The sequence below is a fragment of the Eleutherodactylus coqui genome, chromosome 6 (genome assembly GCF_035609145.1).
Source record: "Eleutherodactylus coqui strain aEleCoq1 chromosome 6, aEleCoq1.hap1, whole genome shotgun sequence".
NCBI classification, from domain to species: domain Eukaryota; kingdom Metazoa; phylum Chordata; class Amphibia; order Anura; family Eleutherodactylidae; genus Eleutherodactylus; species Eleutherodactylus coqui.
Genome location: NC_089842.1, coordinates 22603786 through 22664733, shown reverse-complemented (window position 1 = coordinate 22664733; position 60948 = coordinate 22603786). Strand labels below are relative to the sequence as shown.

The 60948-nt window shown below is 45.6% G+C and overlaps 1 protein-coding gene across 1 annotated transcript; it reads left to right on the top strand.

Annotated features, from left to right (window-relative positions):
- Positions 1–274: 274 nt before the first annotated feature.
- Positions 275–28710, top strand: LOC136572009 (FXYD domain-containing ion transport regulator 5-like). Its single transcript, XM_066572632.1, has 10 exons — positions 275–447; positions 1523–1571; positions 6206–6250; positions 10540–10614; positions 13729–13800; positions 16344–16415; positions 19619–19660; positions 23694–23768; positions 26854–26896; positions 28566–28710. Exons 1-10 carry the CDS (start codon positions 289–291, stop codon positions 28597–28599), a joined length of 666 nt encoding a protein of 221 aa, XP_066428729.1. The 5' UTR covers positions 275–288; the 3' UTR covers positions 28600–28710.
- The last annotated feature ends 32238 nt before the right edge of the window (positions 28711–60948 follow it).

Sequence of the window (60948 nt, the reverse complement as noted above, 5' to 3'; positions counted from 1 at the left end):
ACACTTAAACAGTATCACACATGATAGGATTAGTTACATCAGCTCAGCAGAGTATCACACACGATAGGATTAGCTCCAGTAGTCCAGCAGCCAGTATCACACACGATAGGCTTAGATACGCTGCCCCGACGGTTATTTCACTGTAAAGAACTCTTTGTTTGGCTTATCATTGTTGTATGGGAGGCATCTGGAGTTTTCCTCGCTGGCGGCGTTTTACCTTCCTACGTTAGATTAGTCACTGAAGGATGTGGTGAGTGGAGGAAATTGCACACTGTGGTACTTCCTCTTATGTTGGAGGCAGAAGTTTCACGTGTTCAGAGCGATTTCTCATCCTCCCAGCCCCTCCAGCCGCCATCACCCCGCTCAGCAGCAGCTCTCAGGTTACTTGGGGCCCCGACACATCTGGATTTACTCATCACCATGCCCTATAATCCGTGTATCAGTAAGGTAAGAGCGGCAGAGACTGAGACATTGTAACATGTGGTGGGCAGGGAGCAGTTCTTCTCCCATAAATGCCCCTATTGTGGGGACAGCAGTGCACTCCACCCTCTGGGGGCGACACATTGATACACAGATGCCAGTGAGTAGAGGTGGGAGCTCCTGTTATCACCCTCTAGTTCTGCATCAGAAGTCCAGGGGTCCAACCCAAAGACAGGTTCCATGCCATGAACGTCTGTGCGGGCGGAACATGACACAGGGGTCCTTCCCTGGCGTTGGGTCCCTTTGCCATACTTCACCCCCTTGGGATCTACACTAAGCCTATCACAGTATCCAGTTTATCTGAAGTACATAGTAAAAAAACGCTGCCTCTTGTGGTTGGGGGATAGAAGTGCAATCACTTAAGATAATTTTCAGAGTATACTAATTAAGAGCTCTTTATATGAATTTCTTACCATTTTTACGATTTCTGCTTGCTGTCAATGAATTGGAACCTTCATTGTTGACTTCCAGAGGATGAAAATCGGTCCTGTCATATGATGGAGGCACAAGAAGGGGATTGGACGGTAACCAGCCGAGCAGCTGTGTGCCCATAACATCTTCCAGGACACTTCTTCAGCCTGTGGAGACAAATAGTGTTGGTTACCATAGAATAACAGCAAGCAGAGATATTGAAAATGATGATGAAGCGGTACAAACTGCGCAGCGTTCCCACATGAACATATCCTGAAGCCATTTTCAATTCCACATCCACATCTACAAGTATCTTGTGGATTTTAGTGCAGCTTGCGGTGCGTTGTGCGATCTATTCCGTCAAACGCGAAACCACAATAGGATCTGTGAATGGCAAAACACCTGCTTGCTGATGGCTTCCAGGTAGTAACTGGATCTTTGCATCGCACTACGCAGACTGAAATGTAAGTCAAGAAAAGATATTATATAGACTTTACTGAAGTTCGCGCCCATGTTGATAAAAGGCGGAGCTTCTACTACAGTAGCCCCGCCCCTCTCTATAGGATGGATGGTGTAGGATAAATACGCTGTAGAATTGGATGACTGGTGTTATTCTCTTATCCTCCATCAGAACGTCCCCGGACTGCTGCTCCTCATTCTCATCCTCCCGGTGAATCCAGGTAAGAATTTGGGAGGACCGGGTGGTTTTCTTGTGTGCGTGTATAAAAGCACAACGCCGACATTCTGGAAAAATACAGCATTCTAACATGGTATGGTAGGCTGAAAAAAGACATAAGTCCATCTAGTAAAATCTCCCCCCCCCCCCTCCCCATCAATGTTGATCCAGAAGAAGGCAAAACAAAAACCCAATAAGGTTGAGCCAATTTTTTTCATCTGAGGAAAAAAAAAATATCCTTCCCGACTCCAATCTGTCAACCAGGATAATCTCCAGATCACCGACCGATCTGAAGTAATCAGTGATATAACACGTAATATTGTATCGCTCAAGAAGGCATCCAGGCCCTTCTTGTTTGCTATTCACCATCACTACGTCCTCAGGCAAGGAGTTCCATAGTCTCACTGCTCTTACAGTAAAGAACCCACTTCTATGTCGGTGTACAAACCTTCTTTCCTTTTGATGTAGAGGGTGCCCCCTTGTTACAGTCACAGTCCTTGTGATCTTTATGAGATTTGCAGGTTTTGGCTTCAGAGCTTATATCTGAATAGTTAAAGTCCCCCATAATAACCACCTCATTATGATGCCAGATTCTCCCTTAAGTACATTAGTGTGACACAAGCCTGCGGCCCCCTCATATAGACGCTGCCAGAGGCTCCCTCAAGTACATTGGTGCGACACAAGCCTCACATGCTATGCGCTGCCAGAGGCTGCCTCAAGTACATTAGCGCAACACAAGCCTGCGGCCCCCTCACACAGACGCTAGATGCTGCCAGAGGCTCCCTCAAGTACATTGGTGCGACACAAGCCTGCGGCTCCCTCACACAGACGCTGCCAGAGGCTCCCTCAAGTACATTGGTGCAATACAAGTCTGCGGACCCCCTCACACAGACGCTGCCAGAGGCTCCCTCAAGTACATTGGTGCGACACAAGCCCGCGCCCCACTCACACAGACGCTGCCAGAGGCTTCCTAAAGTACATTGGTGTGAAACAAGCCTGTGGCCCCCCCTCACACACATACTAGACGCTGCCAGAGGCTCCCTCAAGTACACTGGTGCGACACAAGCCTGCGGCCCCCTCATGCAGACGCTGCCAGAGGCTCCCTCAAGTATATTGGTGCGACACAAGCCTGCGGCCCCCTCACACAGACGCTGCCAGAGGCTCCCTCAAGTACATTAGTGTGACACAAGCCTGCCGCCCCCTCATATAGACGCTGCCAGAGGCTCCCTCAAGTACATCGTTGTGACACAAGCCTGCGGCCCCCTCACATAGACGCTGCCAGAGGCTCCCTCAAGTACATTGGTGCGACACAAGCCTGCGGCCCCCTCACACAGACGCTGCCAGAGGCTTCCTAAAGTACATTGGTGTGAAACAAGCCTGTGCCCCCCCCCCCTCACACACATACTAGACGCTGCCAGAGGCTCCCTCAAGTACACTGGTGCGACACAAGCCTGCGGCCCCCTCATGCAGACGCTGCCAGAGGCTCCCTCAAGTATATTGGTGCGACACAAGCCTGCGGCCCCCTCACACAGACGCTGCCAGAGGCTCCCTCAAGTACATTGGTGCGACACAAGCCTGCGACCCCCTCACACAGACGCTGCCAGAGGCTCCCTCAAGTACATTGGTAAACACAAGCCTGTGGCCCCCTCATACAGACACTGCAAGAGGCACTCTCAAGTACATTGGTGCGACGCAAGCCTGCAGCCCCCTCACACAGACGCTGCCAGAGGCTCCCTCAAGTACATTGGTGCGACACAAGCCTGCGGCCCCCTCACATAGACGCTGCCAGAGGCTCCCTCAAGTACATTGTGCGACACAAGCCTGCGGCCCCCTCACCTAGACACTAAACACTGCCAGAGGCTCCCTCACATACATTGGTGCAACACAAGCCTGCGGCCCCCTCATACTGCCAGAGGCTGCCTCAAGTACATTGGTGCGACACAAGCCTGCGGCCCCCTCACACAAACGCTGCCAGAAGCTTCCTCAAGTACATTGGTGCGACACAAGCCTGCGGCCCCCTCATATAGACGCTGCCAGAGGCTCCCTCAAGTACATTGGTGCGACACAAGCCTGCGGCCCCCTCACACACACACTAGACGCTGCCAGAGGCTCCCTCAAGTACATCGTTGTGACACAAGCCTGCGGCCCCCTCATATAGACGCTGCCAGAGGCTCCCTCAAGTACATTGGTGCGACAAAAGCCTGCGGCCCCCTCACACAGACGCTGCCAGAGGCTGCCTCAAGTACATTGGTGCGACACAAGCCTGCGGCCCCCTCACACAGACGCTGCCAGAGGCTCCCTCAAGTACATTGGTGCGACAGAAGCCTGCGGCCCCCTCACATAGACGCTGCCAGAGGCTCCCTCAAGTACATTGGTGCCACCCAAGCCTGCGGCTCCCTCACACAGACGCTGCCAGAGGCTCCCTCAAGTACATCGGTGCGATACAAGGCTGCGGCCCCCTCACACAGACGCTGCCAGAGGCTCCCTCAAGTACATTGGTGCGACCAAGCCTGCGGCTCCCTCACACAGACGCTGCCAGAGGCTCCCTCAAGTACATTGGTGCGACACAAGCCTGCAGCCCCCTCACATAGACGCTGTCAGAGGCTCCCTCAAGTACACTGGTGCGACACAAGCCTGCGGCCCCCTCACACAGATGCTGCCAGAGGCTCCCTCAAGTACATCGTTGTGACACAAGCCTGCGGCCCCCTCACATAGACGCTGTCAGAGGCTCCCTCAAGTACATTAGCGCGACACAAGCCCGCGGCCCCCTCACATAGACGCTGCCAGAGGCTCCCTCAAGTACACTGGTGCGACACAAGCCTGTGGCCCCCCTCCATAGACGCTGCCAGAGGCTCCCTCAAGTACATTAGCGCGACACAAGCTCGCGGCCCCCTCACATAGACGCTGCCAGAGGCTCCCTCAAGTACACTGGTGCGACACAAGCCTGCGGCCCCCTCACATAGACGCTGTCAGAGGCTCCCTCAAGTACACTGGTGCGACACAAGCCTGCGGCCCCCTCACATAGACGCTGCCAGAGGCTTCCTCAAGTACATTGGTGCGACACAAGCCTGCGGCCCCCTCACACACACACTAGACGCTGCCAGAGGCTCCCTCAAGTACATTGGTGCGACCCAAGCCTGCGGCTCCCTCACACAGACGCTGCCAGAGGCTCCCTCACATACATTGGTGCAACACAAGCTTGCGGCCCCCTCACACAGACGCTGCCAGAGGCTCCCTCAAGTACATCGGTGCGATACAAGGCTGCGGCCCCCTCACACAGACGCTGCCAGAGGCTTCCTCAAGTACATTGGTGCGATACAAGCCTGCGGCCCCCTCATACAGACGCTGCCAGAGGCTCACTCAAGTACATTGGTGCGACACAAGCCTGCGGCCCCCTCACACAGACGCTGCCAGAGGCTCCCTCAAGTACATTGGTGTGACACAAGCCTGCGGCCCCCTCACACAGACGCTGCCAGAGGCTCCCTCAAGTACACTGGTGCGACACAAGCCTGCGGCCCCCTCACACAGACGCTGCCAGAGGCTCCCTCAAGTACATTGGTGCGACACAAGCCTGCGGCCCCCTCATATAGACGCTGCCAGAGGCTCCCTCAAGTACATCGTTTTGACACAAGCCTGCGGCCCCCTCATATAGACGCTGCCAGAGGCTCCCTTAAGTACATTGGTGCGACACAAGCCTGCGGCCCCCTCATATAGACGCTGCCAGAGGCTCCCTCAAGTACATCGTTTTGACACAAGCCTGCGGCCCCCTCATATAGACGCTGCCAGAGGCTCCCTCAAGTACATTGGTGCGACACAAGCCTGCGGCCCCCTCACATAGACACTGCAGAGGCTCCCTCAAGTACATTGGTGCGACACAAGCCTGCGGCCCCCTCATATAGACGCTGCCAGAGGCTCCCTCAAGTACATTGGTGCGACACAAGCCTGCGGCCCCCTCACACAGACGCTGCCAGAGGCTCCCTCAAGTACATTAGTGTGACACAAGCCTGCCGCCCCCTCATATAGACGCTGCCAGAGGCTCCCTCAAGTACATCGTTGTGACACAAGCCTGCGGCCCCCTCACATAGACGCTGCCAGAGGCTCCCTCAAGTACATTGGTGCGACACAAGCCTGCGGCCCCCTCACATAGACGCTGCCAGAGGCTCCCTCAAGTACATTGTGCGACACAAGCCTGCGGCCCCCTCACACAGACGCTGCCAGAGGCTCCCTCAAGTACATTAGCGCGACACAAGCCTGCGGCCCCCTCACACAGGCGCTGCCAGAGGCTCCCTCAAGTACATTAGCGCGACACAAGCCTGCGGCCCCCTCACACAGACGCTGCCAGAGGCTCCCTCAAGTACATTGGTGCGACACAAGCCTGCGGCTCTGGCGCTGCAATTTTCGAGTGCAGTCTGCTCTATTTTTGGGCGTTCAGTGCTCCTCATCGATGAAGGCAAATGGCGGTGATTTGCCGCGTTCATGTGTGAGGGAGGCCGGAGCCCCAATCATGTCCTGTGATATATTATGATTGCGGCGGGAAAAAAACTGCTGAAATAAGGAGAGAGAAAACAGTAATGACAACACCGAAAAATATGTACAGAATATTGTGTAATAAACCTTATTGTCGTTATCTTCCTGCAGCCTCCATCACCAGCAGCAGCAGCGGCGGAGAGGGCAGCGCAGCAGGTAAGGGCAGCAGCAGGGAGGGCGGCGGGTCAACATGGCGGTCTGGGTGTCAGTTACATGTACAGGGGGGCACAGGATATTACCCCAGCACTGCACTCCTGGGAGAACTGTCTGCAAGGAAATCTCTCATTGTTGCCCACAGCAACCAATCAGAGCGCAGCTTTCATTTTACCGCAGCAGGATAAGAAATAGCAACTAATTACAGCACAGCTTTCATTCTGCGCTGGTATTATTGTATCTTGACACCACCAGAAGTAGTGGTGGAGCCAAGATATAGTGTGTTTGACAGGGGGTTGACGCCCCCTGTTCCTGATTGGCTGCACGCCATTGTCCCCTTTCTAGGGCTCACAGGTCCTGCTTCTGGCCTCGCGGTGACTGTAGCCGGCGTCCAAACAGCCCTGCTGTCACTCCCTCTGGACCCCCTTTCTCGGCTTCACAGCTCTTGCCGCTGTGACTCTCCTTGCCGACCCTTCCTCACCATCACACCTCCTGCTACTGGCCCCACTGTCACCTCCGCTGCTTTGTAGCAGGCCGCTGTGACTCTTTCTGCCCACCCGTCCTTGCGGTCACACCTCCTGCTTCTGGCCGTGCTGCTCACAGCCCCTGGCCACGCTGTCACTGTAGCAGAGCGGCTGTAACACTGCAACAGCAAAGCTGAGTATACTGCCCCGCGCTCTGCAGCACTCACCAATCCGTGGGCTCTGAAGTGCCGACCGCCAGCGCTCCGTGGCACAGCACCGCTGTGAACTCCTGACCCCACCGCTCAGCGCTCCGGCCCACAGCAGCGCTGTGGACTTCACCAGTCCGCTGGGGCTACTGTAGGGGGGTGGGGGGTACGGGTCACTATTACTGCTGGGGCTACTTTGGGGGGAGGTCACTAATATTGCTGGGGCTGCTTTGGGGGGAGGTCACTAATATTGCTGGGGCTACTTTGGGGGGAGGTCACTAATATTGCTGGGGCTACTTTGGCAGGTCACTATTACTGCTGGGGCTACTATGGGGGGTCACTATTGTTGCTGTGGCTTTTGTGGGGGTGTCACTATTATTGCTGGGCCTACTGTGGGAGGGTCACTATTATTGCTGGGTCTACTGTGGGGGTGTCACTATTATTGCTGGGGCTACTGTGTGTGTGTGTCACTATTACGGCTGGGGCTACTGTGTGTGTGTGTGGGGGGGGGGCACTATTACTGCTGGGGCAAGTATAGGGGTCACTATTACTATTGAGAACTTCTCCTGTTCCTGACCTGGCTGACCCTCACTACACAGGAAAACGGGATCTCATTATTAACCTTTTTTGGGACCCACTAACTGCTTGTATGTTTTAAACACCAGACGACCTGATGAAGGGGTTATCCCTGAAGCACGTTTTCAGCGCTCCCCAGATTCTGGTTCCCAGCAGATTTTGACTGTGTTTTGAATGCAGAAATGCTGCAGAATGTTGCTCCCTAATTTTTCTCTATGTCTCTGTACTTTTTATAACAACGGAGATGAAATCATACTTCGTGATAAGCCCCGCCCCTGACCACACCCCTCTGTCCCGCTCTGACCATGGGAAAATCTGGGTCAGCTAATCACCTACCATGTACCATTTATAATGGTGGTGTGTTTTTATGTAATATACCTGCAGGGACATATGATGCAAGCAGGATTAACCCCTTGGTGACATCCACCATACATGTGCGGCCCGTTTGTATAAAGTGGGTTCAGGAACCAGCTCGCTCTGCCACAGAGGGCGTCGGGGGTCATTGAAATTCAAGTGACCTGAGAGAGAGAGAGACGGCACCCCCTCCGTCCTCCCAACAATAAGACTGCGGGTGCCGATCCAGTACCATGGTGGCCCGGGGTCTTGTGAAGCCACCAGGGCTGCCGTGCATTGCTGCATGTGATTACTGTAATATTGCAGGAAGGTTGATAAGCGACCAAATATAGAACACACAGGATCACTGAATGTGCCCGGGAGAAAAGGCAGGTGTGGCGCTTACTTAGAGCATAATCAGAGGAAACGTACTTCCCGGGGGGGAAGGGGGGGGGGGGGGGCTTGCAAGTTCAGGTCCTCTATGGGGGTGTAATAATTAGTGCAAAAAGTTTTTATTTATTATAATTAAAAATTAAGACATGTTAAAAGTTTAAAGGGGCCCCTCCTCTTATATGTAGCACTAACACATCAATAAGTCCGGTCTACTACTATAATGCATTCATTATCCCACATGGCGAACGGTGTCAGCAGTAGAATATACACATTACGCCAGACATGAGCTTGTTTGGGCGCCTCATCTGTGAGATAAATGGAAGAAAAGCGATCAAAAAGTCAAACAGGACACTATGGTAGCAATAAAACCATATAAAAACTGTATCATTTTGATACGGCCCAAACCGCACCGAACTGCAGGATAAAGATAGTTTTTGCTGTAGTGGGAACGTCATAAAAACAAGGCTCTAAAATGGCGCAATTGCAATGGTTTCCTATTTCACCCCTCTTTTTTACAGTTTTTCACTACATTTTATGGCACATTAAGTAGTACCCCTAAAAAATACAACTCGTCCTCCAAAAAACAACCTGCAGACCGCGACCAACAGAATAATAAAAAGTTTTTCTTTTTTAAAAGTGGGGAGGAGAAGCAAAAATTAAAAAAAAGAAAACTGACCGTGTCCTTAAGGGGTTAAAAGAAAATGGTGCAGAGATTTCTGCAAGATGCACAGGATTGTAGTCATCCTAGACGGAGCCAACTCCCAAGACAATGCTGCATACTGTATCTAATTTAGACTGCGACAGGGAGGGTCAATGACGGTTCATAGGACTTCCCAGCTATGACTTCCACATCGTCAATGGATCACAGCGCCCTCTGGTGGCTAACTGACAGAAAGCAATAGAAGACTCAAAAGACAACAATTTCCTGAAAAGATTTCATTTTACAAACAGATGTGCAATAATAGGGGGCGTAGAGGATGCAGGAGCACCCGACGGGGTGTAGAAGATGTAGGAGCACCCCGCAGGGCATAGAGGATGCAGGAGCACCCCACAGGGCGTGGAAAATGCAGGAGCACCGCGCGGGGCGTGGAGGATGCAAGAACATCCCGCGGGATATAGAGGATTCAGGAAGACCCCGTGGGTCGTAGAGGATGCAGGAGCACCCCACGGGGCGTAGAGGATGCAGGAGCACCCCACGGGGCGTAGAGGATGCAGGAGTACCCCGCGGGGCGTAGAGGATGCAGGAGTACCCCGCGGGGCGTAGAGGATGCAGGAGTACCCCGCGGGGCGTAGAGGATGCAGGAGCACCCCGCGGGGCGTAGAGGATGCAGGAGCACCCTGTGGGGCATAGAGGATGCAGGAGCACCCTGTCGGCGTAGAGGATGTAGGAGCACCCTGGGGGGCGTAGAGGATGCAGGAGCACCCTGTGGGGCATAGAGGATGCAGGAGCACCCTGTGGGGCATAGAGGATGCAGGAGCACCCTGTGGGGCATAGAGGATGCAGGAGCACCCTGTGGGGCATAGAGGATGCAGGAGCACCCTGTGGGGCGTAGAGGATGCAGGAGCATCCTGGGGGGCGTAGAGGATGCAGGAGCACCCTGTGGGGCGTAGAGGATGCAGGAGCATCCTGGGGGGCGTAGAGGATGCAGGAGCACCCTGGGGGGTCTAAAGACCATCTATAATAAAAAAAAAAAGAAGCCTGCACTATACACGGCAGCTGCAAAATGTGCGGGTGGCTTCACACAGAGTTTGTGATGCCATCTTTTGAGCCACAGCCGGTAGTGGGTCCTCCCCAGGATGTAAGCTTACGTCCTATGGATGGCATATATTCATAGTCCACATCATCATCAGCGGGAGCTGACTGTTACTGACAGCCGGCCTCCCACTACAACAGTTGGGATCACTGAGAACACTGATCCCCGTTGTTAACCCCTTACATGCCACAATCACTGTTGATCACGTCATGTAAATGGTTCACAGAGGGAGGCCGCAGCGCAGCACAGATGCAGATTTTGTGCATTTTTAACCATAGAATGCATTCCACAAAATGTCTTCCTTTTTTTTTACGCAGACTTCAGTTGTGGAGTTACATCTCCTGTATGTTAGAAATCCGCTACAAAAATTCTGCAAGACGTCCGTAATTCTGCAACAGAAAGATTTTCCGCTGCAGAATTTAATGTTTCAAGTTTTGAAGGAATTACGCAGATTTTAACAGGTGCGGAATTCCCGCTCCATAGGGATAAAATGGTGACACTGAATAATCCCGTGCCGTGTAAAAGGTTCGATATACTGATCTTATCTCCCTCCTTACTCCATGCAGCGACCACAGCAACGACATTACCGGACAGTACAAGGCGGAGCACAGAGGATTCTGCGACACAGAACAGGACGCTGGGTAATACCGCCATTCCCGAAGGGTAACACAGCAGGGATATGACACAAGGCTGCAATCTCCTCCTCCCGCGTCGGCTGCTCCTGCGTCGGCTGCATGGTGAAAGATATAATGAAGAGTTCTGCTGTTATTCAATAGATGATTCTACGTTTTCATCACTCCAAGATCTCTGCTTGCTGTATGTGACTTGAAACACTTCTAATTATATAACGTCTCCGCTGAAGGTTTGTTGTAAATGCATGCAGTCTAGGGGCTCATTCACATCGCTGTTACGGTTTCCAATGTAATGACTGTCTTAGGCCACTACACGGCCGAGGTTCTGGAGCCAGATTTATGTGTTGCGAGACGCACAAATCTTGTACTGATGTGAACTCCATTCTTTTGAAAGTGCTCATATACATAAGCGATTTTTTTTCTGCATTGTCATGTCCTATCTTTGGATGTGCCCCCACATCGCATCGCCCATTGTTTTCTATGGAGCTGGCAAGGCATCGCACCGCATGCTAGGTGCACACAAGTGCGATGTAATGCAAAGTTTCCCTATTGAAAACAATAGCAGACACTCCGCGATCCTCCACCGCTACCTTCCTGAAGTGATGTAAGAGGTTTTTGATACAAAAATTCCTTGCATCCACGGGGGGAAAAAAATGCACAATGGCGAACGAAATAACGATCCTGTAGTGTTTATTGTTCCCATTTTGGAGTTCATACAATTTTTTGGTGACTTTAGCTCATGGAATTAGCACAGTTTTTACGTTGTCAATTTTGACAATGTTCACCATGCAGGATAAGTAATGTGTCACTCTGATGTTTGTAATGTTTTTTGGTTTTGATTTTTTTATTATAAATATAGGGAATTTTATTTTTTTTGCTTTTAGTACCTTTTTATTTTTTCTAATAATTAATAAAAGCTTTTTAAACTCAATTTTACATTTTCTTTTTAGTCCCCATCTGGAACTTGCACTTGCGATGATTTGATCGCTCATACAGTGTAATGTAATAACAGAGTATTATATTATACCGCAATCTGGCAGCTAATATGACAAGCCATTCCATAGGAAGTGCTGGCATCCTTCAGAAGGTCCCAGGCTGCCATTGCAATCGAACGACACCTTGTGATCTCCCCCGATCGCTTTCAGGACTATTCACCAATCAGGTTGCTGGAATTCTGAAACAGACAACCCAAACAACCAATCAGGTTGCTGGAATTGTGAATCAGAACCAATCAGGTTGCTGGATTTGCTGAAGTGGGGCTGAAAATAAATATATGCTCCCCGATCGGTGGATTTAAATGCCGCTGTCAGAGCTGACAGTGATATTTACAGGCCATCGGCGTTCACATAGCTGTATGTCCTGTGTCGTTAAGGGGTTAACGGGGTCTGTCTGGCTTCTATTCTGCCCTCATGCAGGCAGCGATATTTTGATCTAAATTTTGATAGAAATCTGCAACAGACGACCCGAACAGAACTTCCAATGTGAATGAGCCCTAAAATAATCCTCTCTCTACCCCAGACTGATACATTGTAACAAGCGATCAGCCGAGTTCAGCTCACAGAGGATTGTCTAGGCAAGATACAACTGTAAAAAACCCCTCAGCTGTGAAAAGTATTAGTTCAGCACAGTTTGTAGCCTCTGGATGTAAAGAACTGACAGCAAGCAGAGATCTTGAATATAGTGAACATTTGAAAGAAAGGAGCCAACCTGCTCATTACACACTGCTTTAGGCATAGAAGCATCATAGAGGGGACTCCCAGACATGGTAGCGGTTCGGACTTTAACCTCCTTGGTGCCATCCACTGTACATGTACAGCAGACGTGTGCAGGGATGGTATGGAGCTGCCGCCATTGTAGAGAACTCCAATCACATCTATTAACCATTTAAATGCTGCTATCAATTCTAACAGCGGTATTTGAATGTCCCCATTGGCATTTAAGAGCTCAGGCACAGAGGCATATGTGGCCCACATATTTTTACTTGTGTCAGATATGCAGTACACAGCCAATATGCATACTGTATATTAAATCCCCTTAGCCTATATTAGGGCGGGTTCAGATGAGCGTGATAATCACGGCCGTATAACAGGGCAAAACCAAACCACTGATATCAATGGATTCATTTTCATTATCGGGAGTCTGCTGGTTGGACGCTAGGGGCAAGCCGCCAGTATAGGAAGAAGAAAGCAGACCCCCCCCTCCCCGTCACCATAACTGACTGCCTCTCCACACTGGTTGCAGGATTCAAAAATCCCGCCTCCAGGAAGCAATGGCTCTGATTGGTTCATCCTGTGCTACTCAGCCAATCAATGCAGCGCTCGATGAACCAAGGGCTATGATTTGTTCATCCAGCTCTGCAAAGATTGGCTGAGCAGAGTTTGAAGAACAAATCATGTTGTGAAGGCGGGATTTATGAATTGGCCAATCAATGCAGCCGCTCAGCCAATTCATAAATCCTGCGTCCACCATCCGATTTTTCACAAAAAAAACCCTGTATTGCTGACGCTACAAAATTGCCGCAGAAAAAGTCCTCGGACAGCTACATGGAAATTTTTTTTTAATTTTTTTTTTTATAGTGGTTAGGAGTATTAGGATGGTTACTTCAAATGTCAGGATGTTCAAATCCCCTTCCGCATATGATATAGTGTCTCCACGGGAGCATGAAGGCAGCTTGGGGCAGTCACACTGATTAAAAGGGTTGTCTGGCAGTTTTACTTTTGATCAGCAGGGGTCTGTTACTTGGGATCTCTGCCGATCAGTTGATCGCTGGGCCAGCTGTCCGTGTGGACAGTGCTAGTAGCAGATAGTGCTGTCCATATTGCAGCAGCTTGGTTTGATACTACTGGCACAGTTCCCATGGAATTCAACAGGAGCTGTGCATGCAGTACCAAACCTGGCCACTGTGATATGGACAGTGCTATCTGCTTCCAGTGCTGTCTGTACTGACAGCAATATTGTCAATCAGCTCACCACCAGGGATCCTGAGTGGTGGACCTCAAAGGAAAAATGGCAACTCAATGTAGATGTGAACGATGCGGCCACTACACTGCTCCGAGGACACAACTAACATCAGCGGTCACTGCATATTGTAGTGCTTATATGTGGTCTCTTCATTCTTTGCAGTGAATTCCGACTCATCACAAAACAGCACCAGCGATGACATCACAGACTCCCCGACAACTACAGGGGGTTCAGGTGAGAAACTAGGAGACACAGAGTCACCATTCACACCAATGAATCAGACATAATAAAATGTATGGCGCTGTGCCTGGTATGCAGTGAAGAGGCTGCAGCGCTCACCTGAGTGCCACCGCCTCCTCAAACACCGGACCAATGAGGATCCCAAGCGGTGGACTCTGACCAGTTACATCCTGATGGTCTATCCTGAGGACAGGTGATCAATATTGCAGTTTCCACTTTACACTTTGTGTAATGAAGAGTCTTGCAACTTTGCAGTCTTTCTGCAGCTCATTGCTGTCAGTGAATAGAACCCTTCTTACTTATAGTCTGAAGATCAATACAGAACTAAAACATGTTAGGCCGGGCTCACACGAACGGGTCGCATTCCACATGTGGATATCCGCGGTGGAAGACCTGCGAGTAATCGCCGAGATTAAATGTGAATGGTCACACATGCGTGCGCCTTTATGGACGGCGTATCGTCTGCGCGGAAGAAAACTCGCAAGCTGGGAATGACATCAGAACATCACACAGACGACCGCCCAGGCGAAAATTAATTCTCTGTCTCTCTGTATGGGTCTCTCTCTCTGTATCTCTGTCTCTCTCTGTCTGTATGGGCCTCTCTCTCTCTGTATCACTCTCCCTGTATCTGTCTCGCTCTCTCTGTAGCACTCTGTATCTGTCTTTCTTTCTCTCTCTATCTCTCTCTCTGTTTGTAGCTCTCTCTGTCTGTCTGTCTGTATCTATCTCTCTATCTATCCTCTCTTCCCAGCCAGAATTTCGGCTTTTCTATCTGCTCTAGCAAGTTGCGGGTGTTTCCGCCACCCAGCACGATGTGAATTTCGCCATTCGACACCCCGGTAAAATGCTGTGATATGTTACACTTCTGTGGCCGAGGCTGACTGTTTGTTACACCACCGCAACTCACCTGTCACCCGCGCCGGCCAGCCGAATCTTTAGAGACGAGCAGCCAGGTACTCGAATAGGCACTACTCGCTTGAGTAGTTTGCCTTATTGAGTATGCTCGCTCATCTCTATCTGGGACTCATTCGCCAATCAGTGCGTTTGTTTGCAGTACACAAAGGAACATTCCCTGCGGCATAGGCGTACCGTTAGGGGGTGCCGGGGTTGCAACGGCGACCCGGCCCTTGCGCTTGAGGGGGCCCAGGGGCCCCCTCCAGCATATACTGCTTTACTTTCACTTCGCGCTGTCGGCCGCCGCTTGCTAAGTTAGTGCGGTCCGGCCGGCCGACAGCACGAGCTAGGAGGAGAGTAGGAGAAGGGAGGGGGAGGACTTACCGGCACACAGGCACAGCACAGCAAGACATCGAGTGGAGCAGGGATGAGGTCATCTCCCTGCTGCTTCAGTCCTGCCGACAATGTGTAGAGCTGCTCTCCTCAGCAGAGAGGTAATCCGGGCATCAGGGTATGTATCTGCTTGTCTGCCTGTCTGTCTGTCTATCTATCTCATATCTATCTATCCCTCATTTATCTATCTATCTATCCCCCCCATCTATCTATCTACCCCACCTATCTATCTATCCCATCTATCTCTCTCATATCTATATATCCCATATCTATCTCTCTCATATCTATCTCTCTCATATCTATCTCTCTCATATCTATCTCTCTCATATCTATCTCTCTCATATCTATCTCTCTCATATCTATCTCTCTCATATCTATCTCTCTCATATCTATCTCTCTCATATCTATCTCTCATATCTCTCTCTCTCATATCTATCTCTCTCATATCTATCTATCTATCTATCTATCTTTCTCTTAGGCCGCATGCCCACTTGCTGAATCAAGCAGTGAAATCCGTACATGCCCGCAGACATGGAGAGGGAAAATACATTATACTTACCTCTCCGGACGCTGCGGAGCTCTCCTCTGTGCAGGCCTGATCTTCTTTCTTTCAGTCGGCGGGCGTGATCGGCACACCGGCAGCGTGCCGCGTGCATGTGCACCAATATTTTAAAAAATCTCCTGTTCTCCCGTGTATCCGCAGCACAGCACAAAAAACAGCTGCGCTGTGTCGCGGATATGAAGGGCTTCCATAGGCTTCAATGGAAGCCGCAGGAGCCGTCCGTGTGGCAGATCCGCAGGAAGATGGAGCATGCTGCGATTTCTTCCTGTGTGTGTGACCCACAAACCGGGAAGGAATCCCATCTGCATGCTTTTAGCTGCCCTACCGATGACAATGCATCCCTATGGGCAGCAAGATGCACGGGGATTTTAGAAATAAAATCTGCGCGTGGACATTGGCCCTCAGGCATAGCTACAGGGTGAGGGGGAAAAGGGTCTGGGGGGGGGCCCAAGCTGAACTTTTGCACCCGGCCCCTGAGCCTTTAGGTACGCCCCTGCCCTGCGGGCAGAAAAGTACTGTGCTTCCAGAAAAGCCTCTTTCATAGTTGTGTTAAGGCGTGCACAATTGCGCTTACACTCGCGTGAAGCCGGTCTGAATCTTACTAATCTACCAGAAACTACCAAGTTCTAGCGCACAGGTGACACTACGGCGTCATGTATGTAATGTGTGATATTATTACTTTCCACAGAATATTCTACAGTGTTCACATCACCAGATGTAACCAGCAGCGCAGACGTCACCCCGACCACCAGGACCCCAGGTGAGGAGTGAAGCCCCCCACCCATCCGGGAAGATTCACAATTTTTTGTCTGACAGATTTCTAGCAAACAGAAGTTGCAATTCTGATACAAGAGCCAAAATCACAACCTTACGGCTCTTTCACATGAGAGTCGTTTTGACACAGAGTAGGTGCGTAACAAAAAAAATTGCATCTAGAAGAGCCCATGGTTTCCCATGGATTCGTTCAGATGAAGGAGTTTTTGACACACCGAAAAAATCGTGCATCAAAAGAGGAGATTTCTCTCCGTCAAAATAAAGGACGTGTCCTATCTGCTGACGGCACAGCAGCGGCAGCTCCCATAGACTCCTATGGGAGCCGGCTAACAAAGGGAGGGAGAGGGAGGGGGAGCGGCTGACTCGCTAATAGTAGCTGCGACCTGCTCATGGCTGCTATTCGTTCACCCGATTTAATGCTCGGAAAGCTGTTTTAGCGCAGCTATCTGAGTGTTAAATTAACGCTCTTGTGAAAGAGCCCTTATGGAGTTTTACACCGACCCCTGACATGTATTCAAAAAGTGGGTGGGTCCTATTATTAGGGGAGGGGCCAATGCCCATCACATTTACTATATTTTGCGCTAGAAAATGTCATAAATGATAGCAGGAGCCCACTCGGGCTCATAGTTGGCATAAGCCTCAATCTGCTGCATGGAGGGGCCTTCAATGTGACTAATGTATTAAAATGCATTTGTCGCAGGAACGCGGGTGCATACTTTAATTAAACTGCCACATGAAATGCCGGTCTAAGTACATGTGCCCCAAAATATCTATGAATTGGGGACCCCGCAGTAGTGGACTTATCCCCGAAGTAATGGCTTCGGGGATAAGGGTCTTACATCAGCTTGCCTTTTGTCCAAGGCCCTATGTGAAGAGCCCTTATAAACAGCCCTTTGAAGGCTACCATAATGCTGATGTGGCCCTCGGTAAAAATTAGTTGGACACCCCTGTTCTATGAGAATAATAAAAATGACAAGTAATAGCACTTTATCCCCACTAGAGGGTGCCCAAAGATCACATACCATGTTTCCCTGAAAATAAGCCCTATCCTGATTTCAGGGGTGGGTGGTTTGAAATATAAGCCCTCCCCTGAAAATAAGCCCTAGCTAAACTGCATGAAAAAAAAAACACAGCAATACTCCCCTAGCACAGTGCCTAAGGCCCTCCGCTGGTCCATGGCGCTGCGGCAGGCTGTCGTGTAATCCTCAGCGTTGACACAGCACTCTCTTGCTTTGAATACCCCGCCTCCAGCAAGCGAGTGCTGTGATTGGATCATGAGCACCACTGGCTCAGCCAATCAGAGCCAGTGCTCAATCATTCACAGTCATTCAGTTAATGACATCACTGAATGGCCGTGATTGATTCATCGTGTGCCGGCTATGATTGGCTGAGCCAGCGGCGATCGTGATCCAATCACAGCACTCGCTTGCTGGAGGCGGAGTATTCAAAGCCGTCAACAGGAAGAGAGTGCTGTGTCAACGGTGAGGATTACACGACAGCCTGCCGCAGCGTCAGAGACCAGTAAGAGGGACTTAGACGCCGCGGGCTAGGTGATTATAAGACACACATCCACCCCCTCCCCCCACATTAAAGTGTCCCTTCAGTTTCAGTGGTGTAAATTACCTGCAGCTGTTCTTCTCTGCCATCCTTCGGACCTGATGATTCTAAGTTCCATTTTTCTCGACTTTCTAAGATGGCAGAGGCAATCTACATAATCCCCATAATGCACTGGTTGTGTTAGACTAACAATTTACCATACCAGCTCTCTGATTGGCCAGAGCTGCTCACGTGATCCCCATAGCCCAATCAGAGAAGTGCACAGTGTGTATTAGATAGTTAGAAAATTGCTGCGGCCATCTTGGACATCCACAAATTGGGCTCAAAACTAGAGGATGAGAGGGGCGGCAGAGAGGAACAAGTGCAGGTAATACATCCTCCACCCCCTTGGACAGAAATTTGTCCTGAAACCGGAGGATCACTTTAAGCATAACAATAATGAAACAGATATTTACATTTTTGTATCAGGGTGAACTGAAAACTGGGGTGATACCTGAGGGCCCATAAACACTGGGGGCCCACAGTTCCTTAGTCAGTTATAGGACCCCTTAAAGGGTGAAGTCCAACCACATACGTGATGGTTCTAGTGGTTAGATAATGACCGGAGGCCCAAACCACTCCCTGTAGGGCCCCGGTTCTAGAAAAGAAAATAGATTACCTTTTTATTAAACTTTCCGTGTTATAAGATTCCCATCCGATAAATCAGCAGAGAACAGCAGGATGGTCTGGAATCTCACAACAGAAGGCAACGGCCGAGCAGAAATAAGTAATGAGATGACGAAGGAGTTGCCATTAGCAGGCGGAGTAGCTATAGAGTATGAAGACATAGCAGTTATATTTGGGCCCCTGAGAGTGATGGGAGCCAAAGGTTCTTCCACCACAAAAGATGACACCAACCTTATAAATGGCACATGGTAACGTATTATCATAGCTGCCTTAAAAAAATGGTGATTCTAGAGAATAAACAGGGTAACGACCGCAGGTATTCATTCAATAAGGACATTACCTGGAACGTTTTACTTAGAGAGTGGAAGAAAATGAATATTTACCATATGCGCTCTAGTGAAAGAGCACCCCCTGTGGACAGGAGCAAGATTATTATCAGCGTAGCATTCCGGTGTAATAGTGTCTGGTATTGCAGAATTCAAATGACTGGAGCTGATCTGCAATACCAGATACAGCCTGTGGACAGGAGTGGTGCTGTTTCTAAAAGATTTTTCAAATTTCATAGAACTATTGCACAATTCACAGTTACTCCAGCTGATGAATCGTCCATCATGTGACACGAGTCACTAACATAAATGGCAATTCATTTTCAAGTGCAGTCCACAGAAGACGTGGCCCCGAGCAGCATGCAGGCGATTAGTTACTATAATGAGGTCATCATGTAATTACAGGGGTTTTCCACGACTATGCTATTGATGACCCATCCTTTGTATCCTGGCACTAACAGCAGGCGCTTGATTCGCTGATCGGCCAGGACCTGAGTGGTGGATCCCAGCAGATCAAATCTTGTTGCCCTACCCCGAGGATAGACCATCAATAGTATTTTGCATTGAAAACCTCTTTAAATAAAGGACAGAAGAAAATGTCACTTATAACCTAATAATTCATTATATTGTTACATTTCAGATAAGACCAAAGGAAACGGACACAATCAGATCTTCGAATACGGTGAGTTTACGGAATCCCTTGTATTATTAACAACAACCTATTACATTAATCCCTTAGCGACTACCCATACACGTTTACACAGAGGCGTAGTCTACGGCCGGCACGGGTGTTGTGTGCTTGAAAGAGTCGGGGCTCAATGGTCTACTGACCACCTCAGGCAGGGTCTAATAGTAGAGCTGTCACAGGCTTACTACACTGCACTACCTAAGTACAAAAGTAGTGCAGTATAGTGCATCAGCGATTCCACTGTCACTAACACCGCTCTTTCATGGGAAAAACTTAGAAAATGCACATAATAAGTTTTTCCGCGTTTTCAATCATCTGAACTATAAAAATATTGTGTTACTTATCCTGAATATTGAAAATGTAGAAGGTGCTTTTATTGTGCAAAAGTAGTATAATATGATATAGCCGTAGTTGTATTGGCCTGCAGAATAAGGGCTTATTCCCATGAGCGTATATCGGCCAGCGTTTTCACGTCCGGCCGATATACGCTTCCCTCCCGCTCTCTGCCTCTCTCCTCCACTCCTGCGTTTGCAATGGGAAGGAGCTAAGCTCTGATCTGTCCCGCCCACTCCCATTGCTGGCTATGGACAAGGAGGGGGGGTGAGGGGGAGCTTAGCTCCGCCCCTATCCCACCCACTTCCATTGCAAACCGCTTGGAGGGGAGTAGAGAAGCAGAGAGGCGCTGAGTGGAAGGGACAACGTATATCAGCCGAGCGTGAAAACCCGGACGATATAGGCATGTCTGAATGAGCCCTGAAGGTAACATGTCATTAATACCACATGGCAAACAACCAATCTCACACAAAAACAAATGCGCACACTGCAATGTGGAGGAAAACATGCCAATACCAAGGACGCAGCCTTTTTTTTTCCATTTTCATATGTTCCTTCCCACTTTTAAAAAATCATAACTTTTATTTACCCTTCAGCACCGCTGCCCGAGGACTTGTTGAATTTTCCATTGCTACTATGTAATGTACAAAATAATGTGCTGAAAAACTTTTAAAAAATTCTAAGTGGAGTGAAATGGATCAAAAGCACAAGTCCAGCATCTTTGGGGAGTGTGTGGGGGGGGGGGGGGGTGTCTTGTTTCTATGGTGTTCACACTGCAACAAAAAAATGACACGATAACTTTATTCTATGGTACGATTACTAAGATACCAAATTAATATAGGTTTTTTTTTTTGCTCTACTACTTTAGGGCTTATTCACACGTCTGTATATCGGCCGGGTTTTCACGCCCGGCCGATATACGCTGTCCCTCTCTGCAGGGGTAGGAGGTGGGCCAGGAGCAGTGCTCTGAGCAGTTCTGGGGCTTAGCTCCGACTCGCCCCACCCCCTGCTATTGCAAATAGTGGCGAGGGGCGGAGAGGGGGTGGGGAGCTGAGTGCACGGCTCCTAGCTCTTACAGCCTCCTGCCCCTGCAGAGAGGGACACCATATATCAGCTGGGCGTGAAAACCCGACTCATATACGGTCGTTTGAATAAGCCCAACACATTATTTACCCACACGGTGAACATTGTCAGAAAAAAAAATACACAACATGAAAATTGCCCTTTTTTGCCTGATATACGGTCGTCTGAATCCGCCCTTAGGGCTTATTTAGACGACCGTATATCGGCTTGGTTTTTACTTAGAGCCGATATACGGTATCCCTGTCTCCTTGTCTGCAGGGGGGGGATGGTAGAGCCAGGAGCAGGAACTGAGTTCCCGCCCCCCCCCCCTCCGCCCCTTGCCACTATTTGCAATAGGAGGGGTGGGACAGGGGGCGGAGCTAAGTCCTGTTGCTTGGCTCCACCCCGCCCTCTCATTGCAAATAGTGGCGAGGGGCAGGGAAGGGGCGGGAGCTCAGTTCCTGCTCCTGGCTCTTCCAACCTCCTCCCCCTGCAGACAAGGACACCGTATATCGGCTCTGTGTGAAAACCGAGCCAATATCCGGTCGTCTAAATAAGCCCTCACTTTGATACATTGGACTTTTAGGGATGCAGCAATACCAAATATGGTTTTGTTTTTTTAAGGGGATTTTATAAACTTTCATTACCTTTTATTTTAATTGATAACATTTTCTAATACTGATTGTTACACTTATTTTCACTCTGCACAGGGGACAAGAACCTGCGGTGCTTTGATTGCTCCTGCAGTATGATGTAATGCCCCGGTATTACATTATTCAGTAATCTGAAAGGCAATCTATCAAGCCACGCCACAGGCAATCCGCAATGACAGCCCTCGGGGCTTTCAGAAGAGCACCGGCTGCCATGGCAACCAAACAGCACTCCGTGATATCATTGCAGGGTGCCGTTCGGGACCCTCAAACTACAGTCGGGGCATTTAAATGCCACTGTCAGAATTTACACAGGCATTTAAAGGGTTAACAGATGTAATCAACGGGAGTGCTGATCGCAGCTTTTGCTAATAGGTTTCAGCTGTGAGAAATAGCCAGAACCTGCATGTATGGAGCGGGATCGACCCTCAAGACAAACCCCGAACCTCCATGACATAACTATATTTCGTGGAGCGTTAGGGGTTAAAGGGTTCATTCTGAAAAAATGCATTTTTTCCATGCCTGCCCCCTCAAAACAAACAAAAAAAAGGGGTCGCGTCCTTAAGGGGTTAAAGGAAGTCTGCCAGGACGATGTGCCCCGTAATGCACAGCTAACAGGCAAGACCATAACTCATAATGCCCTGAAAGTGACGGGATATGTCAGCGTTTATGGATACGGTGCGCTGTATGTAATCCATCCGATGGGCGAGCGGATATGTCAGCGTTTATGGATACGGTGCGCCGTATGTAATCCATCCGATGGGCGAGCGGATATGTCAGCGTTTGTGGATACAGTGCGCCGTATGTAATCCATCCGATGGGCGAGCGGATATGTCAGCGTTTATGGATACGGTGCGCCGTATGTAATCCATCCGATGGGCGAGCGGAGCTGTCTGCTGCTAGTTCATCCACAGCCTCACTTTTACGTGTTTTTTTATTAATAGGACTAAAAAAAACACATGTTTGGTATTACATCCGCAACGACCCATAAAATAAATCGCACGCACGTATTGTCCTGCGCAGCAAACACTGTCAGAAAAAAACAAACAGACAAAATGTTGTTTTGTTCATTTTGCTTCCCAAAAAGTATAATAAAAACGATTTTAAAAAGTCAAATGTAAGGCTGGATTCAGACGACCGTATATCGACTCGGTTTTCGTGCCGAGCCGATATACGTCGTCCTCATCTGCAGGGGGGGGGGGGGATGGAAGAGCCAGGAGCAGGAACTGAGCTGCCGCCCCCTCTCCGCCTCCTCTCCGGCCCTCTGCACTATTTGCAATGAAAGGAGGCAGGACGGGGGCGGGGCTAAGTTCCTAGAATTAGCCCCGCCCCATCCCGCCTCCTCCCCCCCCCCCCTTCCTACAGATGAGGACGACGTATATCGGCTGGGCGTGAAAACCCAGCCGATATAATATACGGTCGTGTGAATTCAGCCTAAAACTGTGCCAAGAAAAAAAACTACTAGTCACCAAACATGCAAACACCAACACAGCTCTGTGGAAGGAAAAAGACAACAGTTCTGGGTCTGTGAACACAGTGAATGCAAAAACAAATGATTCTCCCCCCAAAAAAGGTGGTTGTGCAAAAGTGGAGAACCATGAACAAAAATATATAATATACTTTGGCTGTTGCGTCATCACACCGACCCGCAGAAAAAACTTCTCATGTCATTCAGACCTCATAGTGAACGCAGTAAAAAAAAACACTGTGGTAGAATCGAAGTGTTCTTTTGCCCCGTCCGCCCCCAAAAAGTCTAAGTTACCCAAAATGGCACAAACAAAAACTACAGTTTCCCACACAGAAAACAAGCCCATGTCGACGGAGATATAAAAAATGTTATGGTTTTTGAAAAGTGGAGATGAAGAGTCCCCAAAAATCACTGCATCCTTATATCCAAAGTAGATCATGTCACTAAGGGGTTAAAGAATTAAGAAAACTCTGACACTGAAGGAAAACTAATTCAGGGTGTTCCCTCCTTGCAGATTACTACGATCTGAGGAAATGGGGCCTCATCTGTGCGCTGATTCTCTGCGTCCTCGGGATCCTGGTGCTGATGAGTGAGTATCATATTTGTGCAGACACGGCACACTACCAGCATGTATGCGTGTGCGCCTATACATTACTGCAGGTCAGAGGCGTGACGTGAAGCTTCCGGGCCCCAATGTGAAATCTATAACAGGGCCCCCAACTATAATGGTTTATTCATAGTACTGGGCTCACTATATGGAGAAGAGAGGCCTTATGGGCCCCCTAAGGCTCCTGGGCCCGGGTGCAATCGCATCCCCTATAGTTACGCCCCTGGTGCAGGTTCACTAGATGGAGGGAGGATGGAAGAGCCAGGAGCAGGAACTGAGCTCCCTCCCCCTCTCTGTCTCCTCTCCACCCCTCTGCACTATTTGCAATGGGGAGAGGCGGGACGGGGGTGGGGCTAATTCATGGCACTTAGCCTCACCCCCATCCCGCCTCCTCTCATTACAAATAGTGCAGAGGGGGTAGAGAAGAGGCAGAGAGGGGGCGGGAGCTCAGTTCCTGCTTCTGGCTCTTCCAGCCTCCCCCCCCTGCACACGAGGACAACGTATATCGGCTCGGCGTGAAAACCGAGCCAATATACGTTCGTGTGAATTCACCCTTCCACTGAGGCAGTTATTGTCTATATTATCACAGTTATAGACACTTAAAATAATAATCTTTATTGAGCAACTCATTAAAAATTAGAGGGTTACCATTGTCAGACTAACACAAAACTACAAAGACACACCAAACTCTGACTCCACTGGGCTGTGATTGATGTGAACCACAGTTCAGGAGGAGAGGTGATGGTCTCTGGCTTGCTGAACCACAACTGGTTGTGAGAGAGCGGAAATTAGTGGGTTAAATTAACCTGCACCAGTCTAAGGGCGGCTTCAGACGACCGTATATCGTCCGGGTTTTCACGCCGGCTGATATATGGTGTCCCTCTCTGCAGGGGGAGGAGTCTGGAAGAGACGGGAGCAGTGCACTGAGCTTCCGCCCCCTCTCCGCCCCTCGCCAATATTTGCAATGGGAGGGGCGGAGCTAAGTCCCAGAAGTCACCTTGCAAACCAAAGGTGCAGCAAAGTCTGCTGGTGTGACTAGCAACAAACCAAGGGGAAATAGTCTTAACTTTGGTGCTGATTGGCTATAAATATCAATGAGCCAGCTCAGCTAGCACTGTGGCCCCCTTCTTTGTGGATCAGAGTTGGCTACCTTCTACCTGGTTCAGTTTACTTACAATGCAACATCCATTATCCAGTAGCGATACTGCTAATAGTGATGCTATGCGAAAGGTTCCTGATGAAATGTCCATAATCCGACATGGAAACGCGTCGAACCTCGGATCACCCCATAAACAAGTTATCGCAGAACCTCGCATCACCCCATAAACAAGTTATCACAGAACCTCGCATCACCCCATAAACAAGTTACTGCAGAACCTCGCATCACCCCATAAACAAGTTATCGCAGGACCTCGCATCACCTTTTGATTTATTCAAGCAAGAACCATAGATGACTTGCTTCTGAAGTTGCATGTGTGATTGGGAGGTATATAGTTACCGCACCAGGCTTGTCCCATCTGATCTTCTGAGAGACGCTGGTATATACACCGACATATAGCAGAAGGATTTAGTTTATATATGTCATTAGTGTTTAAGTCCTACCGTACATTCTCACCAATCAGGAATATTTACTCCTGTGCAGGCTTTAGACTGGTTCAGGTTAATTTAACCCACTAATTTCCACTCTCTCACAACCAGTTGTGGTTCAGCAAGCCAGAGACCATCACCTCTCCTCCTGAACTGTGGTTCACATCAATCACAGCCCCGTGGGGTCAGAGTTTTGTGTGTCTTTGTAGTTTTGTGTTAGTCTGACAATGGTAGCCCTCTAATTTTTAATGAGTTGCTCAATAAAGATTATTATTTTAAGTGTCTGTAACTGTGAAGGGAATATGTATACAAACGTTTACACACTATTATAAATGTAATATAGGTAAGGGTGGTGTAGTAGTGCAGTATACCAGATGGCCTGCAGAGGGCTACAGAGAGGCATCCTGGAACCTGAGGGAGTGTTAACGCCTGTGGGTGTGGCAGAAACTAAAGATAAAAGTGTCAGTTCGTGACACACTTAGGGAGAAGTTATAGCTAAGCGGAGCTGGAGGGGCTGTAAGCCTGAGGTCCAGGGTGGACCAGCAGAGGCCTCAAGTTGGACAGGGATGACAACTCTTGACTCATACCCCATAGTGAAGGACTTGTGTCAGACAGGGACGAAAACCCTCGACTCTCACACCCAGGCACGGTGCCAAATATGAGCTTTGTGTTGTATGCTGTGCACATATGTTTGCTGTGGTGATGTGGAACAAAACTGTCAGGCACCAGATTAAAGGTGCCTACCCACTAGCGTTTCTTTTCCACTGCAAATTCGCTGCGTTTTTTTTCTCCAGTTGTCAATGGGACTTTCTAATGTTAAAAACACAACACGACGTGACACAACGCAACTTGCATTTTTGGTGCGTTGCGTTTTTAACATAAAAAAGTCCCATTAACAATTGGAAAAAAAACCACAGCAAATTCGCAGCGGAAAAAAGACGCTAGTGGTTAGTCACCCTTAAAGGGAATCCAAGTGTCTGGAGCATTTTCGACTCTCGTGGTGCCCATATCTCGATGGAGAGTTCAGCATTTCACAGGCAAATGACTCCGGCTTGCCACAGTGGTTTCACCCTTGCACTGGGGATTCTGCATTCTGCTCCATTTGGGTAGCAGGATAAGGCAACTCCCGCAGCCAAACGTTTCCGTCTCTGGTTGGGACCAAATAGCGCCGGGCGGCCCTATTGACTATAATGGGGTCCACCCGCTTTCCAGCCAGCTGCCCAGTTATGGGACATAAGAAAAAGAGCTGCATACAGCGCTTTTTCTTTGGGCATTTGCAGCTGGGTCTGCAACTGAACCTCCGGCAACAGATGTGAAACCACCATAAAAAGCTTCGTTATTTGCTTGGCTTGGATCCTTGCTGTATGTCAAACAACCTTCATTTGGGAATATGACTGAACAGCACACCAAACTTTATAACGGATAACCAGAATAACAAGTGACTGTGGATATATGAAAAATTAATTCTGCTATTTTGCAGGTGGAAGATGTCGAGGAACCTCCTGCCGAAGACGACAAAAACAGTAAGTTTCCATTTTTGAGTGAAGGGGAGAAAATGTGAGCAAATTCCATCTGGATTCTGGTGGGATTGACACCCTTGGATTAAATGATTCCGCTCTTTCATCGGTTTTCAAAAAACATTTGTCACAGTATGCATACATTACTTATCCTGTACTGCTCCTGAGTTACATCCTGTATTATACTCCAGAGCTGCACTCACTATTCTGCTGGTGGAGTCACTGTGTGCATACATTACTTATCCTGTACTGCTCCTGAGTTACATCCTGTATTAAACTCCAGAGCTGCACTCACTATTCTGCTGGTGGAGTCACTGTGTACATACATTACTGATCCTGTACTGATCCTGAATTACATCCTGTATTATACTCCAGAGCTGCACCCACTATTCTGCTGGTGGAGTTACTGTGTACATACATTACTTATCCTGTACTGATCCCAAGTTACATCCTGTATTATACCCCAGAGCTGCACTCACTATTCTGCTGGTGGAGTCACTGTGTACATACATTACTTATCCTGTACTGATCCTGAATTACATCCTGTATTATACTCCAGAGCTGCACTCACTATTCTGCTGGTGGAGTCCCTGTGTACATGCATTACTTATCCTGTATTGATTCTGAGTTACATCCTGTATTATACTCCAGAGCTGCACTCACTATTCTGCTGGTGGAGTCACTGTGTACATGCATTACTTATCCTATGCTGATCCTGAGTTACATCCTGTATTATACTCCAGAGCTGCACTCACTATTCTGCTGGTGGAGTCCCTGTGTACATACATTACTTATCCTGTACTGATCCTGAGTTACAGCCTGTATTCTACTCCAGAGCTGCACTCACTATTCTGCTGGTGGAGTCACTGTGTACATGCATTACTTATCCTATGCTGATCCTGAGTTACATCCTGTATTATACTCCAGAGCTGCACTCACTATTCTGCTGGTGGAGTCCCTGTGTACATACATTACTTATCCTGTACTGATCCTGAGTTACAGCCTGTATTCTACTCCAGAGCTGTACTCACTATTCTGCTGGTGGAGTCACAGTGTACATACATTACTTATCCTGTACTGATCCTGAGTTACATCCTGTATTATACTCCAGAGCTGCACTCACTATTCTGCTGGTGGAGTCCCTGTGTACATACATTACTTATCCTGTACTGATCCTGAGTTACAGCCTGTATTCTACTCCAGAGCTGTACTCACTATTCTGCTGGTGGAGTCACTGTGTACATCCATTACTTATCCTGTACTGATCCTGAGTTACATCCTGTATTATACTCCAGAGCTGCACTCAGTATTCTGCTGGTGGAGTCAGTGTGTACATCCATTACTTATCCTGTACTGATCCTGAGTTACATCATGTATTATACTCCAGAGCTGTACTCACTATTCTGCTGGTGGAGTCACTGTGTACATCCATTACTTATCCTGTACTGATCCTGAGTTACATCCTGTATTATACTCCAGAGCTGCACTCACTATTCTGCTGGTGGAGTCCCTGTGTACATACATTACTTATCCTGTACTGATCCTGAGTTACAGCCTGTATTCTACTCCAGAGCTGTACTCACTATTCTGCTGGTGGAGTCACTGTGTACATACATTACTTATCCTGTACTGATTGATCTATTTTCTGAAATTGTTCAAAAATGTATGTTTGCAGGAGATACAATGTATCGGGGTTCCAGGCAGATTAGCGATAACCCAATCTGAATGAGACGACATCACATTTGTTGTGTAAGAAGATGAAACAATTTATTGTAAATGGTTTTTGTTTTTTACTGTACAATAAAGTTACTATTATTTGATGTTCTGGTCTCTGATTGTTCTCTGCTGCCACCTACTGGTATTAACAGAAAGTGGAAGCTACTGCAGATGATGCCAGGGAGGGAGGTTCAATGTTGCGGCTCTGTCAGTTGTCTGCAATCTGTGGCTCTCCTTCTATTGTGACATTATTACTCTTCGCCTCCCCTGTGAACTACAGACATCAAAGCCCAGTAGAGCAGGTTGTATAGAAAGTCTTCCATCATGCCCCCCCCTTCCCTTCTTCTGCTTGTGACATATCTATAAGGTTTTCCATCATGTCCCCCTCTCACTTCTCTCCTCTTGTAACATAGAAAGGTTTCCATCATGCCCCCCCCCCTCCCTTCTTCTGCTTGTGACATATCTATAAGGTTTCCATCATGCCCCCTTTTCTCCCTTCCTGTAACATCTAATATAAACAAGCCTACACGTTTCTTCTTGCACCAATCTTTGACCCCTTTGCAGGACAGTTGGCGGATGGTTTTAGTTGTCATTAATTTCATAAGCTCCTTACCACCGTCGTAAAATCATAAAACTTGAGTTTGATTGATGGAGTGAGGTGTCAGGCCAGCTCAAAGTTGCAATGTTAAGTGTAGTGGCGCCGTTGCTTCAGCTGCTAGGGAGAGCGAAGTGTAGCTGAGCGAGCGCGAGAACCTTCACTGTCCCTAGTGGCTGAAGAACAACAGCCAGCCTATTGAAAACACGTGGAAACCCCTAGATGTGAGGCGTTTTCACATGGAAACAGCCTCGCATCCCTGTGGGGCTGAAGGAATGGCTATATTCTCCCATTGTTATCAATAGGGAGAAAGAGAGAGAGACGGTATAGAGTCAGCTATAAGCACTCCGCTCTGCTACACGCAGGTATACGCACTCCGCTCTGCTACACGTAGCTACATATGCACTCCGCTCTGCTACACGTAGCTACATACGCACTCCGCTCTGCTACACGTAGCTACATACGCACTCCGCTCTGCTACACGTAGTTACATACGCACTCCGCTCTGCTACACGTAGCTACATATGCACTCTGTTGTGTTACACGCAGGTACATATATACTCAGTTGTGTTACACGCAGGTATATACACTCAGCTCTAATATATGCAGGTACATACACTCAGCTCTGCTACACACAGGTATATAGTTGTCTACAGCTCAGCGACTCTATTCTCTCTCTGTGTTGATCTGATCTGTAGAGTATACTAGACATGCAAGATATTACCGCAGGATACACCGCATTTACTGGAGGCTCCACAGTAACATATACTCTACCAAGTGGTTTAAATACCGACATGCAATATACACTAATTGACTGCTGCCATGTTCCCAAAACCTGGAAGACCAAACCGTGGACGGCAAAGAGTTCAAGCCGATCCTAGGCCTGACAGTTCTTAAGACATTTACAACCATTTTTCCACACATTTTAAGTTTGCATAGTGAACATCGGGTCAATCTAGTATATAAAGGTTTCCATCATGTCCTTCCTTTCTCTTCTTCGTTCCTGTAACATATTGTGGCAAGGCTGTGCAAAGAATGGACTCAGGGGGCTGTAACCAAGCCTTCTGTGTACTGAAGATGTGCTAATAAGCAGGGACAGCAGAGGGTGTGTAGGGAGGTATGCCCCTAGTGGTAGGGTATAAAATAGTGGAAAGACTGCAGGTTATACAAAGAGTGAACTTGAAGAAGGTATGGCTGGTGTAGCGTCCCGTGAAACTTAGGTAGTTGATAATAGCAACCAAATGTCTGTAGGGCATACAACTAATAAACCGTTACTGGCAGAAGAAGAAGCGGATTCTGAATGATGCCATGGCTGACCTCAATGAAGTTGCACATTTAAAGACAGAAGCTGAAGTCATATTATAGGAGTATGAGCACCTCAGAAGATTAGCCAAAGATGAAGCTGATTGCAGATTATATCTGGAAGTGCAAGCTGCTCTGTGTGAACAGGCCTTTAAGGGAATGCAAAGAGCCCAAGACTTAGAGATGATGCATTGCAAGTTAAAAAGAGATTCTACAGATACATGTTATCAAACTACAGATTTGCACAATTAAATTGCAGAGTAGAAAATTCAGTTAGCAAAAAGAAATACTGAACTGGAGTCTCAGATAACTGAGCTCAAAGAAAACGGAAATGGAGAAAGCTGCTTGCCACCAAGCAGAGAAGCACTCAAGGAACTTGAAAGATATGCTGGACTTCAAGTAAGCCCAGGAAGCACTCCATGAGCAAGTGGTGACCCAGTTGAAGAAAAGCTTGAATGAGGAAGCTGAAGTACATGAAGCTCAAATCCAGGAGCTTAAACAGAATTGTGCTCTAGTTATGGAGCAACTGTCCAAACAGCTAGAGCAAACTGAAAAGGTAACAAAAAGCTTGGAAAAGGCCACACAGGCTTGGGAAAGTGAGTGTACTGGACTGACCCATAAGGTAAAGATGCTATTGGAAGACAAGCGTGAGTCTGAATGCTAGAGAGACAGCTTCAAGAGCAACAACTAAAAATCCCTCAAGGGGACAAAGTATAGGCAGAGCTGTCTGAGAAGGTGAACAGACTGCAGGTAGAATTGGAAGCTCAGATTGAAGAGTCTCAAAGACTGGTGCAAGAAGAGACGTGCCACAGGCTTGGCCTTAGCACACCTAAAGAGAATGGAAGATGAGAGAAATGTGTTCCTCAAGTAGTTAGAGTAAGATGCAGAAACAAAGTGAAACCTGTCAAAGCAGCTTTCAACACTTCAGGCTCAAGTGTCAGATATTGAAAAAAAATGAATACTGAAGCTTGGCTTCTGTTAAAGAGAAATTCAAAGAGATATGCAACTGAATGTGAGTGGGCTGAAGAATGGGCTCATAAGAAAGAGACCGAAGCGCTAACCTTGACACACACCCTAAAAGTGGTGTCAGAGGAGAAGGCGGTGCTTCTAAGGTTCGTCAATAACTTAATTGTGAAAGTTAAACAGTGGGCATTGAATAGTCGTGTTGCTGAAAGGTAGGTTTGATCATGTTGAAGAATCTTAAAAATGAGATACAAGCAGTAAACCATGCCAAATTATGCCTAGAAGGTGACCTGGGCACTACAGGTGAACAGTGTTACGATCGTGTGGGCAAACTAAGCACGGGGCCCACATGATCATGACCAAGAGGGGACGGATGCACACTAGTTTTCAGGCAACTGACCCTGTGCTACCAGGGAGGATGACATGGCCCTACCTAAGCGGGGACATCGCCCCAATCAAGGGTGGCCCAGCGGTTTTCGGATCTGGGCCCTAGGTGCTCCTAGGAACCACACACTAGAACAGGATACATAAACATGCCACATGACAGGGACAGAAAAACAGCACACACAGAGCCAGAAAACGCAGCATACAGCAGGCAAAATGCAACCACTAGTAACAGGTGATAAGCTATATATAAATACCAGGTGTTAGTTGACATTTTGATCAAAACGTGGAAGCTAGCAGGCCACTTCCCGGCTCCTGGCTATACCGCTAGTCCCTACACTAACCAGGAGTCCAGCGGCACTGGACACAGGTCACACCGCAAGCTGCAACAGGACCGGAACAGAAGACAGGTCACACTGCAAGCTGCAACAGGACCAAAACAGAAGACAGGTCACACAGCAAGCTGCAACAGGACCGGAACAGAAGACAGGTCACACAGCAAGCTGCAACAGGAGCGGAACAGAAGACAGGTCACACAGCAAGCTGCAACAGGACAGGAATAGAACTACCGGCATGGACTCTAACATATAGTGCAAACCAGGCAGACTGGGGCCGGTCTCTGCTCCCTGGGTGTGGATGATGTGGTGCATTGCATGCTCAAAATAACGTTCAGAGAATTGTTGGAGGAACAGTTTACATTTACTTGTACTTGAAAGCATAGTGGTACAACATTTATAGAAGAAGGCACATTCTTTGTAAATCATCAGTCTCAGTAATGGTGGTAGCTTTATCCCTCTGAAGCTATCCTAAAACACTGTGCTGAACTAAAGTGGTTTCCTCACAGCCCTGGAGCCTCTTGAATCTTCATAATATTATAGAGTGAGGTGTTCATGGCCATGAATATTGTATCTTTCCCTAGGGAGTCATCCATTAGTTAAACCAATCCAATATATTCCTGCATCCTACATGCAGTGATCCAGGAACTGGACCGTATGCCTGTCATCCACTCAATAGTGGGCCTACATGTCTGCTTTCCTAGTCTGGGAGTAAAGCAGGTAGTTTATGCCTTGAGCTAAACTCAACCTCCAGCCACATCTACAACTGAACTCTCAAGCGGAGTGTCTGAACCAGGAGCGTAACTATAGAGGGTGCAGGGGATGCGGTTGCACCCGGGCCCAGGAGCCTTAGGGAGCCCATAAGGCCTCTCTTCTCCATATAGGGAGCCCAGTACTATGAATAAAGCATTATAGTTGGGGGCCCTGTTACAGGTTTTGCATTGGGGCCCAGAAGCTTCAAGTTACATCTCTGTGCAGCATGGTTTAGGTATGGGTACGGGTATAAATACAGATAGAGGGGGGCCCCAGCTCACGTTTTGCTTCAGGGCCCCTGAGCCTTTAGTTACGCCCCTGGTCTGAACTTATGTCATTTTAAATTCACTTAGTAGCCTGGCTCTGATTGGCTATTCTACGTGTAGCTACAATCTAGGTTGTTTGAGTTCTTCGGTCCTGCATTCTATCTAAGCCACCAAGTATAAGATATAATATAGTGGTTGAATACAATACCTTTACAGGGCAATAAACATTTCAAAAACTTAAAGGGGTTGTCCTGCGGCGAAATCCAATTTTTTTTTTTTCAACTTACCCCCGCATTCTGCCCTGTTAAAATCAATTCCGTTTGTTATTTAAAAAAAATAAAAATTGCTTACCTGCATCCCCGTTCGCGCAGCATCTTCTTTTCTTCTTTTAAAGATGGCCGCCGGTCCTTTCCCAATGGTGCACCGTGGTTTTCTCCCATGGTGCACCGGGGGTCTTCTCCCATGGTGCACCATGGATTGTCTTCTCCTTCCTTGCGTTCCACTGCCGATACAGCCATCTAATTGGCTGATCGGCAGCACGTGACGGAGGCGGAGCTACGATGACGCGGAGAAGAGGGAGGAGCCAGGACGCCGCTCGTGAGCCCGGAGGGAGTAAGAAGAGGAATCCTTACAGTGCAAGCTCGACTGTTCGTGCGACTAAAGAAGCAGCTTTAGTCGGCACCATGGAGACGGGGACGCCAGCAATGGAGCAGGTAAGTGAATAACTTCTGTATGGCTCATATTTAATGCACGATGTATATTACAAAGTGCATTAATATGGCCATACAGAAGTGCTTAACCCCACTTGCTTTCGCGGGACAATGGCTTTAAGTGCAGATTGTGAAGATTATAAAAAGGAACAAAAACTCATAACAAGCTTGAAAACATGTGATCAAATTATTTTGTCCTGACGGAGTCTTCCTCTGGGATACCACAAGGTAGTAATCTGTACTATCTCTGGTGATGCTACAAGTGGTTTGTGATTATGATCAGCAGGTCATCCGCACTGATGGTCTTGGAGTTGCCCAGGACTCGTAGGGTGTACTAGAAGCTGCAGCAGCTGTAATGCAGGATAGGTATCTGTTTTGATCGCTCATACAGTATAATACAATACTAAGATATTGCATAATACTGTATTGCGACAGTGTCTAAAAGTGTTTAAACTACAGGGTGGGCCATGGAAAAAATAGTCCAGTGCCGTCCTCTTATGTAAGCTGTCTAAAAGAAAATCTGTTTTTGTTTTCCATAGCAACCAATCCCAGCATAGCTTTAGGCTGGGTTCACACAGGGCGGATTTGCTGCGGTTTTGCCGCGGTTTTTCCGTTGCGGTTTTGCCGCAGAAGAAATGCTTCTGCGGCAAAACCGCTTCAAAGGTTAATTTTGGCTTGTGGATTTTCGCCGCAGTTGCATTTCCGTCCTGTGTGAACAGCTTTTTTGCAAAACTCATTTGTGCTGCAATGCACTGCAAACGCAGCGGTTTTACCGCAGTGCAGATATGCAGCGGCAATCCGCGGCAAAACCGCAGCAAATCCGCCCTGTGTGAACCCAGGCTAAATTTCTCATAATGCTGAGCCAAAATGAAAGCTGTGCTATGATCCATTGCTAAGGGCGGCATATCAGGCTAAGATATATATATATTTTAAATGAGGAGCCTGTTACAGATGTAGCCAACAGTAACTTCACACTTAAAGGGGTACTCTGGTAGGATCAAGTTATCCCAGATTAGGGGATAACTACCTGATCAGTGTTGGCGTTACCACTGGGACCCTACCGATCACCACAATGAGGTTCTTCTGTTTCTCTGTGTGACTGGTAATGAATGGAGCAGCAACGCACATGCTCAGCCATAGCACCATTCATTTCAATGCTACTGATGGAGATAGATAAGTTCAAGCTTTTTACTTACATCCCAGTGAAATGACTAGACAGGCTGAAGATTCTGCTGCTGGCCGTCTCCATACTGAAGCCACAGCCATAAGTCACAGTCTTCAGGACCTACCAGAGGAGCAGGGACTGAGTTCCTTCTGGTAGCCTTGCTCTTTCTCTCTCACTCAAGTATGTCACAAACAGGATAGAGCAAAGCGCCTATATATGTACGGCCTCAGGACGATGTCCTAGGTCCCGCGTGACTGCCATCATATAACCTCCTCCAATAACATAGCGTAGCACAAGCACCAGGTGGTGCAAGAACCCAATTATTAAACCTCCCACGATATGTGGTGCAGCTCATTCAATGAAATATGTGAAACACACAAAACCAACGTATGACCCTTTCTTCAAAGGCATGCTCACTACCGCTCCATTCAATGCCAGTCACACAGGGGGACACAGGACCCCCATTCTGGGACTTGGTGAAGATACTACTGGTCCTACCCCCACCAATCAGGTAGTGATCCCCTATTCTGTTTAAAATCTGTTGATTCTACCAAAATACCCTTCTAATGAATTACATATACAGTTGCAACAAACCTTAACATGGCTTTTTATGTTGTGTTAAGTGACAATTTGAAGTTTGCAGCAACTCTGTATTTAATGCATTAAGTGTAAAGTTAAAGTTTGCTACATCTGTACATGCAGCAGGCATTGAATACCAAAAGGCTCATTTTGCATCTTGAAGTTCAAAAATACTCAAAATATATGTAAGTTTGCATAATCCTGATGATTTCTGATGACAGTATTCGGGGTCTTTAGTATCCAGCACCTAAAAAACAAAGAGAGCAACAGAGAACAGATGCCTGTCTGGTTCAAGAATAGAATGTTAGTACTGCAGTAGTGGCCAAAAGTTTGGGAAATGACACAAATTTTGATTTTCACAAAGTTTGCTGCTTCACTTTTTATAGTGGCAATTTACATTAACTCTAAATTGTTAGGAAGATTGTTATACATTTTAAAGTCATTCCTTGCCATGAAAATTAAGGTAATCACAAAAACTATATTTCCACTGAATTTCATCCCTGCCACAAAATGACTTGCTGACATCATTTAAGGGATCTTCTTGTTAGCTTAGAAGAAAGTGTTAAGAAGGACAAGGCAGCTGATATCACTCTGTCATGCTGATTGAAGAATAAGAGCAGACTGGTTGCTTTAAAAAGGGGGATAGTGATGAAATCGTTGTCTTCTTCTGTTAACCATGGTGACCTCCAAGGAAGCACCTGCATTTAAAGACCTTTTTATTGCTGCTTGTAAGAGTCCCCCTAAATCAACCGATTATCAGATCATCAAGAACGTCAAGGAAAGAGGTTCAACTGCTGTGAAGAAGGCTTCAGGATGCCCTAGAAACTCCAGCAAGTACCAGGACTGCCTCCTAAAGAGGATTCAGTTATGGGATTGGTTCCACACCAGTACGGAGCTTTATCAGGAGTGGCTGCAGGCAAGTGTTGGTGTATCTGCACATACAGTGAAGCAAAGGCTTTTAGTGGCCGGCCTGGTGTCAAGAAGGGCAGCAAAGAAGTCACTTCTCTCCAAGAAAAACCAAGACAGACTGATATTCTGCAAGAAGCACAAAGATTGGACTGCAGAGGACTGGTGGAAAGTTATTTTCTCTGATGAAGCCATCAGACTTTTTGTGACATCCAGAAGAATGATTGTCCGGAGAAGAAAAGTTGAGCGCTACCATGAGCCCTGGGTCCAGTAGGACCATTCATGTGTGGGCTTAATCACAATCTTGCCTACAAACACTGCCATGAATAAAGAATGGTATCTATACCTCCTGGAAGGAATTCGGTGATGAACAATGCCTTCTCCAGCATGATAAAGCACCTTGCCACAAGGCAAAAGTGATACCTAAGTGACTTCATGAACACAACATTGACATCTGGGGTCTGTGGCCAGGAAACTCTCCAGATCTCAGTCCTATTGAGAATCTGTGGGCAATCCTCACATAATGGGTGGAGAAACAAAAATACAGAAACTGTCATAAACTCTAAGTCATGATTTGGCCCAGAAGCTGATATCCAGTACACATTCATATTTAGTCTTTAGCCTAAAACCAGACCTTGGGTAAACGCTGACATTATTTGGCAATACATGAGAATTAATATGCAAAACAAATATTTATACACACATCTATATATATTGTACTTACAGAATTGTGTAACCGTGAAGACCGCCAGCATTACGTATCCTGTGATAGATAACCCCCAGGCTGCAAAGTGAAATAATTACAAAAAACAAAATTGAGGTATTTTACTAAAACAAAATTAAATGGCCGACGATAATTTGTTTGTCATCTATGAATAACTGCCTGTTTACTGTGAATGGAGGTAAGTGGCCAAAACAATCTCCGCCCGCTCCCCCTCCATTCGCTAAGCAATTATCGCTCCTGTGTAAAAGCCGAAGAGTGATTGTAGCTGGGGCAGCTGTCAGGTGCAGAAGTAGCTGACAGCCATTCCATGTACAGGGGTCCTAACAATGCTGCACTAATCAGCCCATCAGTCCACTAATTGGCCCTGAGTATGCTGCTCACACTTAGGTGCTGACTAAGGGCACTCAAAGTCCAAGACAACTCAGGACCAAGTCCAACTCACCCCCAATCAATATGACATCCCCACTCCACATTTATACAGTAGGGCTGCAAGCAAGGCATGGGTGACTCGATGGAGCTGAAACAGCAGGTGATTCCTTCCAGGGCCCGGGCACGCCGCTGCAGACTGCAAAGGCTTCACAGGAAGATTTCCAGAGGCGGAAGTGTACCACCTGCACAGAGCATTGGCAAGGCATCTAGTAAGTGGCCATAGCCTTGGGCAGAGTTGCCATCAGGTCAGAGGTGAGAGACAGTCCACTGTAGCCTCTAACGCCAGCATTATGGGTCCGGTACGCTATCAGTGGTGGGCTGGGTCAGGTGAGGTATATGTCTTCAACGGCCACGGACTGCAGCAGTAGTGGCACAGGCACTAATACTAGTGGAGGCATTGGCTGACTGCCCTCTGTGCTTAAATACACAGGTCAACAGACAGTATCAAACATGACCTGATTAGACATACTGATATAATAGGCTTAGATACATGGCTCAGCAGGCAGTTATACGCATGATAGCCTCAAATACACCACATAGCAGACAGTATCACACATGATAGGCTTGGATACACCACATAGCAGACAGTATCACACATGATAGGCTTGGATACACCACATAGCAGACAGTATCACACATGATAGGCTTGGATACACCACATAGCAGACAGTATCACACATGATAGGCTTGGATACACCACATAGCATACAGTATCACACATGATAGGCTTGGATACACCACATAGCAGACAGTATCACACATGATATGCTTGGATACACCACATAGCAGACAGTATCACACATGATAGGCTTGGATACGCCACATAGCAGACAGTATCACACATGATAGGCTTGGATACACCACATAGCAGACAGTATCACACATGATAGGCTTGGATACACCACATAGCGGACAGTATCACACATGATAGGCTTGGATACACCACATAGCAGACAGTATCACACATGATAGGCTTGGATACACCACATAACAGACAGTATCACACATGATAGGCTTGGATACACCACATAGCAGACAGTATCACACATGATAGGCTTGGATACACTACATAGCAGACAGTATCACACATGATAGGCTTGGATACACCACATAGCAGACAGTATCACACATGATAGTCTTGGATACACCACATAGCAGACAGTATCACACATGATAGGCTTGGATACACCACATAGCAGACAGTATCACACATGATAGGCTTGGATACACCACATAGCAGACAGTATCACACATGATAGGCTTGGATACACCACATAGCAGACAGTATCACACATGATTGGCTTGGATACACCACATAGCAGACAGTATCACACATGATTGGCTTGGATACACCACATAGCAGACAGTATCACACATGATTGGCTTGGATACACTGCTCCTATTATTGTTCCCTGTGAAAAAACATCATATACTGTATACTTTATTTTTTGGGGATTTTTGATTTTTCCTCCCCGCTTTCAAAAAATCATGTCTATTTTTCTGTCAATGTTACTGTCTGATGGCTTATTTTTTGTAGTGAGTTGTATTTTTTAATGGTACTATTTAATGTATCATATAATGTACTGAGAAATTTTAAGAAATTTCTAAGTGGAGGGAAATGGCAAAATAACTCAATTTTGCCATCTTTATGGGGGTATGGTCATATATACTACGGCAAAAGTGACACGGCAACTTTATTCTGTGAGTGCTAACTCATTTGACAGGTCAGGTCACTGGGCCAGAAGACCTGGGGATGTTACATAAACCTGACCCGAGCCACATGGGTAAAATATACACCGAATTAATGAAATGGGTCCGTTTTCTGTCCGCTTGCAGTTTATACAGTTTGTAAAAAAATATGGCTGGAAAATACTCCCGTGTAAATGGGCCCTAAGTGGGCACTCAGCGCGCTAAATGTAGTTGCCGTAAACTTTAATTTGACTGTTTTCAGTGTTTGTTGTTGTTCTTAGCAAGAAGTTGCCAGTTCCTCCATCTGAATATTCTGTACTTATTAGAACATTTCCTGTTCTGAAAATGACGCTACCTAAACATTTCCAAATATTTTAAAATATTGTGGCTTTACAACTCACCGGCTGGAAGAGCTTTCATTCCTCCGTTTCCTATAAAAAAAAAATTATTAAAAAAAAAAAAGATTATATATATATATATATATATATATATATATATATATATATATATATATACACACAGTGGGGGAAAAAGGTATTTAGTCAGATACCAATTGTACAAGTTCTCCCACTTAAAAAGATGAAAGAGGCCTGTAATTGACATCATAGGTAGACCTCAACCATAAGAGAAAACACATCCAGAAAATCACTTTGTTTGATTTTTAACAAATTAATTTGCAAATTATGGTGGAAAATAAGTATTTGGTCACCTACAAACAAGCAGGATTTCTGAGTCTCACAGACCTGTAACTTCTTCTTTAAGAGGCTCCTCTGTCCTCTACTCATTACCTGTAGTAATGGCAGCTGCTTGAACTTGTTATCAGTATAAAACACACCTGTCCACAACCTCAAGCAGTCACACTCCAAACTCCACTATGGTGAAGACCAAAGAGCTGTCGAAGGACACCAGAAACAAAATTGTAGCCCTGCACCAGGCTGGGAAGACTTAATCTGCAATGGGCAAGCAGCTTGGTGTGAAGAAATCAACTGTGGGAGCAATAATTAGAAAGCGAAGGAGATACAAGACCACTGATAATCTCCCTCAATATGGCGCTCCATGCAAGATCTCACCCTCAAAATGATCACAAGAACGGTGAGCAAAAATCCCAGAACCACATGGGGGAACCTAGTGAATGACCTGCAGAGTGCTGGGACCAACGCTCTGAAAATGACGCTATCTAAACATTTCCAAATATTTTAAAATATTGTGGCTTCAATAGCCCTACTTATTACATAAATGCTTACCAAGAAGTTGAAAAGAATATTTAAGGTGAACTTGGTTACAGTTCGGTCACAGAAGTACAAAAGGAATTGCATAATTTAAGATTTTCCTGCCATAATTCATTTTCTGGGTAACATCCATGATGCAGTTCTGCAGAGGGAATCCAGCCACTTCTTCAGTTCTGACCGCCAGAATCAGAGGGCATTTTAAGCTTCCAATACTCGATATCCTCTCGGTCTACTAAGATATGCCCCCCTTGTTAATGTCAAAAGATTGCTAAATATTTATTAAAACATAACAGTTATAGTTTCTTCCGAGGAGCTTCCTAATGGGAAATTTGACCAAAATAAGATTAATGAAACGTGTCTAAAAGAGAAATTGTTTTTGTTGTTCCATAGCAACCAACGGCAGATCAGCTTTCATTTTTCAAGAGCACTATGAAGATCGAAGTCAAAGCTGTGATTAGTTGTTACAGACAATAAAAAAGGTTTTTTGTTTTAGACAGTTTCATCAATCTCCCCCTATGTTTGCAAAACGGTGTAATCCTGCATGTTCTCACCCTGCCCCTATCACATGTTCAGGAGGAGACTTATGTAAATGTTGTTGGAATATGTTAAAAGTTTGGTGCCAGAGTCCAGAGTGCAATTAAACTTTTCCGGAACTGTCACAATACTTAAGCGTACCTACTCACTCCCAGATCTTCCCCAATCTAATTAGTGCAAGGTCTGGTAATCTTCTAATTATACCCTTTTTAAAACTGTTTTGTATTTTATGCCCTTTTTATATTATCTCTTGTTAAATTTTATAAACATTGCACTTTTGTATTAAAGCTTTAACCTTAATAAGTTCAGTCCTTGTTGCTCTATAGCACCGATAGTTGCTGATAAGAATGCTAACTTTGACGTCAGGGACGCATGTACCCTAGTACATTTTTGAAATGCATCTTATCCTCCCTATTATAAAATACTCAGTGGTGGCAACATATATTTTGACCCGTGTAGGACTGTACTGGGGTGCAATCTTTCTTCCATCTTGAAGTGAGTGCAGGATGAAAAGAGTAGAAGTAGATAAACCCCTTGTGGTCTCGCCCACATCATGTGCTTTTAAGGCTTGGTACATGACAAATTGGTGGCAGTGATAGCCAATAGGCCTCTTGGTTGATCTCAATCTTTCGCTCTCTCTGCCTTTTAAATTGACATTGGTCTGTCTGTCTTAATGTTGGTCTTTATCTTGGGCCTTTACTTTCTCTGTGGCTCCCCCTTTTTTAACTTGCAGGGTGAACTTTATGACCGAATCTGTGGCAAAGTCCACATGTAACAGGATTTTGACAGTGGGTTCCCTATAAAATCCATTGGGGCACAGTAGCTCCAAGTTTCACCTGTGTGTTAAGGGGCTAAGAGAAGTTGGGGGGCCCCAAGATAAACTTTTGCACCTGGGCCCATGAGCCTTTAGCTACGCCCCTGTATGTGGGGCATAAAACATCATTATTACTGTTTAGGAGTAGAGATGAGCGAACGTGCTCTCGGCCACGCCCCTTTTTCGCCCGAATACCGCGATTTCCGAGTACTTCCGTACTCGGGCGAAAAAATTCGGGGGGCGCCGTGGCGGCACGGGGGGTAGTAGTGGGGAGTGGGGGGGAGAGGGAGAGAGGGCTCCCCCCTGTTCCCCGCTGCTACCCCCCGCACCGCCACGCCTCTCCCCGCCCCCCGGCGCCCCCCGAATCTTTTCACCCGAGTACTGAAGTACTCGAAAATGGCGGTACTCGGGTGCGTAAGTACTCGAAACGAGTACGTTCGCTCATCTCTATTTAGGAGCACAAAGAGGGGAACTATTATTGCATGGTGCACCAATAATGTCTTTAGCATAAAATGGGACACTCTCTGTTTCACAGTATTGTTTACGAGGCACTGTCTATGTGTCCCTACTTTCTAGGCGTAATTACAGTTAGGACACTATTAGTTCTGAAGTATAATATTTGGGGGCACAATTTCACACAGCAGGTACAGTAATAAAAGTAGTTAGGCAGTAAAAGAAACAGAATTAGAGGTAGCCACAAGATGAAGACTTTGTGTGGGTGGGTAAAGGTTTTTGGCATGCTGGAAAACCGAGGAGCTCTCCATAGAACTGATATCTACTATATGGTCACTTCATGGTGGTAATATAAGTTAATGTTCAGTGTCTTATATGCAGTAACAGAAGTAGTTAATATTCAGTCACTATGTAGTGTTCATGGTGTGGCGGTATTATTTGGCCTTTGCATAGTGTGTTTTCTTCAGTAATAGAATGTAGATAATACTTCATTGCTGTATGATTGTAATAATTGCTTCTGGTAAAGCCACAACATGTTTTAATGAGAACATATTGTATGTATGTAACATTTTCAGATGTTCTAAAAATTACACCAAGTTTAATATTCACCTGGAATTCGAATTCTACTTCTTTTTACTAGGAGTTAAAAATACAGAAACATTCAGTATTAGAGAATTTTTTTTTTCATGGAATTATGATATTTTATATCTGAAATATTCATCCTCAGTAAGAAAGTCCAAAATGTGACTATAAATTAATCTGTCAGGAATGTATTGGGGGATTCCAAATATTTAACAAAATAACATCTAGTTTATAACTCACCACGTTTATGAAAGTTTGCTGTTCCTACAAGTGAAAAAACAAAAACATACATTGTTAGACACTATTTTGTGAAACTCTGATTACTTGCATCAAAAAAACTTCTGAAAATGATACATTTTATGGTTTAGGAAGATCATCCCACAAGTGACTATAAGTTATTATGTCAGGTCTTTATGTAGAAGAGACATATGAAAGAGGGAAACGGGGCTAATCTTGGAGAGTTGTGGACAGCAAGAAATGTGACCCAACTCTTGGTATATTTTAAACTGTAATATTGCCTCCATGTATAGATGTAGCAGCACCAAAACTACAGGTTAGCGTGCCACGTTTCCTGTGTTGACTGCTAAGTGCCACGGCACTACTTGTCATTAAGTTTTAAAGGTATCACAGGTGGCCATGATACAAGAAAAGCATTGCCACACCGAAACATCACAAGAACAATAATAAGACTAAAAACTATGTAAGATAATCTAACTACTATAATATTGCTTCCTACTAGAGATGAGCGAACACCAAAATGTTCGGGTGTTCGTTATTCGGAACGAACTTCCCGGGATGCTCGAGGGTTCGTTTCGAACAACGAACCCCATTGAAGTCAATGGGCGACCAGAGCATTTTTGTATTTCGCCGATGCTCGCTAAGGTTTTCATGTGTGAAAATCTGGGCAATTCAACAAAGTGATGGGAACGACACAGAAACGGATAGGGCAGTTGAGGGGCTACATGTTGGGCTGCATCTCAAGTTCCCAGGTCCCACTATTAAGCCACAATACCGGCAAGAGTGGGCCCCCCCCCTCCCAACAACTTTTACTTCTGAAAAGCCCTCATTAGCATGGCATACCTTTGCTAAGCACCACACTACCTCCAACAAAGCACAATCACTGCCTGGATGACACTCCACTGCCACTTCTCCTGGGTTACATGCTGCCCAACCGCCCCCCCTCCCCCCCCACAGCGCACACCAAAGTGTCCCTGGGCAGCCTTCAGCTGCCCTCATGCCACACCACGCTCATGTCTATTTAGAATTGCGTCTGCCATGACGAGGGACCGCAGGCACACACTGCAGAGGTTGGCACGGCTAGGCAGCGACCCTCTTTAAAAGTGGCGGAGCGATAGCCCACAATGCTGTACAGAAGCAATGAGAAATAGAATCCTGTGCCACCGCCATCAGGAGCTGCACACGTGGGCATAGCAATGGGGAACCTATGTGCCACACACTATTCATTCTGTCAAGGTGTCTGCATGCCCCAGTCAGACCGGGCTTTTTAATTCATAGACACAGGCAGGTACAACTCCCTATTGTGAAGTCCCTGTCGACCCACAGCATGGGTGGCTCCCTGGAACCCACCGGCGGTACACAGAAATATCCCATTGCATTGCCCAACACAGCTGAGGTAGTAATGTCGTGCTTAATGCAGGTGGGCTTCGGCCCACACTGCATGCCCCAGTCTGACTGGGGTTCTTTATAAGTGTACAGATGTAGTAAAAACTCCGTGTGCACCTACAGCATGGGTGGGTGCCAGGAAGCCACCGGCGGTACATAGAAATATCCCATTGCATTGCCCAACACAGCTGAGGTAGTAATGTTGTGCTTAACCCTTTCCAATCCAATTTGTATATGGTTTTCCTAGGGGGCTTACTCTTTTTCTGCTGTTATACAACGGCGCTATATGCTGGCTAAAGCCAGTACTGCATGAGCTGACACGTAGGATAGGCTCCGACAGCAGAGAGGCTGGCAATATACAGTAAGAGAACCCCGACGGACGTCTACCAACAACGGAGCTGTACAGCCTTAAACCCTAATGTCTTCACAGGTCACACAGTGGACTGGAAAGGGTTAATGCAGGTGGGTTTCGGCCCACACTGCATGCCCCAGTCAGACTGGGGTTCTTTACAAGTGGACACATGTAGGTTAAACTCCCTGTGGACCCACTGCCTGGGTGGGTGCCAGGAAGCCACCGGCGGTACATAGAAATATCCCATTGCATTGCCCAACACAGCTGAGGTAGTAATGTCGTGTGTAATACAGGTGGGCTTCGGCCCACACTGCATGCCCCAGTCAGACGGGTTCTTTAGAAGTGTACAGATGTATTAAAAACTCAGTGTGCACCTACAGCATGGGTGGCTCCCTGGAACCCACCGGCGGTACATAAAAATATCCCATTGCATTGCCCAACACAGCTGAGGTAGTAATGTCGTGCTTAATGCAGGTGGGCTTCGGCCCACACTGCATGCCCCAGTCAGACTGGGGTTCTTTACAAGTGGACACATGTAGGTTAAACTCCCTGTGGACCCACTGCCTGGGTGGGTGCCAGGAAGCCACCGGCGGTACATAGAAATATCCCATTGCATTGCCCAACACAGCTGAGGTAGTAATGTCGTGCGTAATACAGGTGGGCTTCGGCCCACACTGCATGCCCCAGTCAGACGGGTTCTTTAGAAGTGTACAGATGTATTAAAAACTCAGTGTGCACCTACAGCATGGGTGGCTCCCTGGAACCCACCGGCGGTACATAAAAATATCCCATTGCATTGCCCAACACAGCTGAGGTTACGTCAGCTGTAATGCAGGTGGGCTAAAAATTAATTTGATTACACTGTAGGCGAGGGCCCACAAAAATTGCTGTATCAACAGTACTAATGTACATCCCAAAAATTGGCCATGGCCAGCCAAGAGGGCAGGTGAAACCCATTAATCGCTTTGGTTAATGTGGCTTAAGTGGTAACTAGGCCTGGAGGCAGCCCAGTGTAACGAAAAATTGGTTCAAGTTAAAGTTCCAATGCTTTTAAGCGCATTGAAACTTATAAAAATTGTTCTGAAAAATTATTTGAGTGAGCCTTGTGGCCCTAAGAAAAATTGCCCGTTCAGCGTGATTACGTGAGGTTTCAGGAGGAGGAGCAGGAGGAGGAGGAGGAGGAATATTAGACACAGATTGATGAAGCAGAAATGTCCCCGTTTTGGATGGTGAGAGAGAACGTAGCTTCCATCCGCGGGTGCAGCCTACGTATTGCTTACGTATCGCTGCTGTCCGCTGGTGGAGAACAGAAGTCTGGGGAAATCCAGCCTTTGTTCATCTTGATGAGTGTTAGCCTGTCGGCACTGTCGGTTGACAAGCGGCTACGCTTATCTGTGATGATTCCCCCAGCCGCACTAAACACCCTCTCCGACAAGACGCTAGCCGCAGGACAAGCAAGCACCTCCAGGGCATACAGCGCTAGTTCAGGCCACATGTCCAGCTTCGACACCCAGTAGTTGTAGGGGGCAGAGGCGTCACCAAGGATGGTCGTGCGATCCGCTACGTACTCCCTCACCATCCTTTTACAGTGCTCCCGCCGACTCAGCCGTGACTGGGGAGCGGTGACACAGTCTTGGTGGGGAGCCATAAAGCTGGCCAGGCCCTTAAAGACTGTTGCACTGCCTGGGATGTACATGCTGCTCGATCTACGCACATCCCCTGCTACCTTGCCCTCGGTACTGCGCCTTCTGCCACTAGCGCTGTCGGCTGGGAATTTTACCATCAGCTTGTCCGCAAGGGTCCTGTGGTATAGCAACACTCTCGAACCCCTTTCCTCTTCGGGAATCAGAGTGGGCAGGTTCTCCTTATACCGTGGATCGAGCAGTGTGTACACCCAGTAATCCGTCGTGGCCAGAATGCGTGCAACGCGAGGGTCACGAGAAAGGCATCCTAACATGAAGTCAGCCATGTGTGCCAGGGTACCTGTACGCAACACATGGCTGTCTTCACTAGGAAGATCACTATCAGGATCCTCCTCCTCCTCCTCCTCCTCAGGCCATACACGCTGAAAGGATGACAGGCAATCAGCCGGTGTACCGTCAGCAGCGGGCCAAGCTGTCTCTTCCCCCTCCTCCTCATCCTCCTCATGCTCCTCCTCCTCCTCCTGTACGCGCTGAGAAATAGACAGGAGGGTGCCCTGACTATCCAGCGGCATACTGTCTTCCCCCGCCCCCGTTTCCGAGCGCAAAGCAGCTGCCTTTATGGTTTGCAGGGAATTTCTCAAGATGCATAGCAGAGGAATGGTGACGCTAATGATTGTAGCATCGCCGCTCACCACCTGGGTAGACTCCTCAAAATTACCAAGGACATGGCAGATGTCTGCCAACCAGGCCCACTCTTCTGAAAGGAATTGAGGAGGCTGACTCCCACTGCGCCGCCCATGTTGGAGTTGGTATTCGACTATAGCTCTACATTGTTCATAGAGCCTGGCCAACATGTGGAGCGTAGAGTTCCACCGTGTGGGCACGTCGCACAGCAGTCGGTGCACTGGCAGCTTAAAGTGATGTTGCAGGGTGCGCAGGGTGGCAGCGTCCGTGTGGGACTTGCGGAAATGTGCGCAGAGCCGGCGCGCCTTTACGAGCAGGTCTGACAAGCGTGGGTAGCTTTTCAGAAAGCGCTGAACCACCAAATTAAAGACGTGGGCCAGGCATGGCACGTGCGTGAGGCTGCCGAGCTGCAGAGCCGCCACCAGGTTACGCCCGTTGTCACACACGACCATGCCCGGTTGGAGGCTCAGCGGCGCAAGCCAGCGGTCGGTCTGCTCTGTCAGACCCTGCAGCAGTTCGTGGGCCGTGTGCCTCTTATCCCCTAAGCTGAGTAGTTTCAGCACGGCCTGCTGACGCTTGCCCACCGCTGTGCTGCCACGCCGCGTGACACCGACTGCTGGCGACATGCTGCTGCTAACACATCTTGATTGCGAGACAGAGGAGGAGGAGGAGGAGGGTGCTTTAGTGGAGGAAGCATACACCTCCGCAGATACCAGCACCGAGCTGGGGCCCGCAATTCTGGGGGTGGGTAGGACGTGAGCGGTCCCAGGCTCTGACTCTGTCCCAGCCTCCACTAAATTCACCCAATGTGCCGTCAGGGAGATGTAGTGGCCCTGCCCGCCTGTGCTTGTCCACGTGTCCGTAGTTAAGTGGACCGTGGCAGTAACCGCGTTGGTGAGGGCGCGCACAATGTTGCGGGAGACGTGGTCGCGCAGGGCTGGGACGGCACATCGGGAAAAGTAGTGGCGACTGGGAACTGAGTAGCGCGGGGCCCCCGCCTCCATGATACTTTTGAAGGACTCAGTTTCCACAACCCTATACGGCAGCATCTCAAGGCTGATGAATTTTGCTATGCGGACGGTTAACGTTTGAGCGTGCGGGTGCGTGGCGGCGTACTTGCGCTTGCGCTCGAACACTTGCGCAAGCGACGGCTGAACGGTGCGCTGAACTACACTGCTGGATGGGGCCGAGGACAGCGGAGATGAGGGTGTGGGTGCAGGCCATGAGGCGGTAGTGCCTGTGTCCTGAGAGGGGGGTTGCATCTCAGTGGCAGGTTGGGGCACAGGGGGAGAGGCAGGGGTGCAAACCGGAGGCGGTGAACGGCCTTCGTCCCACCTTGTGGGGTGCTTGGCCATCATATGTCTGCGCATGCTGGTGGTGGTGAGGCTGTTGGTGTTGGCTCCCCGGCTGAGCTTTGCACAACAAAGGTTGCACACCACTGTTCGTCGGTCGTCAGGCGTCTCTGTGAAAAACTGCCAGACCTTAGAGCACCTCGGCCTCTGCAGGGTGGCATGGCGCGAGGGGGCGCTTTGGGAAACACTTGGTGGATTATTCGGTCTGGCCCTGCCTCTACCCCTGGCCACCGCACTGCCTCTTGCAACCTGCCCTGCTGATGCCCTTGACTCCCCCTCTGAAGACCTGTCCTCCTGAGTAAGCGTTGCACACCAGGTGGGGTCAGTCACCTCATCGTCCTGCTGCTCTTCCTCCGAATCCTCTGTAACCCTCGGACTTACTGCCCTTACTACTACCTCACTGCAAGACAACTGTGTCTGATCGTCATCGTCCTCCTCACCCACAGAAAGTTGTTGAGACAGTTGGCGGAAGTCCCCAGCCTCTTCCCCCGGACCCCGGGAACTTTCGAATGGTTGGGCATCAGTGACGATAAACTCCTCTGGTGGGAGAGGAACCGCTGCTGCCCAATCTAAGCAGGGGCCCGAGAACAGTTCCTGGGAGTGTTCCCGCTCCTGAGCAGGTGTTATTGTAGTGGAGTGAGGAGGCTGGGAGGAAGGAGGAGCAGCAGACAGAGGATTCGGATTGGCAGCAGTGGACGGCGCAGAACTGCGGGTAGACGATAGGTTGCTCGAAGCACTTTCTGCCATCCAGGACAGGACCTGCTCACACTGCTCATTTTCTAATAACCGTCTCCCGCGTGGACCCATTAATTGGGCGATGAATGTGGGATGCCAGAAACGTGCCTCTCTCCTAATCGCGCAGCAGTCGGCTGCGACACACCGGGATCAGGAGCTCGGGCTGTGCCCACACCCTGACTTGGCCCTCCGCGTCCTCGGCCGCGTCCACGTCCTCTAGGCCTACCCCTACCCCTCAGCATGCTGTATTACCAGTGATTTGATTTCACAGGCAGGAAATAAATTGGCGCAAGACTGCAGGCCAAATATAATTTTTGCCCTTTTTGGAAAACGAAAGGCCCCACTGCCTCTAGTGAATGAATAATCTAAGTTTAATAACTGTGCTGTGTCCCTGCTAATGTGTCACAGAACGTGAAGGTAGCAGAGTTATTATAACTCTTGGAGAGCAGGTATTTTTTTCCCAATTAAGGAAAGCAAATGGCGAAGCCAGCAGTAAAGCGTAGCTGGGTGCGTCTGATTTAGCAATGTTGTTCACGCAGCTCACACGTGTCCACCGCCCTTAGGACGGACAGAGGCTGGACAAATAGATTTGTTTTCAGTTTTTTTCCACCAAAAGGCAGCACTGCGTATATTCAATGAACATGAGAAGTTTAATAACTGTGCTGTGTCCCTGCTTATGTGTCACAGAACGTGAGGGTAGCAGAGTTATTATAACTCTTGGAGAGCAGGTATTTTTTTCCCAATTAAGGAAAGCAAATGGCGAAGCCAGCAGTAAAGCGTAGCTGGGTGCGTCTGATTTAGCAATGTTGTTCACGCAGCTCACACGTGTCCACCGCCCTTAGGACGGACAGAGGCTGGACAAATAGATTTGTTTTCAGTTTTTTTCCACCAAAAGGCAGCACTGCGTATATTCAATGAACATGAGAAGTTTAATAACTGTGCTGTGTCCCTGCTTATGTGTCACAGAACGTGAGGGTAGCAGAGTTATTATAACTCTTGGAGAGCAGGTATTTTTTTCCCAATTAAGGAAAGCAAATGGCGAAGCCAGCAGTAAAGCGTAGCTGGGTGCGTCTGATTTAGCAATGTTGTTCACGCAGCTCACACGTGTCCACCGCCCTTAGGACGGACAGAGGCTGGACAAATAGATTTGTTTTCAGTTTTTTTCCACCAAAAGGCAGCACTGCGTATATTCAATGAACATGAGAAGTTTAATAACTGTGCTGTGTCCCTGCTTATGTGTCACAGAACGTGAGGGTAGCAGAGTTATTATAACTCTTGGAGAGCAGGTATTTTTTTCCCAATTAAGGAAAGCAAATGGCGAAGCCAGCAGTAAAGCGTAGCTGGGTGCGTCTGATTTAGCAATGTTGTTCACGCAGCTCACACGTGTCCACCGCCCTTAGGACGGACAGAGGCTGGACAAATAGATTTGTTTTCAGTTTTTTGGCACCAAAAGGCAGCACTGCGTATATTCAATGAATAACAACTGTGTTGTCGCCCTGCCTATACAATTCTTTCCCTGCAGTATCAATGGAGGGTGCAATGGTCTGCAGAGGCGATTTTGAGAAGCAAAAAAAAATGCAGCACAGCTAACAGCAGCCTGGACAGTACTGCACACGGATAAATATGGCCCTAGAAAGGACCGTTGAGGTTCTTGAAGGCTACACTCACTCCTAACACTCTCCCTGCCTATGCAGCACTTCTGTCCCTAATGCCAGGTGCAACGGTCTGCAGAGGCGATTTTGAGAAAAATAAATTTGCCACTGCTAACAGCAGCCAACACACAGCTATCAGTGGCCCTAATAAGGACCTTTGGGGGGTCTTGAAGCCTACACTAACTACCAATTCTTTCCCTACAGCAGCTCCGGTACAAACAGCACTGTCCCTCATCTAACTCACACCGCATCTGAGGCGAACCGCGGGAGGGGCCGACTTTTATGTTCGGGTGACACCTGATCTTCCCAGCCACTCACAGCAGGGGGGTGGTATAGGGCTTGAACGTCACAGGGGGAAGTTGTAATGCCTTCCCTGTCTTTCAATTGGCCAGAAAAGCGCGCTAACGTCTCAGGGAAGAAAGTGAAAATAACCAGAACACCGCATGGTGTTCGTTATGAATAACGAACATCCCGAACACCCTAATATTCGCACGAATATCAAGCTCGGAAGAACACGTTCGCTCATCTCTACTTCCTACGTAAAAAAATATAACTACTATAATACTGCCTCTTATGTACAAGAATATAACTACTATAATACTGCCCCCTATGTACAAAACTGTAACTACTCTAATACTGCTCCCTTTATACAAGAATATAACTACTGTAATACTAACCCCTATGGACTAGAATATAACTACTATAATACTGCTCCTATGTACAAGAATATAACTACTATAATACTGCCTCCTATATACAAGAATGTAACTACTATAATACTGCCTCCTATGTACAAGAATATAACTACTATAATACTGCATCCTATATACATGAATATAACTACTATAATACTGCCCCCTATGTACAAGAATGTAACTACTATAATACTGCCCCCTATGTACAAGAATATAACTACTATAATACTGCCTCCTATGTACAAGAATGTAACTACTATAATACTGCCCCCTGTGTACAAGAATATAACTACTATAATACTGCTCCTATGTACAAGAATATAACTACTATAATACGGCCTCCTATATACAAGAATATAACTACTATAATACTGCCTCCTATGTACAAGAATATAACTACTATAATACTGCTTCCTATATACAAAAAAATAACTACTATAATACTGCTTCCTATATACAAGAATATAACTACTATAATACTGCCTCATATATACAAGAATATAACTACTATAATACTGCCTCCTATGTACAAGAATATAACTACTATAATACTGCCTCCTATATACAAAAATATAACTACTATAATACTGCCCCTATGTACAAGAATATAACTACTATAATACTGCTTCCTATATACAAGAATATAACTACTGTAATACTACTCTTTATATACAAGAATATAACTACTATAATACTGCCTCCTATGTACAAGAATATAACTACTATAATACTGCCTCCTATATACAAAAATATAACTACTATAATACTGCCCCTATGTACAAGAATATAACTACTATAATACTGCTTCCTATATACAAGAATATAACTACTGTAATACTACTCTTTATATACAAGAATATAACTACTATAATACTGCTCCCTGTGAGCAGGAATATAACTACTATAATACTGCCCCCTATGTACAAGAATATAACTACTATAATACTGCCCCCTATGTACGAGAATATAACTACTATAATACTGCCCCCTATGTACAAGAATATAACTACTATAATACTGCTCCTATGTACAAGAATATAACTACTATAATACTGCCCCTATGTACAAGAACATAACTACTATAGTACTGGTCCTATGTACAAGAATATAACTACTATAATACTGCCCCCTATGTACAAGAATATAACTACTATAATACTGCTTCCTATATACATGAATATAACTACTATAATACTGCCCCCTATGTACAAGAATGTAACTACTATAATACTGCCCCCTATGTACAAGAATATAACTACTATAATACTGCCTCCTATGTACAAGAATGTAACTACTATAATACTGCCTCCTATATACAAGAATATAACTACTATAATACTGCCTCCTATGTACCAGAATATAACTACTATAATACTGCTTCCTATATACAAAAATATAACAACTATAATACTGCTTCCTATATACAAGAATATAACTACTATAATACTGCCCCCTGTGTACAGGAATATAACTACTATAATACTGCCCTCTATGTACAAGAATAGAACTACTATAATACTGCTCCTATATAAGAGAATATAACTACTATAATACTGCCCCCTATGTACAAGAATTTAACTACTATAATACTGCCCCCATGTACAAGAATATAACTACTATAATACTGCCCCCTATGTACGAGAATATAACTACTATAATACTGCCCCCTATGTACAAGAATATAACTACTATAATACTGCCTCCTATGTACAAGAATATAACTACTATAATACTGCCCCTATGTACAAGAACATAACTACTATAGTACTGGTCCTATGTACAAGAATATAACTACTATAATACTGCCCCCTATGTACAAGAATATAACTACTATAATACTGCTTCCTATATACATGAATATAACTACTATAATACTGCCCCCTATGTACAAGAATGTAACTACTATAATACTGCCCCCTATGTACAAGAATATAACTACTATAATACTGCCTCCTATGTACAAGAATGTAACTACTATAATACTGCCCCCTGTGTACAAGAATATAACTACTATAATACTGCTCCTATGTACAAGAATATAACTACTATAATACTGCCTCCTATATACAAGAATATAACTACTATAATACTGCCTCCTATGTACAAGAATATAACTACTATAATACTGGCCCTATGTACAAGAATATAACTACTATAGTACTGCTCCTATGTACAAGAATATAACTACTATAATACTGCCTCCTATGTACAAGAATATAACTACTATAATACTGTCCCCTATGTACAAAAATATAACTAGTATAATACTGCTCCTATGTACAAGAATATAACTACTATAATACTGCTCCTCTGTACAAGAATATAACTACTATAATACTGCCTCCTATGTACAAGACTATAACTACTATAATACTGCTCCTATGTACAAGAATATAACTACTATAATACTGCCACCTATGTACAAGAATATAACTACTATAATTTTGCCTCCAATGTACAAGAATATAATTACTATAATACTGTCCCCTATGTACAAGACTATAACTACTATAATACTGCCCCCTATGTACGAGAATATAACTACTATAATACTGCCCCCTATGTACAAGAATATAACTACTATAATACTGCCCCCAATGTACAAGAATATAACTACTATAATACTGCCCACTATGAACAAGAATATAACTACTATAATACTGCCCCCTATGTACAAGAATATAACTACTATAATACTGCCCCCTATGTACAAGAATATAACTACTATAATACTGCCTCCTATGTACAAGAATATAACTACTATAATACTGCCCCCTATGTACAAGAATATAACTACTATAATACTGCCCCCAATGTACAAGAATATAACTACTCTAATACTGCCCACTATGAACAAGAATATAACTACTATAGTACTGCTCCTATGTACAAGAATATAACTACTATAATACTGCTCCTATGTACAAGAATATAACTACTATAATACTGCCCCCTATGTACAAGAATATAACTACTATAATACTGCCTCCTATGTACAAGAATATAACTACTATAATACTGCTCCCTATGTACAAGAATATAACTACTATAGTACTGCTCCTATGTACAAGAATATAACTACTATAATACTGCCTCCTATGTACAAGAATATAACTGCTATAATACTGCCCCCTATGTACAAGAATATAACTACTATAATACTGCTCCTATGTACAGTAATATAACTACTATAATACTGCCTCCTATGTACAAGAATATAACTACTATAATACTGCTCCTATGTACAAGAATATAACTACTATAATACTGCCTCCTATGTATAAGAATATAACTACTATAATACTGCCCCTATGTACAGGAATATACCTACTATAATTCTGCCCCCTATGTACAAGAATATAACTACTATAATACTGCTCCCTATGTACAAGAATATAACTACTATAATACTGCCCTCTATGTACAAGAATATAACTACTGTAATACTGCCCCTATTTACAAGAATATAACTACTATAATACTGCCCCCTATGTACAAGAATATAACTACTATAATACTGCCCCCTATGTACAAGAATAAAACTACTATAATACTGCCCCCTATGTACAAGAATATAACTACTATAATACTGCCCTCTATGTACAAGAATATAACTACTATAATACTGCCCTCTATGTACAAGAATATAACTACTATAATACTGCCCCCTATGTACAAAAATATAACTACTATAATACTTCCCTCTATGTACAAGAATATAACTACTATAATACTGCCCTCTATGTACAAGAATATAACTACTATAATACTGCCCCCTATGTACAAGAATATAACTACTATAATACTGCCCCCTATGTACAAGAATATAACTACTATAATACTGCCCCCTGTGCACAGGAATATAACTACTATAATACTGCCCTCTATGTACAAGAATAGAACTACTATAATACTGCTCCTATATACAAGAATATAACTACTATAATACTGCCCCCTATGTACAAGAATTTAACTACTATAATACTGCCCCCTATGTACAAGAATATAACTACTTTAATACTACCCCCTATGTACGAGAATATAACTACTATAATACTGCCCCCTATGTATAAGAATATAACTACTATAATACTGCCTCCTATGTACAAGAATATAACTACTATAATACTGCCTCCTATATACAAAAATATAACTACTATAATACTGCCCCTATGTACAAGAATATAACTACTATAATACTGCTTCCTATATACAAGAATATAACTACTGTAATACTACTCTTTATATACAAGAACATAACTACTATAATACTGCTCCCTGTGTACAGGAATATAACTACTATAATACTGCCCCCTATGTACAAGAATATAACTACTATAATACTGCCTCCTATGTACAAGAATATAACTACTATAATACTGCCCCCTATGTACAAGAATATAACTACTATAATACTGCCCCCAATGTACAAGAATATAACTACTCTAATACTGCCCACTATGAACAAGAATATAACTACTATAGTACTGCTCCTATGTACAAGAATATAACTACTATAATACTGCTCCTATGTACAAGAATATAACTACTATAATACTGCCCCCTATGTACAAGAATATAACTACTATAATACTGCCTCCTATGTACAAGAATATAACTACTATAATACTGCTCCCTATGTACAAGAATATAACTACTATAGTACTGCTCCTATGTACAAGAATATAACTACTATAATACTGCCTCCTATGTACAAGAATATAACTGCTATAATACTGCCCCCTATGTACAAGAATATAACTACTATAATACTGCTCCTATGTACAGTAATATAACTACTATAATACTGCCTCCTATGTACAAGAATATAACTACTATAATACTGCTCCTATGTACAAGAATATAACTACTATAATACTGCCTCCTATGTATAAGAATATAACTACTATAATACTGCCCCTATGTACAGGAATATACCTACTATAATTCTGCCCCCTATGTACAAGAATATAACTACTATAATACTGCTCCCTATGTACAAGAATATAACTACTATAATACTGCCCTCTATGTACAAGAATATAACTACTGTAATACTGCCCCTATTTACAAGAATATAACTACTATAATACTGCCCCCTATGTACAAGAATATAACTACTATAATACTGCCCCCTATGTACAAGAATAAAACTACTATAATACTGCCCCCTATGTACAAGAATATAACTACTATAATACTGCCCTCTATGTACAAGAATATAACTACTATAATACTGCCCTCTATGTACAAGAATATAACTACTATAATACTGCCCCCTATGTACAAAAATATAACTACTATAATACTTCCCTCTATGTACAAGAATATAACTACTATAATACTGCCCTCTATGTACAAGAATATAACTACTATAATACTGCCCCCTATGTACAAGAATATAACTACTATAATACTGCCCCCTATGTACAAGAATATAACTACTATAATACTGCCCCCTGTGCACAGGAATATAACTACTATAATACTGCCCTCTATGTACAAGAATAGAACTACTATAATACTGCTCCTATATACAAGAATATAACTACTATAATACTGCCCCCTATGTACAAGAATTTAACTACTATAATACTGCCCCCTATGTACAAGAATATAACTACTTTAATACTACCCCCTATGTACGAGAATATAACTACTATAATACTGCCCCCTATGTATAAGAATATAACTACTATAATACTGCCTCCTATGTACAAGAATATAACTACTATAATACTGCCTCCTATATACAAAAATATAACTACTATAATACTGCCCCTATGTACAAGAATATAACTACTATAATACTGCTTCCTATATACAAGAATATAACTACTGTAATACTACTCTTTATATACAAGAACATAACTACTATAATACTGCTCCCTGTGTACAGGAATATAACTACTATAATACTGCCCCCTATGTACAAGAATATAACTACTATAATACTGCCTCCTATGTACAAGAATATAACTACTATAATACTGCCCCCTATGTACAAGAATATAACTACTATAATACTGCCCCCAATGTACAAGAATATAACTACTCTAATACTGCCCACTATGAACAAGAATATAACTACTATAATACTGCCTCCTATGTACAAGAATATAACTACTCTAATACTGCCCACTATGAACAAGAATATAACTACTATAATACTGCTCCTATGTACAAGAATATAACTACTATAATACTGCTCCTATATACAAGAATATAACTACTATAATACTGCCTCCTATGTACAAGAATATAACTACTATAATACTGCCCCCTATGTACAAGAATATAACTACTATAATACTGCCCCCTATGTACAAGAATATAACTACTAGAGATGAGCGAACGTGTTCTAAACGAACACTTACGCACCCAGACACCGGCTTTACCGAGGACTTCAGTGTCCGCGCGTAAAGAGTCGGCCGGCGCCGGGGGGCGGGGAGAGTCGCGGCGGCGCGGGCGGCAGCAGCGGGGAACCGGGGGGAGCCCTCTCTCTCTCCCTCTCCCCCCCACTCCCCGCCGCACCCCCCCGCGCTGCCACGGCGCCCCCCGAACTTTTTTCGCCCGAGCACGGAATTGCTCGCAAAGTTCGGTGCTCGGGCAAAAAGGGGCGGAGCCGAACACGTTCGCTCATCTCTAATAACTACTATAATACTGCCCCCTGTGTACAGGAATATAACTACTATAATACTGCCCTCTATGTACAAGAATAGAACTACTATAATACTGCTCCTATATACAAGAATATAACTACTATAATACTGCCCCCTATGTACAAGAATTTAACTACTATAATACTGCCCCCTATGTACAAGAATATAACTACTATAATACTGCCCCCTATGTACAAGAATATAACTACTATAATACTGCCCCTATGTACAAGAATATAACTACTATAATACTGCCTCCTATGTACAAGAATATAACTACTATAATACTGCCCCCTATGTACAAGAATATAACTACTATAATACTGCCCCCTATGTACAAGAATATAACTACTATAATACTGCCCCCTGTGTACAGGAATATAACTACTATAATACTGCCCTCTATGTACAAGAATAGAACTACTATAATACTGCTCCTATATACAAGAATATAACTACTATAATACTGCCCCCTATGTACAAGAATTTAACTACTATAATACTGCCCCCTATGTACAAGAATATAACTACTTTAATACTACCCCCTATGTACGAGAATATAACTACTATAATACTGCCCCCTATGTACAAGAATATAACTACTATAATACTGCCTCCTATGTACAAGAATATAACTACTATAATACTGCCTCCTATATACAAAAATATAACTACTATAATACTGCCCCTATGTACAAGAATATAACTACTATAATACTGCTTCCTATATACAAGAATATAACTACTGTAATACTACTCTTTATATACAAGAACATAACTACTATAATACTGCTCCCTGTGTACAGGAATATAACTACTATAATACTGCCCCCTATGTACAAGAATATAACTACTATAATACTGCCTCCTATGTACAAGAATATAACTACTATAATACTGCCCCCTATGTACAAGAATATAACTACTATAATACTGCCCCCAATGTACAAGAATATAACTACTCTAATACTGCCCACTATGAACAAGAATATAACTACTATAATACTGCTCCTATGTACAGGAATATAACTACTATAATACTGCCTCCTATGTACAAGAATATAACTACTATAATACTGCTCTTATGTACAAGAATATAACTACTATAATACTGCCTCCTATGTACAAGAATATAACTGCTATAATACTGCCCCCTATGTACAAGAATATAACTACTATAATACTGCTCCTATGTACAGGAATATAACTACTATAATACTGCCTCCTATGTACAAGAATATAACTACTATAATACTGCTCTTATGTACAAGAATATAACTACTATAATATTCCCTCCTATGTACAAGAATATAACTACTATAATACTGCCTCCTATGTACAAGAATATAACTACTATAATACTGCCCCCTATGTACAGGAATATAACTACTATAATACTGCCCCTATGTACAAGAATATAACTACTATAATACTACCCCCTATGTACAAGAATATAACTACTATAATACTGCCCTCTATGTACAAGAATATAACTACTATAATACTGCCCCCCAATGTACTAGAATATAACTACTATAATACTGCCCCCTATGTACAAGAATATAACTACTATAATACTGCCCCCTATATACAAGAATATAACTACTATAATACGGCTACCTTTATGCAACATTATAGCAACCCTAATACTGCCGTCTATGGAGAAACCCTTGGTATTCACAACACGGTTGTTTCCTTCCCCCTGAAGCAGAATGCTGTGTATTTCAGCAGCAGTCTGTGGGTCTCACTGACCTGTTCCTCCAGACCTTTCTTTATCTGCTTCCTTATTGTCTCGTCCTTCATACTTCTCAGCTTCAGAGTTTTCCTTCTCGTTCTCAGATTTAACTTGACAGAAAAATGTGATTATAAACTTTCTCTTTCCATTTCCCACCCACTACACGTCTGATTCTCTGACCACATGCAGTGACCTCTTCAGACCCCAAAGAACATATGGAGTAATATAGCAAATAAGCCTATAAGAAATGCCTCATGGATGTGGGAGTATTATAGACCTGTGCTGGGCGAATCAGTATTATGCTTCCATAGGAGTCTGTAGCGCTCTACTGGGTCACCGTATACCACTGACTTTTCAATTGCATTGTGTATGATAGAGATCCTAGTGGATGGTATCACACATGAGAGGATTAGATACACTGTTCTGTAAAAGGGGTAACATTTCGTAGGATTAAATATTGCAGCTAGATAAATAGTATCTGACATGATACAAAGGCAGTATCACACATGATGGGATACACAGCTCCCTAGGTATTATCACAGGTGATGGGCTTAGATACTTGGATGAGGCAGGCGGGGGGTGCACAGCGGGATAGTATAAGTGGGACCATAAACAGGGAACTATAATTAATGTGTGCCACAAAGGGGATACCATAAGTAAGTGGGACCACGGAGCGTGCACTGTTACTTTGTGGGGAAACAGAAGGGTATAACGCATTTTTTTTTGTTTTTGCTCTTTCTTCTCCACATTTCAAGAGCCATAACTTTTTAATTTTTCTATTGACGTCGCTGTTTGAG

Excerpts from the sequence above, each read along its gene's own strand:
- LOC136572009 (XM_066572632.1), top strand. The coding sequence starts at position 289 with ATGTTGGAGGCAGAAGTTTCACGTGTTCAGAGCGATTTCTCATCCTCC. Across the intron at positions 16,416-19,618 it reads CCCGACCACCAGGACCCCAG|ATAAGACCAAAGGAAACGGA; the intron begins GTGAGGAGTGAA and ends GTTACATTTCAG. Across the intron at positions 26,897-28,565 it reads TGCCGAAGACGACAAAAACA|GAGATACAATGTATCGGGGT; the intron begins GTAAGTTTCCAT and ends GTATGTTTGCAG.